The sequence below is a fragment of the Delphinus delphis genome, chromosome 11 (assembly GCF_949987515.2).
Source record: "Delphinus delphis chromosome 11, mDelDel1.2, whole genome shotgun sequence".
In the NCBI taxonomy this organism is placed as follows: domain Eukaryota; kingdom Metazoa; phylum Chordata; class Mammalia; order Artiodactyla; family Delphinidae; genus Delphinus; species Delphinus delphis.
In genome coordinates, this window is record NC_082693.1 from 39,158,384 (window position 1) to 39,228,973 (window position 70,590).

The following is a 70,590-nucleotide window of genomic DNA, read 5'->3' on the forward strand; positions in this document are numbered from 1 at the left end:
GACATAAAGAGCCACATATTGTGTGATTTCATTTGTATAAAATGTCCAGAATGGACAAATCCATACATACATAAAGCAGATTGATGGTTGCCTGGGACTGGTAGGGAGAGGGGGTATGGGAAGTGGTTAGGGGAAATGGAGAGTGACTTCTAATGAATACAGAATTTCTTTGCAGGGTGATGAAAATAATCTAAAATTGATGTGACAGTGGTTGCACAACTCTGTGAATATACTTAAAACCATTAAATTGTGCACTTTAAGTGGGTGAATTTTATGGGTTAGATATAATTGAATGGGTTGATTATATCTAAATAAAGCTTTTTTAAAAAGAAAGATGATAGCCATGAAAAAAATTATTTCCTGGTTCTCACTGAATAGGTCTAGAAATAATTACATGCTAGTAGCAAAGAGCTCCCTTAGCACCAAGATTGTAAGTTGGAAAAACTATTTCAGAACATTTAGGAGGTCAGAGAATCCTAGAATAGAATGTGATAAAGGGATCTAGCTGTATGACAAATGTATGAGCCAACCTCTCTGAAAAGCATGGGGAGAAAAGGTGCTGATCTAAGTAACTTTGGAAATGAGTGGAGCCTGTATGACTAAAAGTGAACGGAGTCATACATAAGTACTATACTCTAGTCAATAAAGTTGTTTCCCACAAAGGTACAGGTTAACAATTCCGAAACCAGTATACATCCATACTGGAACTGAACAATCAGGTAAATGGATGGGGAATGGTGAGAGCCAGATTTCTTCCTTAGTGCTGGAGTTGGAGGTTACAGACAAGCAAGAGGAGAAAAGTAAAATGATCCATGTGATAATGGATTAGAATTCAAAACATCAGTGTGAACCCATTTTTAGCTTGATATAGATACAATTGTTACATATAGAAATATTAATAAATATGTGTGTATATATACAGATTAGTATACATACATATATTTCCTTTCTCTGTCAGCTGAGAGTGCCTAGAAGCAATGACACACCCCAATATGAACAAGCACACCTATCTTGTATTTCTAATAACATTCTCTTGTAAAAGGAACCAGAGCTCCATGGAGAAATGGCTGATTCTAAGACTGGGATGGTAGGGCTTCCCTGGTGGTGCAGTGGTTAAGAATCCGCCTGCCAATGCAGGGGACACGGGTTCAAGCCCTGGTCCAGGAAGATCCCACATGCCGCAGAGCAGCTAAGGCCGTGTGCCACAGCTACTGAAGCCCACGCACCTAGAGCCCATGCTCCGCTGCAACAAGAGAAGCCTCTGCAATGAGAAGCCTGCGCACTGCAAGGAAGAGTAGCCCCCGCTCGCCGCAACCAGAGAAAGCCCATGCACAGCAACGAAGACCCAACACAGCCAAAAAAAAAGACTAGGGCAAGAAATATACAAGATGATCCTGGAGCATCTTGTAGCGCCAGAAAGTAATAAAGTGCTCAAGAAACCCCACAATGATGGGGTTATGTCAAAGGGACACAGGAGTGGACCGAAAGAGCCCAATGGCCAAAGCTGGAGCAATCTGAGCACAAATAAATAAAGTAATATTGGATTAAAACCCAGGATATAAAATCAATATCTGATAATTGAATGAAGGAGAATAGACAAAATTCCTATGCAGAAGAATTCCAAAGAATTTATGTAGATACTCCTCCCTTAAGGAGATGGAATATACCTTACCACTCCTTAAGTGTGGGTTGTGCATAATAACTTCCTTCCAAAGAGTACAGTATGAAGAGGGAGGAGAGGAGTACCTTTACAGTGGAAAAACCTGACAAACATTACCTCAGCCTAGTGATCAACGTTAACATCATCGGTGATAAGTCATGTTGATAGCATGAACCTCTGTTACAATGTGATGAGAACTGCATTTTACCACTGTGGTCTCCTCTTCAAGCCCCACAGTCCCAGGGTAATCATGAGAAAAACATCAGACAAATCCCAATTGTTGCACAGTCTATAAATATCCGACCATAACTCCTCAAAACTGTCAAGGTCATCACAAAGAAAGTCTGAGAAACTGTCATAGCCAAGAAAAGTCTGAGGAGACATGTTGACTAAATGTAATGTGGTATCATGGATGGGATCCTGGAACAGAAAGAGACATTACATAAAAGCTAAGAAAGTCTGAGTAATGTATGGACTTCAGTTAATAATAATGCAGCAATATTGGTTCATTAATTGTAACAAATATATCATACTAATGTAAGATGCTAATAATAGGGGAAACTGTATGGTGTATATGAGATTTTTCTTTATACTATCTCTACAATTTTTTCTGTAATCTAAAACTATTCCATAACAAAAAAGTTTATTTTAAAAAAATACAATTTCCTACTAAAAAGAAGCAGAGCTTTTTGGAGAAATGGCTAATTCCTTATCTGGGGAATAAAATGTACAGTATGAGCCTGAGATACCTTGTTATTCCAGAAAGCAAGTAAGTCCTCAAAAAATTAGTTGGATTGTGTCAAAAGGACACAGGAGCTAACATGAAGAGACTCTTCTTGGTAAAAAATCGGACACCATAAGCATTCAAAAGAACAATTACTGCAATTGATGGAAACACACTGGTCATATTTTTAAAATCACGATTTCATGAAGAGATTTTACAGAGAGAAAGTGAGAAACATTCATCGCTATATTCTGAAAATTGGCAATATAAAGGTAAAGAATTAAGCTTTATCCTATCTTTTCCATATAAACTATGTTTCAGGCAACCAAATAGCACTTCTTTACAAAATAATTTTAGCTGATAAATGTAGGGGAAAGTCCAGGATTAGAAAATCACTCTTGCAACTCACTGTCACATCATTGCTTCAGGCAAAGATCACCAAAGGATGATACAATTACAAGAAAGACTGATGGGGAATTTTACAATGGAGGGCTCAGATAGTCACAGCCTGAACCTACTGATGAGTCTTAGTGTCACTAACAGTTGAGTAACCAGAAATTGTGTGCTTTCTGATGTGGTGCGGTATGAAGCACACAGCACTACCTGTGATCTAAGCAAGCATTAGCACTGGCTTAAGATTTACAGGAAACATGGAGGATAGAGGGACAAGCTAAAAGAACCATTAAGAAGCAAATAAACAAGAATGGCCCACATTCTTTTAATTATTCAACAGGACAATGGCATGGAGATAAAGGGGAAAAGAAATGGCTTTAGATGAAAAGAAATGAGACATAACCAAAATAATGTGTTCCCCTTATTTGGATTCTAGTTGAAACATGCTGATTATAAAAATGAATTTTTTTAAATAATTAGGGAAATCTAAAAATGGACCAAGGAATTGTTATAAATTTATTAGGTATGAAAATGGCATTGAGGTTATGTAAGAAAATGTTCATATTTGTTAGAGATGGATATTGAAGTATGCAGGGGTGAAATGACATGAAGTCAACTTTAAAGTAATAAATCAAAAATGAGAAAGGGATAGATGAAGCAAGTGTTGCAAAATCTTGATAATTGAAGTATCTAGGTGATGGGTATAGAGCAGTTAATTATACTATTCTCTCTACTTTGGAATTGTTTGAAAATAATCATTGACATTTTTGAAAAGCAAGTTGCAGAAGACCTACACCATATTCCATTTTTGTAGCCAGTGTGGTGGGCTCTATGATACACTGCCCAGATCTCCCTTTACTGAGGGCTTGTTGCCCCAGCTGCTGGGTGTGCTGTTGGCAGATGCCCTCAGCTGTCAGCCGCTTCAGAGACTGCCTCAGCTATAGAGAACTGCCTCGCCCAAAGTCATGCCACTTCCTGAGGTGGCTAGGTCCAATGACTGACTGATATGGCAGTATAAAGCCCTGACCATCTCAGCCCAACTTAGTACAACTCTGAAGGGCCATTCTTGCTCCAGAGAGCTCTGTGGGGTTGGCTAAGGCAGCTGTGGGGCCTGCATGACAACTTGACATCCCTCTGTCTAATCCTGCCTGCTTCCTTTCCCCCACTTCCCCAGATGTTGATCCCAAGGACAAGCCTCAATAAACACTGTGCATGCACTATTTACAATAGTCAAGACATGGAAGCAACCTAAATGTCCGTTGACAGATGAATGGATAAAAAAGATGTGGTATATGTATATACAATGGAATACTACTCAGCCATAAAAAAAGAATGAAATAATGCCATTTGCAGCAACATGGATGGACTTAGAGATTATCATACTAAGTGAAGTAAGACAGAGAAAGACAAATACGATATGATATCATTTATATGTGGAATCTAAAATACGACCCAAATGAACTTATCCATGAAACAGAAACAGACTCACAGACATAGAAAACAGACTTGTGGTTGTCAAAGGGGAGGAAGAGTGGAGGAGGGATGGACTGGGAGTTTGGGGTTAGCAGTTGCAAACTATTATATATAGAATGGATAAACAAGGTCCTACTGTATATAGTACAGGGAACTATATTCAATATCCTGTAATAAAGCATAATGGAAAAGAATATGAAAAAGAATGTGTGTGTGTGTGTGTGTGTGTGTGTGTGTGTATAACTGAATCACTTTGCTGTACAGCAGAAACTAACACAACATTGTAAATCAACTATACTTCAATAAAATAAATTTAAAATTAAAAAACAGAAAAAACACTGTGCGTGCTAAATTCCATCTCAGAGTCTGCTTCCCTGGGAATCCTACTTGTGACAGTCTAATGGGTTGAACTGTATCCCCCCCTAAAATTCATATGTTGAAGTTCTAACCTCCAGTACCTCAGAAGGTGATCTTATTTAGACATAGAGTCTCTAAGGAGGTAATCGAGTTAAGGTGAGGTCATTAGGGTGGGGCCTAATCCCCTGGTGTTTTTATAAAAAGGGAAACTTGGACATATCTGAATTGTGGGAACATGTGCAAAGTTCTCTTGCAGAGTTTGGCATTACAAGTGAGGGAAGTATGGAGGACTTCCCTGGCAGTCCAGCGATTAAGACTCTGTGCTTTCACTGCTGAGGGCGCAGGTTCAATCCCTGGTCCGGGAACTGGGGAACTAAAATCCCGCATGTCACACAGCGCGGGGGAAAGAAAAAAAAAAAAAGGATAATAACAAGAGAAGGAAGTATGCACAAGCACAGAAATCTATGTCCCTTCATACGGACCAAAGTACAGATAGGAGACTTTCTTCGGTAACATTCACTTCTGGTCCTTCTGGGTTTGTTTCATGGCCAATGGAATGTGACAGAGGGGAAAAAAATCCCTGCTTCCATTTTTAATGCTTCAGGAAACATGTTGCTCATATGAACTCAATGGTGAATCACCTGAAATGACTCATTTATGTAGTTTTGAGAAGAGATTCAGATTTCTTTAATTCTAATGTTGACTGCAGTAGGAAACAATGTGCTTGACCTCATTCTACATCTTACCGGAAAATAAGATTAATGTTTACCTCAGAACAGTAATATGAGGCTTAATGTTTCAGAGGAGGTTTGTGACGAGTAGTGTTTAAGATATCCAACCTGTTTGGGCTGCAACTGCGTTTGCCTGTTTTCTTGTTTAGCTAAACAGGAACCCTATTTTGTTCTTCCTTTAGTACCAGCCTGGGTGCCTGGTATTCCCCCAGAGGCCAACAGTCCTGGACCTCTCACCTTTTGAGGATGATAATTAGGGTTCCTGAAGCCGTAGCCAGGTAGGTCACTGCCTCTGCCCCTTGTGTGGTTGCATTACTGGAGGGTATGCCTTCCCTGCTGCTCAGGTGAAGAGCCCTTCTTCCACAACTAACACTTTTCATACCCAGGAGGATTGCTTAGGGCTGAGCAGCTTCAAAAAGGCAATTAACATAAAGTGGGAAAGCAGTCCAGTCTCAGAAACTTGGCAACCAGAGGGACTGCAACTCAAATTACACATCTAAATGTTGGGAGTAGGGAACAATGAAAAGCAACAATTGCTTAGTGGACATTTAAAACCTATTTTCCTAAAGCAACAATCATGTCTCTTTTTTTTTAACCCAAGGTAAAGGACACTGTTGAAGCTCTTCTCAGAAAACAGGTGGGATTGAGGAGATTTATTTATGACTTACTGGAAGCACAAACAGAAGCTTTTATTGTTGATAGCTAGGCTGGGTGGATGCCAGGAGACACATCCCAGAGGAGCTGTGCTGCCAAGCACTGACACAGAGGGAGCTGACCTAGTCCTTTTTTATGCTGACTGCCTACCCAGAAATTATATTAGAGAACAGTATTGGAAGACCCAGTCATTTAAAATAATTATGGAGACTTTAGAGCAATCCTAATTCTAAGGAAGCATTTGAAGGGAAATAGAGAAGGAATATAATCATAGGCTTTATGTGGAACTACTGTTCGGCTTGTGTAGGGAAACTGCCTTGAGACAGCTCTACATGGCCAAGCATTCAGTATCATCATCCTTCCTGCTCCTTTGAAACTACAAATTTAAATTCAAGCTTTCAGCAAATGCCTCGTAGACACATCCAGGGGAAAACATTGTTGTAACCAATAATTTTAGGTTTGGGAATATTTTTCAGATTCTGAAGTGAAAGTCAGAGGGGGAAAGGGACAGTGTGTGCATGCTGGGAGGTTTGGGGGAGAAGGGAGAGGGAGGAGGAGGGGAGAGAGAAAGATCAACTTTTTAGGTAAATAGTAATTTACAATGCAGGATAATGCATAGATTTTCTCAGACTCAACAGAATCATAAAATGTCAGGGCTGGAAAGAGTTTTAGCGATGATTTTCCTGTCCCTCACTGGTCATCTTACTGATGAGGAAAAGTGGAGTGACCTGTCCAAAGAGGCAGAGCCAAGTGGTGGCAGAACTGAGCTGAAAGCCAGGTGTGCTCACTCTTCTCCTGGCATCCTGACCTCCCATCACATCTGCATTTGATTCCCACCTTGCCTGACAGCTCTGGCCCCTCAGCCATCAGAAGTTTTGGACAAAGGGAACAGTCAGCAGATGGGATTGTGATTCAGTGCAATTGCCTTCTAGCCTTGTCTTGTATCATCACATCCTAAAATAAATAAATCAATTCTGATTTTCAACCAGCTCTTATTTTTTTAATCTTTCATTTGGAAAATGTGACACTTAAGTGTAAAAGAAGAGGAATAGCCCCAAAGAATTTTTTTACAAAGCAATTCACATTCTATGATCTTTTTTAATGGTATGGATCACACACACATCCCACAACTGTCTAGGTAGTATCATCTGCTGCAGTCTCATATCCCCTCCCCCTCCAACAATAATTTTTTTCTCTGTAGCCACCTGAGTCCCAAGGATTTTACCAGGATGCAGTCCAGGGACGACATGGGACTTAAGGTGTTGGCTCTTCCAGATAAGCTGATTGAAGCCATTTAGCTTGTAGAATATTGGGGGGAGGGGCATGCATGGTAATTGGTATAATATAAAATATAATAATAGTGTGTGTCTAGAGCTCAGCCTTGGGTCTTTCATTACCTTCTTCTCACCTTTATTATTGTCTTGTACTCTACTAGACATACTGTCCCCTCAACTACCAACAGGCCAATACAGTAATTTATGTTTATTTCTTTGAGGTACACACAATCAAAAACAAAAAAACTACACAAATATGGACTCTTTAGTATGAATTCTTAGCAGGTGGCTGATACTTGGCACCCAGAATACTCCAAGCATCTGAGTTTTATCTTGTCATCTAATGCTCATTCCCTATTTCCTTATGAAGTGAGGGAGATAATCCTCTTGCTTTCCTCACCTGGTCTCCAGGACCCAGGTGAGAGCATATATGGGGGCAATGGTGAGATGCTCCTCAAAAATGGGGAAGTAAAATTTTCCAGATAAATGTTTAAAAATAATTAGTGTCTGTACAAATACACCCTTTTTGTCTTAATACAAGAGTTTCTGATTCTTTTAGGCATCTAAAAGAAATTTATATGTAACCTAATAGATCAGCAACAATTAATTTTTAGGCATCTACTCAGTGTTCACTGATATGCTGAGCAATGTGGAGGGTAATAGGAATAGCTAATGTTTATTGAGTTCTTACAACGTGCCAGCCATCTGCTGAACATTGTACATGAGCTGCCTTATTTAGCCTTATAGCCACTCCTATGAGATGGGTACTTTTACTATGTCCGTCTTAAATATTAGGAACTAAGGCACAGAGGAGTTAGCCATTTGCCCAATGTCATACAGCTGGCAAGTAGGAGAGCCAGGATTTGAGCATATTTTGATTCCAGAACTTATGATCTTAAGGAACTATAAATCATGGTTCCTACCCTAAGTAAATTTATAGTCTAGTTGGGAGAAACATGACTAATACACCAAAAATGTATACCACATGTGTATTGTGCCTTTGCCAAGACTGTTCCCTCCACTGAGGAGGCCAAATTGTGTGTTCAAGGCCTGGCTCATATATCATCTAAGGGCCTTTTGTCTCCACCACGCTGGAGGTGGTCTGCCTTCCAGGGTATAAGAGGTGACATTTTTTTTTTAGAAACAGACTTTTTTTTCTTTTCTTTTAATAGATTTATTTATTTTATTTGTTTATTTTTTATGTATTAGTCAAAAATAAATACATTAAAAACAGAAACTTTCCTGGTGGTGCAGTGGTTAGGAATCCGCCTGCCAATGCAGGGGACACGGGTTCGAGCCCTGGTCCAGGAAGATTCCACATGCCGTGGAGCAGCTAAGCCCGTGCACCACAACTACTGAGTCCGCACTCTAGAGCCCACGAGCCGCAACTACTGAGCCCGCGTGCTGCAACTGCTGAAGCCCGCATGCCTAGAGCATGTGCTCCGCAACAGGAGAAGCCACCACAATGAGAAGCCCACGCACTGCAGCAAAGAGTAGCCCCCGCTCGCCACAACTAGAGAAAGCCCACGCGCAGCAACGAAGACCCAACACAGCCAAAAATAAATTAAAGTTTTTAATAAAGTCTGTTTCTAAAAAAAAAATGTCACCTCTTATACCCTGGAAGGCAGACCACCTCCAGTGTGGTGGAGACAAAAGGCCTTTGAAGAGATGACATATGAGCCAGGCCTTGAAAACACAATTTGGCCTCCTCAGTGGAGGGAACAGTCTTGGCAAAGGCACAAAGTCTGGTGGCATGAAGGACAAAACTCCTAAATGTCAGACTAAGCTCTGGGAAGGTCAATCTGTTTGGGGGGTATAGGGCACTGGGAAATGCACCTAAGTAGGGATAAACTACATTTAAGGATAAGACCCATTTGGAAACTATTATTTTAGAGATATGTTGAAGAATGAAGTAAGTAAAACTTTTAAATTATCTTTCAGAGTCCAGTGAGAAGTTAGTCCTAGACTTTTTTAAACAATCTTATTGGGATATAATTCATATACCATACAATTCATCTTTTGAAAGTGTACAATTCAATGGTTTTTATTTTTATATATTTTTATTTTTTTATACATTCATTTATTTATTTTGGCTGCGTTGGGTCCTCATTGGTGTGCGCGGGCTTTCTTTAGTTGCAGCGAACGGGGGCTACTCTTCGTTGTGGTGCGCGGTCTTCTCATTGCGGCAGCTTTTCTTGTTGCAGAGCACCAGCTCTAGGCATGGAGGCTCAGTAATTGTGGCACATGGGCTTAGTTGCTCCTCGGAATGTGGGATCTTCCCAGACCAGGGCTCAAACCCATGTCCCCTTCACTGGCAGGTGGATTCTTAACCACTGCACCACCAGGGAAGTCCCCTCAGTGGTTTTTAAATATTCACAGAGTTGTGCAACCATTACCACAATTAATTTTAGAACATTTCATCACCCCCCAAAAGAAACCCATACCCATTTCCACCCTTTGCCCCAGCTCCTGGTAATTTACTAATCTACTTCTATCTCTATGGAGTTGCCTATTCGGGACATTTCATATAAACGGAATCATATGATATGTGGTCTTTTGTGACTGGCTCCTTTCATAAATGCTAGATTTTGCAATTCTATGATTTGTCATTAAATAACCAATGGTTATACATTTTCAATTGTATTAGGAAGGAATAATAGTAAATATTCGGAAAACAGTCAGTGGGGCAGGATGGTAGTGTAAGAATAAAGACCCTGGGCCAGGAATCAGGAGCTTTGAGTTCTAGACTTGTTTCTGCTTTTAACCAGGTGTGTGATCTTGGGCAAGGCAGCACCTCTCTGGGCCCCAGGTCACCATCTGTAAAATAAGAGGAATGGGATTAGAACAGTGATTCTTAGCCTTTAATGTACAGCAGAATTACATGTGAAGCTTTTTGAAAAATATACAACCCTGGGACCTCATCCCAAGATGTTTCAAGAGTCCTGAGGTAAGTTTGTTGCTTGACAAAAGTTAAGAATTTCAGGGCTTACATGTTCTTTAGGTTTCCTTCTAGATCTGAAAATTTGTTTACCTGTGAGGTTAAATTTATTTACCAAAGCATTTTGCCTAGACCCATACCTGTGGCTTTTGGTCAAGTCCCTCTGTCTGTGGTCAGTAATTACATCAAATGGAAGGTGCTTATGATGATGCTCTGGATGCAGCAGTTGCTGGTGGCAGTGGTCCTGGGCACCTGACTTGAGCTCATTGTGAGTCATAGTAAAACTAAGAGCAGTTTGCCTTTCCGAATGCTTCCCACTTTACCACGGACAGAAATAACTGAAAATAAGGAACAAGCTATGTGAGTAAATAGCATACGTATAGTGTATTGCTAAGCACTGAAATCTGTGAATGTGAATGTGTGTGTGTGTGTGTGTGTGTGTGTGTGTGTGAGAGAGAGAGAGAGAGAGAGAGAGAGAGAGAGAGAGAGAGAGAGAGAGAGAGAGAGAGAGAGAGAGAGAGAGAGAGAGAGAGAGAGAGAGAGAGAGAGAGAGAGGCAGAGGCGGGGGGAGGGGAAAGAGAGAGAGAGAATGCTTGACATTTTAAAAGCCCATTTCCCGATAGACAGCTGGTCAAATTCCTAACCGGTGAGGCTGGGAAGAGATACTGAACACTCTTTTTTTTCGTTTGTTTTACGCGGGCCTCTCACTGTTGTGGCCTCTCCCGTTGTGGAGCACAGGCTCCGGACGCGCAGGCTCAGCGGCCATGGCTCACGGGCCCAGTCGCTCCGCGGCATGTGGGATCTTCCCGGACCGGGGCACGAATCCGTGCCCCCTGCATAGGCAGGCGGACTCTCAACCACTGCGCCACCAGGGAAGCCCCTGAACACTCTTAAGGGGAAGTCTTGAGTTCCCTATATTCTGTTTACATGAAAAATGTAGACATTTGACCTTCTCCTTGAGTATTAGCAATTTGTTGCTCCCGTTCTTTTTTATCTGTCTTCAGCTGCCAAACACCTTCTAAAGCAGAAGGGGAAGCTAAAATTACAAGCTTGGCCTCCACTTAAAAAATAGAGAAAGAAACCTCACAAATGTAAATGAATTAACACTCACTATTACCTAATATGCAGTGTTCAAATTAGCAGGGAGTTACTTGCTTCCTAATTTAGATTAGCTACAAAATCAACCTTCAGTGCATGTTTTTGTGGCCATCTTACATCCCTCCTCAAAGCTTCCTTTCACTAGGTATAAAATAGTTTTATTCTATAAACCTTATAACACTTTTCCTTTTGAGTTTACTATGTCTGATGATTTTCATGTCCTATTTCCCTTCATCCCATTTATCTCTATGCACAATTTTCTGCTGTATAGTTTTTCACATTTTTTTTTTTTTTGCGGTACGCGGGCCTCTCACTGCCGTGGCCTCTCCCGTTGCGGAGCACAGGCTCCGGACGCGCAGGCCCAGCGGCCATGGCTCATGGGCCCAGCCGCTCCGCGGCATGTGGGATCCTCCCGGACCGAGGCACGAACCCGCGTCCCCTGCATCGGCAGGCGGCCTCTCAACCACTGCGCCACCAGGGAAGCCCGTTTTTCACATTTTGATATCTCTGAAATCAGGAAGCATCTCACAACCAATGGTATCTGAAATTCAGTGAAATATCGTAAGTTCTTTCTGAGTGAGCTTTTCTACCTCCTACCAGCCACTGAATGATGTTCTTCCTTACAACCATTTGGTTCTAATTCATAAATTGTGTAAAAGTCTTGCCTTATTTTTGTGAAATGATTTGATATTAATATAATTCCAATAGCACTCTGATGTATATATTCATAAGAAGTGGCACATAAGTCTACCTTATTTTAATGACTATATGATATTCCATTATTTGAATATATCATAATTTTATTAGCCAGTCCCTACTGATATTATAAATAATGTTCAGATAAACATACTTTGTATACTTACCTAATTATTTCCCTAAGATACATTTCTAAAAGTAGAGAATTACTACTAGTATTAATAGTAATACGAGTGCAGCAAGCTTTCCTGACACTATGTTTTCATGTGTTAACTGGGCTATAAACCTTTATTTCTGGTCTAATGATGATCATTTCCTTTCTCTTATTCATTTTTTTAGTGTAGTAAAACATATAACATAAAGTTTACCATTTTAACTATCTTTAAGTATACAGTTCAGTGACATTAATTATATTCACATTCTTGTGCAAATATCACCATCACCCATCTCCAGAAGGATGATCTTCTTTAAGGCTATATATTGCCAAATTGCCCTGTAGAAGTAAATAACTGCTGTTCCTCACAACAACTTATTTATCTATTAACTACATTTGTTGAGTAGTCTCATGTGTCGAGCAATGTACTAGATACCCATAAATATTATATTAGTTAAGATGGTTTTGTTGCAAATGACAGAAAATCCAACACAAACTGACAAGCAATAATTTTCTTTCCAAGTATGGCTGAATTCAGTTCTTTTTCCATCACCAGGACTCTGTTTCTCTCTCTCTCTCTCCTGGTTGTGTTCTCTCCAACTATTGCCTTCATTTTCAAATATATTTGTCTCTTGTGGTATGAAAATAGCCCTGCGCCTAATGACCATGTGCGGAAGAAAGAGAGAGAGAGAGAAGAATCCCTCTTCCAGTAACTGAAGACAGTCCTGAGATTTACTATGACTGGAAAGGCTTAGAGCACGTGGCTCACCTAAACCAGTGAGGCCACAGGAAATGGAACAATAACTGGCTGATTTAGGCCTGTGTCTTGTCCTCCACCCTGGGGCAAGGTGTTGGGGGAAGCCGCATCCAGATCACAAAGACCAAGAGCAGAGAATTCACAGAGAAAATCAGGCATGTTGCCAGAAGAACAGGAAGGGACACTGGTGACAAAAACAATGTCCACTTCCATTCAGGAGTAGAGTGAGGGTATCATATAAGAAACCATATCACACATCTATAAAAATGCAGTTAACGAAGAGAGGAAGTGAAGTTTTGTTCAATATATCTTTTTTTTTTTTAGGCATATATAGTGCCATGTACTGTACTAGGTACTGATGCTATAAATATGTTAAAAAAATTCAGCCATGGCCTTCAGGAAATTTATACTCTAATGAGGAAACAGACATATAAACAGATCTAATAGGCTGAGTGTCAGGAGAGATGGGGGTGCCGCAGAAGCCCAGACAAGGGCACCCACAGTCCAGCCTGAGAACACAGGAAAGGCTTCCTGGAACAGATGACACCTGAGCTGACACCAATCTTACCGTGTGACATGAAGAAAGGTAGAAAGAGACTTCAAGGTAAAGAGAACTTCATGAAATGGTTGGAGGGGAATTAAAAATAGTTCAGTATCCAAAAACTAACATCTGTTGAATGCTACTATATGCTAGACACTACTATATGCCCTTTTCCTATAATATTGATGTTTCATATAATTAATATGTTCAGAGAAGAGTGAATACCTGGCATCCTGGAAGGAAGGTTCATGAAAAGGAAAACAAAATAAAACAAAACATAACAAAAACAAACAAATAAACCCAGAAAGATCAGGCTGATAAAAGCAGGTTGGAATCAGATTATGGAAGGGCTTTCAATATCTACATTATACCTAACTCAGTAGGTAGTAGGAGCTAATGAAAGTTTTAGGGCAAGGGTTTGACATGATCAAGGCTGTACTTTATAAATATTTTCCAAATTTGATACCTGCAAGATGGGAGAGAATGGAGAAAATTGTATTTGGAAGACTATTGAAGAGGTTGCTAAAATATTCCAGCCAGAGGACAAGAGTCCCTTTCTACCCTCCTGACTCTCAGACACTGCTGACCTTCTTGTAAACTCTCTCCACAATGCCCTCTGGAATCTTTGCTTCATTAGACCACCCTTATATTCTTAATCTCTATAGAGTATACCCTTCTCCTCCTTGCCCTAACTGAAACTTTTTTTTTTTTTCTCTCAGGAATTCACTTCTACTGAGCCCCCTTGAGCAGAGGTAATTGATCATCCCATTGGACCAGAGCTTGCCCATTTGCAAACCATTTCTAGCCACCTCGCTCCTTCTGTGAGGACCATCCAGCCCTCCCTCATCTTCCAGGCTTCACTTACTCTCCCCTCTTACGTTATACTCTACTGAAAGTTCTTTGGCAATTGTCATTTAGATGCTAAATCCAATGGGTTTCATATTTTAACTTGGGGTATTTGATTCTATTGACTATTGTTTCTTGACAGATTCTCTAGAAATTATTTTTTCCTGTTTCTCCTCATACCCGACTGGCCATTCTTCTTAATCTCTTTTGCAAGTTCTTCCTATCCCCACTTCTTAAATTTTATTTATTTATTTATGGCTGTGTTGGGTCTTCGTTTCTGTGCGAGGGCTTTCTCTAGTTATGGCAAGTGGGGGCCACTCTTCATCGCGGTGCGCAGGCCTCTCACTATCGTGGCCTCTCTTGTTGCGGAGCACAGGATCCAGAGGCGCAGGCTCAGTAATTGTGGCTCACGGGCCTAGTTGCTCCGCGGCATGTGGGATCTTCCCAGACCAGGGCTCGAACCCGTGTACCCTGCATTGGCAGGCAGATTCTCAACCACTGCACCACCAGGGAAGCCCCCTCTATCCCCACTTCTTAAGTGTAAGTGCGCCTTGGGCTTCTTCCTCAGCCATCTTCCCTTCTCACCTGCCATGCTCCTCTAACGGTTTGAATCTCCACCCAAGTGTTGGTGAGCTGACAGCTCACAAATCCACACCACCAGCCCCAGGCTCTCTCCTGAGCTTTAAAAATTTATGTGTCCAACTGCCTACTAAGCAGCACTAAGTCAATGTTTCACTGAAAGTCCAATTCCACATGCCTGAAAGAGTAAACTCTTTCCCGTCTCCCCAGGCACCCAAGCAAAACCTAGAAGTCACTTCAACTCTCCAATTTCACTAATCACTTATAATCAGTCACTGAGTATTGTTAATTCTGCCTTTTTACTGTCTCTCATAGCTCTCTTCTCTCCGTTTTCAGTATAACTTCTTATTTGTTTGTTTATTGGCTGCATCAGGGCTTAGTTGCGGCACGCAGGATCTTCGTTAAGGCATGCGGGTTCTTCATTGTGGCATACGGGCCTCACTCTAGTTGCAGCACACGGGCTTCTCTAGTTGAGGCGTGCAAGCTCAGCAGTTGTGTTCTGCAGGCATAGTTACCCCACCTGCATGTGGGATCTTAGTTCCCTGAACAGGGATTGAACCCGAGTCCCCTGCATTGGAAGGAGGATTCTTTACCACTGGACCACCAGGAAGTCCCCGTTTTCAGTATAACTTCATTAATTTAGGATCTCATTATCCTTTGCCTAAAATGTTAGCTTTTTATTTTGAAGATTTTCAAATATACATAGAGTATAACAAACTCCTACATATCCATCATCTGGATTGAATAACTATTAACTTTTTGCCATAGCTACCTCATCTATTATTTCTACAATGTTTTAGAGCAAATCCAAACATCATGACAACTCACCCATAAACACTTCAGTATGCTGTTTTATTATGTTACCACAGTAGCATTTTCACACCTAACAATATTAGCAAGAATGCCTTAATATTATCTAATACTCTGTTTTTCTTCCAAATTTTCTCTTTACAGCTGGCCTGTTTGAATCAGGATCCAAACAAGGTCCACACATTTCATGTAGTTGAATCCTCTTAGAAAGTAAAACCATTCCCTCTCTTTGATCCTTCCCATTGAAATTTTTAAAATTTAATTAATTATTTGGCCACACTGTGCAGCTTGCAGGATCTTAGTTCCTCGACCAGGGATTGAACCCAGACCCCCTGTAGTGGAAGTGCAGTCTTAACCACTGGACCACCAGGGAATTCCCTCCACTGATTTTTTGAAGAGACTGAGTCAGCTGTCTTGTCTCACCTAAATTTTTGTATTGCCTACTTGCCTTGGGTCTTGCTTCTTCCTACCTCTTCCCCATTCTATCTTCTACACTGCCATTGGAGCCGTCTTTCAAAACTGCAGTTTGGATCACGTTACTTCCCTGCTTGAAACTCTTCAAAGGTTCCCATGAGCTGCCACAACAAAATCTAAACTTCTTCCTTTGTCATATAATGTTTCACATCATACTAACTTTCCAATTTAGTACGATGCTTCCTCATACGATGCAGACCAAAATTTTCTTTTTTTTCCCCCCAAACGCCAGGCTCACTCTCTGTCTGAATGCCATGTACTTGCCTCACTTCCACCTGGAAAATAACCTTCATTTCCCAAAGCTCAGCTCAAGTATCACCTCCTCTATGACATTTTCCTGATTCCTTAAATCCCAACCCAGGCAAATTGACCATCTCCTCCTTCCATCCTAGTCCCCACAGTGCTCTACTGCACATAAGTGTTTACACTGCTGGTTCCTTCTGAGGCTCCTTGATGCTGGGTCCTACTCCTTGTAGCAGTCTTATCAGCTCTCAGGGGCTTAGCAAAAAATGGGCTTTTATTAAGTGCTTGTGAGTAAGTGAATGAATGACAAATGAATGGGTTTACATTCCAACCTGGGAAACACTAGATCTGTTCAAAGAAGAAATTCCTAACAATCTCTACTGCTCACAGCTCTTGAGGCTGTGCGCGCACAGCCAGGCTTAAGTCAAAGACAGGCCCACTCACATTTGAGAGCAGACCCCAGACCTTCAGCCTGTTGAATTTCATCCTGTGTCCCTACGAGAAGCACGTGGCATTGGGTGACTCAGGTTCTATTACAAGACCATTGGATTCTTAGTAAAGGGAAACATTTCTGAAAACATAGTCCTTGGTGAGGGGAATTCCTTCCTTGGAGAAAGAAAGTTGCTTTCCTGGCCAATAAGGCTTATTATCAAGCATAGGATAAACTAGGAAAAGGCACGTTAGTGACAAAGCTGATTAGCAAGCTGTTGTTCAGCATCGTGTGTTTAAAGTCTATGAACTAATTTCATAACACTGCATGTCACTTCCTTCTTTTGGCCTGTGTTTTTCAGTCTTCCAAACAAAGATACTGGACTAGGTGATCTCTAAGATCTTTTCCAGCTCTATAATTTTATTATCTAGTTCTTACATAATACCAGTATAACATGTTTTTGATATGATAAAGGTTCAAGAATTATTGATGGAATTTCACAGACGGAAACTGAGGGCAGCGGGGCGAGGGATCTGCTTCAGAAACGTGCAGGCAGTGCCAGGGCCGGAATCCTTCCTGAGCTCTGTTTTATGAAGCAATCGATATTTCCTGCTGCTGGGTGGAACTGCAGTATCTTTCCCTTTAGAAAAGGTGATCTGTTTTTCCCCCCGGGGCCTGCAGAGAAAAAAAAAAAAGGTCAGAATATTACTATGAAAAATTTTACCATACGCTTATTCCACTCCCACAGCCTACTAGGGTTTGAATCTCACGGTATTGAAAGTAAGAAAAGTCAGTGGTGCTGAGACTGCCAGGGGTTCAGTAAGAAGGAGGCTGGAGGAGAAGGGGAACAGATTGGAGCTGCTGGGGATACCTTTCTGTGTTTGTGGACTAGGATGGGGGATGGGGCACTAATCCCAAAGGCATAAAGACAAGATCAGCCTCATCTCTTCTCTCTGTTCTTGGCAAGGGCCCGTCTAGCTAGAAAGAGCAATCTGTCAGGTCTAATTAGCATAGAAGAAAGTGAACAATGGGCCCCCAGCTCTAAAATGACAGCCCAGTTTAATGGTGTGGAGGAGCCTGGGAGGGATGTGTGCTTTGTGTGCTTGGAATTGGTTCCTTTAAATGAATCCTTTCTGAACTCAAACTGCAAAACAACTTAAACTGGATTCTTATTTAGTTGACCAGAAATCTTCAGGTCCCTGCGCCTTTTAACACAGGCACATCCAGCAAAAGCAGATGAGAACCCAGCTCTGTTTCAAAGGTGAGGCTGTAATTGGAAATAGTTACGTCATGCAGTGTGGACACGGTGCTGTGTGTAGGCAACTGATATATTTTTTTAATTTGTTCCTATTTCTCTTTTGTGTTTAATTATATTGGTGATAGTATTTCTCTTATTATTTTTGCAACCCTTTTTATTGTAAGGTTTATAATTAGATTCTCAAATTTCAGAACAGCCTGAAATTTTAGTAGGACCACAAATAAACACATTTTAAGGTGCAAAAGTATTTAATGCATTTTTGGCTTATACTTTAAATGGCCCCTCTGATTTGTATATTTCAGTTCTTGCATCAAAAGTAGGTTTTACAAGAAAAGAGTATATTTTATAAATAGAATCAAATAGATATATTCCTTAAAATAAATACATGAATACAGGTTATTGAAGCCTAAAAACTATGCATGTGCATAATCTAAAGCTTCAAATAATGGAGGCCCATCTATTATCAGCAAATATTGTACTGAAGACTAACGGCTTGTTAATTTAACTCTGCCTCATTGTGGGACATTCAGACATCTTAAAGGTGTGTAAATAAATAATTCTCTGAAGTGGAGGAGAGAGAATGGGAAGAGAGGAAACACAAACACAATTCATAAGTCTCAGTCTGCATGATTTTGCTGTTCTTTCCTGAGCATTATTTCGTTTAATGCTCAAAGCACCCTCTGAAGTATGTAACTATTATCTTGATAGTTAAGGAACCCTGAGAGATTAGCCCAAGGTTACAGAGAAATGCAGAGTCATGCCCTGAACCCAGGTTATCTGGCTCGAAGCCTAATGTACTTCATAGCTCTGTATTTCTGGTAGAGTCAGACATTACATGTTAAAAATCATCCAATTGATAATAATAATGCCAACATGAGGACTCTCTTCTAATCTCTCGGTCTCTTATGAACATGAATGTGGCAGTGGATTTTAGTTTGTGTATTTGTACCACTTGTTTTACTGCATATTGCTAACCTTTTATGTTCTAACACCATCACTTGTTTCTTTCCTGTCCTTTCTTTTTTTTTTTTTCTTACATGCACGTTATTTGAATAAATTATCTCGTAGAAAGATAAAGTCTGCCAATGCTATGTACCTCACCCCGGACCCAATCCTCTCCCCAGAGAAATCGGTTATCAATTTGGGGTGTAACCAACTGTTTATATGTATGTTTGCATAGATGTGTGTGTTTGTATTATACTGGTTTGTATCTTTCCAAAACATAAATGGTACCATTGTTGTACTTTTTACTCTGCAACTTGCTTTTCTTTCTTTCTTTTTTTAACTTACTGTGCCTTGTGGAGATCTTTTCATGGCAGTACATTGAAATCTAATTCATTCTTTTTAATTGTTACATCACTTAGCATTCCATGCACTCTCACTTTTACTGTTTCCTCTCTACCTTGCCTCTGCTTTTGGTTTTTTTTTTTGCGGTACGCGGGCCTCTCACTGTTGTGGCCTTTCCCGTTGCGGAGCACAGGCTCCGGACGCGCAGGCCCAGCAGCCATGGCTCACGGGCCCAGCCGCTCCGTGGCACGTGGGATCCTCCCGGACCGGGGCACGAACCCGCGTCCCCTGCATCAGCAGGTGGACTCCCAACCACTGCACCACCAGGGAAGCCCAGCTCTGCTTTTGAAATGGCTTAGTGGCATGGCAAGTCAACATTTAATCATATTTGTATGTAGAGACAAGCATAAGCTTTATGACTCACTGGAGTGTTAATAAGTAAGAAAGGAAGGAAACATAGGAAGTGCGTACCAACACTGAGCTAAGAGGCCTAGGGTAGGCACAGTGTTAGAAGATTTGTTGCCTCTCAGCTTCTGAATTTTAGCATTTACTTTTTTAAAAGACCCACCCATTCTCCAGAAATCTATTCCTTATATATAAGAGATAACAGTAACATACTTGACAGCATGCTGTGAGGATTAAATGAGATAACATATAGGAAAAAACATCAAAACCATGCAAACTGAAATGTGTACGTTATGAACTGTGTTTTCTTAGCATCTTCCCTCTTTCCCTCCCACTTCACAACATTATGTTGTGAGGCGATCCCTCAAAGAAGGGCAGTTAGTAAATGGAACCATGAATGTCATTATTAGCTATTCTGGAGCAGGGATGTACCTAAAAGCATGCACCTTGGAGACTAATCTCTGGATTCAAGTCCTGATGTGGTTATTTATTAGTTGTGTGACTTGGGTAATATCTTGTCATATGTCAAATAAGAGTAGTAATCATGGTAAACTTAGCCTGTGAGATTGTGGTGAGGTCTAAATGAGTTAATGTGTATAAAGTATACAGTTTCTGGCATACAGGGAAGTCAGCTGCTGTCATCATTATCAGAGAAGTTGCAATATCCCCACTTCCATTTTCTGTCTACAGAGTATCACTCTCCATTTTCTTCAGATGTGACAATAAAGACAGGCCTGATCTCAGGATTAAAGCACAGCCATTGTTCCTTATATATATATATATATGTGTGTATATATATATATATATATGTATATATATGTATATGTATAATGTATATATATTTTTTAAGCAAGTATTCCCTGAGCACCTACTGCATGTCTAATACCCTGCTGGGTATGGTGTGAAGCATAAGGGAAGTTCAAGACAGGGCTCTTGCCCTCAAAGTTCTTGTTAGTTATTAAACCGAAGTACCTTAATGTATGAGGTTAACACTGGAAAGAACTTTGAACCTGTCAGATGAAAGGCATTCCGTAATATGCTCTCCGGGTAACAGATAATAACATAAACACAGGGTAGTATTATGACTATACACGCCCAGTGCTATTTTGTCAAAATTTTCTGTTAATGACAAAGGTATATATAGCCTTTACCACCTGCTTATTCGTTTCTTGTCTAGCCTCAGAATCATTTTAGAAGCTTACCTGTAGGACGTGAGCCATCAGATCATACACTTGTGCTGGGTGGTTTCCTGGCTGGGGGTTGCTCTCACTTCCTCTTGAAAGTGCTGGAAAGAATGAGGTCCCCAGGAGCTGGTAGAGAAGAGCTGCTCTCCACAGGACCCAAGGCTAGGCTGAGTACAAATGTGCAGATATTGTGTTACTCTGGACAACATAGCTGATATTAGTGGGCAGATAAAATCCCCAAAGAGTCAGAATTGTCTTAAAGAGCCTGAGGATGCCACTTGAAGGGACTGAAGGGACTTTATTTTGGGGGGTGAATTCCCAGGAAATGAACCTACAGTATTTCCAAAATGTCAGCCTAGTCTTTAGCCCAGTAAGCTTTCTCTGACCAACAGAGCCCATTTTCTGTTGTGTGTGCAAACCCATTCCAGCCGGCCCAAATTGAAATTCCAACTGGATATAAAAGGTCACCCCAGCTGTCAAGCACAGAAGCCACGTGTGGCTTTTGGTTTAAGAATCAGTCCGGGGAGCAGATGCTCTGAGTGCTTGGGGAGCGGCAGGCCTATTCCTGACACAAGAACAAATACCCTTTGTCTTGATTCCACATGTAAATCAGGGATAGAAATTTTGAATGTGTTTACCTTTAAAGGAGCTAGAGTAAATCATTCTTATGAGGAAAAAATCACTTGTAGTGTAAAAAAGTGTGGTTTCTCAGAGAGCCGTTTTACTGCTGAAGGGATTTCCTAGCAGACAAAAGAGTATGCTCATTAAATCATACACCTCTGCGAGGAAGAGATTCTTAAGAGTAAAGGTGCAAGACATCTATTATTAGGTTAAGAAGGATTCAAAACACTGTCTCTACCACCCCTTTCTGAAGGTGATCTTTTTATTTTTATTTGATAAAGAGAGGCACCTTTCTGAAATTTTTGCCTAGAAACCCAGAATAAAACTTACAGCATGTTAGAATTCTAAAAACAGTTTGTGCATTTCACAGAGTTCAGGGCTCCAAAATATGCTGTCCACATCTTTATTGGGAATTAACTTCTTTTGCCCTCCTCTGAGAGATGTAAGCAGCTGTTGTATTAGACTTGAGAGAGAGCCCATTTTCCAAGGAAGAACAAAGAGAAAGCGGGCACCCCTCCCCCTCGGAAAAGCCACTTTGCTTTGTCTGAGCCGACTCCCTCTGAGGACTGCAGCAGGGGAGGTTCAGAGCTGCGTCCCTGCCGATTAGTTTAATAACACTTGGTTCAGCAGTCCTGGGGATGTGGGGAGATGTGTGCTTGCCTGCACAGCATTAATGTTATCAGCTGCCCTGTTCATGTGTCCTCTCCCGGGAGGACACTTTTATAACACAGTAACACTTAGGGAGACATTCCCCTCCTTTACTTCTGTTTCTCTGCAGATAAACAAATGTCAGGTATGTCTTGGATCCTGTCCCTAACTCAGTCAAGTTACTATGTATCCATTACTCTTTGTCCTCCAAACACTGAGCTCTCAGTGTTCATCTGATTGGGTCCAGATTGTGAAGGCTAGAGTAGTCGTGAACAGGACTTGGGGGCCCAACTTTCCTTCTCCAGGACCCTCAAGAAGCTTCTCTTCCAGTTGGGTTCCTAATTTCTGGTGCTGCTGCTCAAAAGAGACGGCATGCTTTGAACTAGAGCCTATAATTAATGCCTACAGCTATGCCTTGATGGGAGACTGGAATTTTCATGTCAGAGAACAGGGACCTGATAAACAGCATGACTAGTCCAAATGAAACCGTCCATCCTTGGGCCTTCACTACCTTACAAGAAGAAAAATGGAAATGTACAATTCTTCTGCTTAAGGCACTGAATCTCTGCAAGTGGAAGGAACAAGAAGGTTATTAGCGCATCATTCTGGGGAACGTGAAGGACAGGGCTCTGTAGGAGAAAGCATCAGCTTAATGAAGGGCAACATAAAGCTCTACACCGCATAAAAAGGGGGAAGCTGCGCTTTGGCATCATCTTGCAGGTTTCAGTTCCCAGCAATCACGCTGGCTCAAGAGCAGAAGCACAACCGTCATCTTCTTTCTGTGGGATTCAGCCATAGGTGGAGAAAGGTGGTACCACAATTCTCTCCCAGTGGATGATGATGACGTTTTCTAGGCAGATGATTGCGGAGGCTCCTGTCAAATGAGTGAAGAGAAAAAGGAAGTGGGGAGAGGAGGAGGGACTCTAGAAATGGAACTGCAACAACCCTGGAATAAAAATGAGGGGCCATAATAAGAAATGATAAGCACAAACACCTTGAAATTCAACCCTCTGCCCTTTTTTTCCCAACTTGCTTCTGATAACCTCTTTTACTATTTTGTAAATAACTTAAAGCAGGATGGGAAAAACGAAAGAGAGCCCCTATCAGGTTCTATTTTTCACTCTCCTTTATGATTGCTTTAAATAACAATTATACCATGAAAATCAAATCCACCCTTTTTAGCTTTAGGAAGGTATTAACAACAGCTAAGCCCTTTGAAACACTGTATCCCCAAACCACGACGGGCCTCTAAGGTGTCTCTTCTCGACAGAAAGACTACTCTGGTTGTGCGCATTACTTTCGGTTTTGTTGGGTAAAGGGCATAACGTGCAGCAACTTGAGTGCAAACGTGTTTGAAATGTCTGTCGGGACCAAGTGTCGGGGGAGCCATGCCGCAGCCTCCGACGAGATCCGCGCTTTCTCCCTTTCGACCAGCAGGCGACGCTGTTTTCCGGGCGCCCAAGGCCGCCGCCCCGCCCGCTTCTAAGGTCACTTCCGCTGCGGCCCCGCGAGGCTCTACCGTGCTACGCCTTGTTGGTCTTTTTCGAGCCAGTCTTTCTTCACCCAGCGCTGCCTACTGATGTTTCTGAACCACTGTACTCTTGTGACAGTTTATGCTACTTGAAAACTTGCTTCTTGAGTCCTTTGAGACAGTGGAAATTCTTTAAAAAAACATGTATTTGGGATTGCGTAATCACTGATTTTTTTTTAAACGTCTCAAATACATTTCAACTTGGCTAAGTAAAAAGAGCTTCTGACCCGACAAAGAAAGCAATATATGTTGGAAATTGGAGTGGTTAAAAAAACAAATTCCTCTTCCTGTTTATTCCAGACTCTTCTGCAGGTTTAGAGAGAGGGTCGCGAAAATTCAGCTGCGGCGCCATCTGCTGGAAGCGCCGCGACCCTGCAAGACCGTGCCGGGGAAGGAGAAAACGGGTTGCAGGTGAAGGTGTGGACTTTTGCCCAGGAAAGCCTCTGCCACCAAGGTAGCATTTACATGCAGTCCCCTTATCTAAAAAGAGACTGAAATGACCCTACAAGAAAATGGCCTCGGTCTTGAGGAGCCTTCCGGCCTAAATGAACTGACATATGTTATATGGGTGTTCTCAGGAAAACCTGGGGCTTTAGGAGAAAAGGAGGCTTAACTCATTTCATTACTCCCGCACGATTCTCAGGTGCAAAGCTGAAAACTAAAACTCTATTTTCCACCAGTGCACACAGAGAAGTATCAGGCATAGAAGTCACAATGTATTTGTTCTCTTGAATGGAACCGATTTTGCTGAATGGAAGGAAATTTAAAAGCTGAAGAGGGTGACAGAAATAAAATTAATCTAGGAGTGGGGAGGTGTTAAAATGTGGCCTTGGCCGTGGTTTGATATAAGATCACTAAACCCTGCTACCATTTTCCAGACTCTTAAGTCAGTTCTGATTTACTTGATGATTTTTCTGTTTAGGAAGCTTCAGGCTCTTTCCACACAAGGGTCTAAACCCATTTTCAAACACATTTATATTCATACTTCAAAACAAATCTCAATTCACCATTGCTGGAAACTTTGTTAAAGGCCATAATTAGAAAACTCACGGGGAACTGGAAGAAAGCAAGATTTAGAGCAGAATTACAGTTGGCCCACCCATCTGGAAAAATATGGTATCACAATAGGAAACATTTGTAATGGAAAAATGTTATCAAGCTGACCCTCCAGAGCTTGATAATAACATTCTAACAAAAATGAGTTTTTGTTTTCTGGGATGAGCTTATAATGGTTTTCCTGAAAAAGATGAAGTAGCTTTACCAACAATATAACCTTTTGGAACCTAACTGGTTATATAGTTCTTCGGGTCCATGTCATGTGACTTCCATATACAGTCAGTGTTTTATAAAGACATCCTTTGGTGCTTCGATAACTAAGCCCTCATGGATGAGACCTACCTGATTCTACTGCCACAGTGAATACTTTTATAGAGAAAATGTTAACCCTCCATATGGATGCTTGAAGAAAATAAACTAGGAAAACAGGATGAGAAATAAGAATCCATTGTGATGATGCATGGATGGACTGTATCAGAGAACTAGAAGATTGAGTATATTTTCTATTTTGAATGAGCAAAGAGTTATTGGGTACCAAATTGTTACCAGTAGAGAAAATATTTTTAATTAATTTATTTATTTTTGGCTGCATTGGGTCTTCGTTGCTGTACAGGCTTTCTCTTCGTTGCGGTGTGTGGGCTTCTCATTGCAGTGGCTTCTTTTGTTGCAGAGCACAGGCTCTAGGCGTGCAGGCTTCGGTAGTTGTGACACACAGGCTCAGTAGTTGTGGCATGCAGGCACAGTAGTTGTGGTGCATGGACTTAGTTGTTCCGCGGCATGTGGGATCTTCCCGGACCAGGGATGGAACCCTGCGTTGGCAGGCAGATTCTTAACCACTGCGCCACCAGGGTAGCCCAAGTAGAGGAAATATTTGATGGCTGATGCCACATCTGTCGTACCTCTCTTCTACCAATGTATTTGTGAGGAGTGTCTCTCATAGAAATAAATAGCTTGATAACAAATCAGCAGTGTGAGTGGTGGCATGCAGTGGAATTGAGCATCCCTTGGTGAAGGGACTTTCAGGGTCTCTGGTTTAGGACAGTGCAGGAAGGGATCAGAGGTGGAGCAGTGAGAGCCAGACAACTTAAGCCCTTGTGATCTCTTCAAAATTCAGAAACTGAATTTTTCTCTTCTATGGTTCTTATTGTTTCATTAGCTTATTTGTTTAGAGGGTGCCTGCACCCTCAGAACAGAGCCCCACGTACAAACTTCCTGTGACTTTCTTCACAGACGTCTCAAGAGTATTCACTGAGCACTATTTCTGGTGAACCCAATATAAAAAGTCTACACATTCCCCCAGCAATTGAGCTTGGGGTTCAAATATTTTGTGTTTGGCAAAACGCAAGGGAAATTTTTTCTAGAGATGACCTCTCCCTTGACTTTCAGCCTGTTCTAAATTGGGCTTTAGAGAGAAATGTGACCATTCTTTCAAAAACATGAAACAGATTGAACTTGGTAGACGTTTCTATCTGGACCCTAGAATTAGGTAAGTGTGTCTCTCATGGTCAAAATCCTGACTTCACAGAGGACTCGCCTTAACAATATCAATTCAACTCACTTTTGTTCTCTCAGCACCAGTCAGTCCTCTTCTCCTCACTCCCTGCAAAATGTCAAGCTAACTCTTGCTCCTCAGTGGGTCTTGGCTTTCTGGACACTTCCTCCAAGACTTCCTTGACCTTTCCAGCTGAAGGGAGGGTGTCTCTGCTGAGTTCCCAACACGTTGTGGTTCCCCATCATAGCTCTGTCATACCATATTCCATTGCTTATCTGTCTCCCATACTAGACTCTTAAATCCTGCGAAGACACGCTAAGGCTATTATTATGTTCATTTAGCATCCTCAGTGCCTAATTAGTGCTTCAGTCCAAGCAGATATTAAGTTTTCAACATACAGAGATGGGAAGAAAGGGTATTTCTGATGGAGGAACTGACATGAGCACACACACAGGTATAGACTTGGAAGAATGCCCAGGAGCATGAGTATGGTTTGGCTGAAGCCTGAAAGGGCCTGACAGGAGATAAGATGGGAAAGAGTCTGGGGTGGTTATGAATATTGTGAATGTTAGTTTAAGGCAGTGGTCATCAGAAGTTGAAATAGTTGCAAATGGTGACATTTTTGGTGTGTTGTATATCGGACGAGTACTTTGCGTATATTTTCATTAACAAGGCGGAGGCACAGATCTAGCCCATTTCACTTAAGGAAAATATCACTGAATTGGCAAAACTGGTGTACATGGTCAAACTGGGCAGTTAAATAGAATTATTTTCTATCAGAAAAAGGTTAGCTCCATTTTTAAATTAAAAACACCATATAACGGGACTTCCCTGGTGGTCCAGTGGTTAAGAATCCGCCTACCAATGCAGGGGACATGGGTTCAATCCCTGGTTGGGGAACTAAGATCCCACATGCCGCGGGGCAACTAAGCCTGCAAGCCACAACTACTGAGCCCGTGTGCCGCAACTACTGAGGCTGCATGCTCTAGAGCCCGAGTGCCACAACTAGAGAGAAGCCTGTGCGCTGCAACAAAAGATTCCGCATGCCTCAACGAAGATCCCACGTGCCGCAGCTAAGACCCGACACAGCCAAATAAATAAATAAATATTTTAAAAATTAAAAAAAAAAAGAACCCAGTGTATTACTTCAAAGTCTTCCACCACCTCACTTGTGACTTCTAATTCTAAGACAGTCACTGTGCAAGGCACAGAGGCTTGCCAGGAATTTGTTCAGGGGATGAAGAAGCTGCTGCTCTGTCAGTGTTTCTTACTTGGCACTCAAGAGATTCTCCCTCAGGCATAATGCACTCTCAAATCATCCCTTGCTTTGGGGAAAAAACACAGTTCAGGATGGCTGAGGAGTTTCTGTTGTGAAGGGTCAGAGCAATTGGAAAGGGGAGGCTGGAAAAGAGAAATCAGCTCAACGTCAGCCATTTCTTGGCAGATCACTTTCAGGAAAGGAAACATTTGGTACTTCAGAATCTGGAAGTTGAACCTCTTAATACTATCTATGCTATGTACCCTTAAGTTACCTAGATCCCAGTTTGAAGACTGTGGTTTTAAAAAACCTGGATCTTGGACTTCCCTGGTGGCGCAGTGGTTAAGAATCCGCCTGCCAATACAGGAGACACGGGTTCGATTCCTGGTGTGGGAAGATCCCACATGCCGCGGAGCAACTAAGCCCGTGTGTCACAACGACTGAGCCCACACTCCAGAGCCCGCGCGCCACAACTACTGAAGCCCACGCTCTTTAGGACCCATGTGCCACAACTACTGAGCTCGCATGCTGCAACTACTGAAGCCCGCGTGCCTAGAGCCTATGCTCCGCAGCAAGAGAAGCCACCGCAATGAGAAGCCCGCGCACCGCAACGAAGAGTAGCCCCTGCTCGCCGTAACGAGAAAGCCTGCGTGCAGCAACGAAGACCCGACGAAGCCAAAAAAAAAAAAACCAAAAAACTGAAACCTGCATTTTATCCTACAGAACAGTGGTCTCCAGAGTGGAATATACACAAGGTACAGAAAGGAAATATTACAAATTCTGTTTATACTTTTAAAATGTCATCCTCCTAAACTTTCTATGTTGGTAGATGTTTACAATTTATATAAAATGAGCATAATTGTTGACTGCAGGTGAGAGCAAGGAATAGTGCCAGGCATCAGGGAAGATACAAAGAGGTATTCCCTGCCTTCAGAGAGCTGGCAGCCTAGCTGACACATGAAAAAGCAAGTAACAATAGTGAATGCTTGGCTAACTAAAGGGAGGATAAAAGGGAAAAAATTTAAAAGAATGTGGAAAGAGCAATTGTTTTTTATTCTGTTTTTAAACATGCATTTCCTGCAGAAAGAGCTGAATTTTCAGTAAGGCCCTAAAATGGTGATAGTCTTGCCACACTGTTTTCATTTCAAATTCCAAGCATTCTATTTGGTCATGTTTCTTTTTCTCCATCTTTAACCACCAAATTGCTGTTTTATTTCTGAGTCAGGGGACCATGCCTTTCAGTTCTTAGAAGAAGAAATACCTAAAAATGTGAGATTAAAAAGGATTTATCCATAGTCCTGGTCTTTCAGAAGATATCAACATAATGGTTAAAATGTCCAGGGAAAAAGGAAGTTAGGGGAGTAATTTCAGTAGCTTCCCTATTTTTAGAAATTCTGCTATGATCAAAATTTCCCAGGGAGAGGGATTTTTAAGTTCCCAAAGAACATCATAAGGCATAATGATACATTATAGTTGTGTATAGTAGATCCACTCTCAAAGGAGTTTCATGATCTTATCCTTGCATTCCCACCATTTATGTCTCTATTGAGTGTAAGGGTGATAAAAGAGGTCAAGAGGCATCCCAGACTCAGTCTGAACAGAAGCTCAGGCCTCCTGACAAAAACTGTGTTGGAAAAGAACCCTGAGGTGTCCATCCAGGTGCTTACTCAGACCCCACCCTCCTCACAATAACTCCATAGGCATTGTTTTAGCCATTTAACAGAATAAAAGAAAAGGAAAAAAAAAAAAAAAAGACTTGGAGAAGATAAGTATACTTGCCGAATACACAATTGCTAAGTGGCAGAGCTGGAATTCAACCAATGTCTGCTTTATTCAAAGCCTGTTTTACTTCCTGGGAGGCAACTGATAATTTTTGATGGGACAGTCTCAAAAATGTGGTAGAGGTAGAAGACAGATAACACAGGGTTTAGTCACTTATTATTCATCAAATATTTATTGACGAGGGTGGGACTTCCAGGTGTGGCAGAGTGAAGAGGTGGGCAAATCAACTCCCCCGCAAAAGCAACTTACAAACCTGGAAAAAATTGGTGAGAACCACCATTTTAGCACCTTGAAAATCGACCAAAGGCATAGAATAATCTGAGAAGTGTTTGTGCTTGAACAACTGCTGAAATTCAGTAATAACAGTGGGACTCTGTGGCATCCTTGCTTGAGGATGCTTCCATTTTCCAACCCTCTCCCCAGCCCGGTCAGCATGGAGATTTTGCCGGGATGGGGGGATGCTGTGAGGACTGGCACAGTCAAAGAGGGCTCACTTGAATTGGAGCAGGAGAGGGCCAATGGTACTACCAACCTGAGGTTGCAGTTGTGGCTGGGGAAAGAGTATTCCTGGCTGAGGTTGTGTACATTTGCAGCTGAGAACAGAGGATCTAAGACAGCCACATACTCCTGTCTGACTTTGAGGATTTGAGCATGGAGGAGCTGTGAAAGGGCCCAATGAAAAGTAAAAGTAAAAGGCCAAGTAGAATTGAAAACAGCCTGAACTTTAAATTTGTTCCCCTGCCCACACACCCATTACTAGAGGACAGAAGCCAGTTTCTGTCCCAACACTGGCTAACCTTTAGGCTACTTAGACACAGGAGTGACCCCTAGGAAGCCAGACTTAAAAATAAAAACAAGAAAAAATCAACTGAGCAGAGATGTCGACAGCCACACCCTTCAGAGGAGACAGATTTCATAGATTTAACCAAGGCATGTTACTAAACACACAAACACAAAAGACAGCCTTAAGGGAGAACTCAGAATCCAGAGTTGCTACAATATAGTATTTAAAAATCTAGCTTTCAAATAAAATATGCAAAGAGATAGGAAAGTATGACTCATTCTGAGGGAAAGAAAAAATCAATAGACTCTGTCTCCAAGAAGTTGGATTTATCAGGCAAAGACATCAAAGCAGTTGTTATAAATATGTTCAAAGAACTAAAAGAAATCAATGTTTAAAGAATCAAAAGAAATTAGGGCAATAATATATTAACAAATAAAGATGCTCAATAAGGAAACACATAACTTAAAATTTTAAAAATGTAATTTCTAGAGGTAGAAATAAGCAATACTTGAAACAAAAAATTCACTAGAGGGGCTGAAAGGAAGATTCAAGTTAGCAGAGAAAAAGAATCAGTGAACTTGAACCGAAGAGATCAACTGAAATTATCTACTGAAGAATAGAAAGAATGAAAATGGAAGAAAAGTGAAGAGAGCCTCAGAGACTTGTGGGACAACAGACCAACATATGTGTAATGGGAGAGGGAAGAAGAGGTCAGAAAAAAAAAATAATGTCTGAAAACGTCACAAATTTGATTAAAAACATTAATCTACACATCCAAGTAGCTCAACCAACCCAACTAGGATAACTACAAAGAGATCCACACCTAAACACAGCATACAAATTGTTAAAAACCAGCAATGGAAAGAAAATCTTTAAAGCAACAAAAGAAAACCACCATGATGGGACTTCCCTTGTGGCACAGTGGTTAAGAATCTGCCTGCCAATGCAGGGGACACAGGTTTGATCCCTGGTCCGGGAAGATCCCACATGCCGCAGAGCAACTAAGCCCGTGCACCTCAACTACTGAGCCTGCGCTCTAGAGCCTGTGCTCTAGAGCCTGCGATCCACAACTACTGAAGCCCATGCACCTAGAGCCCGTGTTCCACATCAAGAGAAGCCGCTGCAATGAGAAGCCTGCGCAGCGCAACGAAGACCCGATGCAGCCAAAAATAAACAAATAAATAAATACATTTTAAAAAGAGCTTAAAAAAAACTCTCTATTGATGGGTTATAACATGTACATGTGAGATATATAATAACACTTAATGTATTATTATGTAATACAGATATAACTATATGATAAATAATATTAAGTGTTAATACAAGGATATATTTGAGATATATATTATAGCACAAAGGAGGGTCTGGGATAGAGTTATATTGGAGCAAAGTTTCTCTATTTTACTGAAATTAAGTTAGTATTAATCTGCAATAGATAGTAGTGAATTAAGATGTATATTATCCCTATAGTAACCATTAAGAAAATAATTTTGAAATATATGGTAGGGACTTCCCTGGTGGCGCAGTGGTTAAGAATCTGCCTGCCAGTGCAGGGGACATGAGTTCGAGCCTTGGTCCAGGAAGATCCCAACATGCCGCCGAGCAACTAAGCCCGTGTGCCACAACTACTGAGCCTGCACTCTGGAGCCTGCAAGCGACAACTACTGAGCCCACGAGCCACAACTACTGAAGCCTGCGCGCCCAGGGCCTGTGCTCCACAACAAAGAGTAGCCCCTGCTCGCCTCAACTAGAGAAAAGCCCACAAGCAGCAACGAAGACCCAATGCAGTCAAAAATAAAATAAAATAAAATAAATAGTTGGCTTAAAAATAAAATACCAATATTTGGAAATAAAAAGGAGACATCAATGTTTACCCTACAAGAATTAAAATATTGGGACTTCCTGGTGGTCCACTGGTTAAGAATCTGCCTGCCAATGCAGGGAACATGGGTTTGATTCCTGGTCCAGGAAGATCCCACACGCCGCGGAGCAACTAAGCCTGCGCACCGCAACTACTACTGAGCCTCCACGCCACAACTAGGGATATGCCCTCGCACTGCGTTGAAGCTCCCGCATACAGCAACTAAGACCCGATGCAGCCAAATTTTAAAAATTTAAAAAGAGTCTAGGAGGGACTTCCCTGGTGGTTCAGCGGTTAAGATTCCATGCTTCCACTGCAAGGGGCACAGTTTCGATCCTTGGTCAGGGAACTAAAATTCCACATGCCACGTGGTGCAGCCAAAATAATAATAATAAAAATAAATTGTTATAAGAGTTTAGGAGACCAAGGAGGAAACAACAATGGCAACTGAGAAAGAGCAGCCAGGAGGAAAACCAGAAGGGTCCCGGAAACCTAGTGAAGAAAGTGCTAAGTGAAGTGTTTCACAGTGTCAAATGATGTTGATAGATTAAATAAAATGAGAACTGGGAGTGACCATTGGATTTGGTAATGTGGACATCATGGGTGACTTTTGGAAAAGTGGTGAGGGTTAAAGTCTGATTCCAGCGGGTTCAAAGAGTAGTAGGAGGAAACTGGAGGTACTGGTGGTAGATAATTCTTTGCTATAAAGATGAGGAGAGAAATGGGATAGTAGCCACAGGCAGAAGTGAAATCAAGAGAGGTTGTTTTGGAGATGGAAGAGCATATCTTAATGCTAAAAGTAAACGTAGAATAGAGGGGGGAAATTGATGCAGGAGACAGAAAAGAGAATCACTAGAGTAATATCCTCGAGTAGGCAAAAGTGGATGGGATATAATATACAAGTGGAAAGGTTGGCCTTGAATAAGGGCATGGGCAGTTTATTGTCAGTAGCTAGAAGACAGGCAGAAGTGCATGGGGACAGTCACAAATAGGTAGAGTGTTAAGAAAAATCACCCCAAATTTGGAAATAGGCTAACAGGATTACTGGGTATCTTTTTAGTGAAGAGCTGTGCTCCATCCAGCAGGCCCTCTGGGGATTATCTCATTTTCTAAGGGCCACTACCTTTGCTTGACTTTCTACTTATTATTGATTAGGATATTTAACAATTCTGTTTCTTTTCTTTAATAAACTTATTTATTTATTTAATTTTGTTTGCGTTGGGTCTTTGTTGCTGCACATGGGCTTTCTCTAGTTGCAGAGAGCGGGGGCTACTGTTGTGGTGCGTGGGCTCCTCACTGCGGTGGCTTCTCTTTTTGCGGAGCACGGGCTCTAGGCGTGTGGGCTTCAGTAGTTGTGGGGCCAGGGCTCAGTAGTTGTGGCTCGCGGGCTCTAGGCGTACGGACTTCAGTAGTTGTGGCGCACGGGCTTAAGTGTTCTGCGACATGTGGGATCTTCCTGGACCAGGGCTCGAATCCCTGTCCCCTGCCAATCAGGCGGATTCTTAACCACTGCGCCACCAGGGAGGTCCAACAATTCTGTTTCTTATAGCAAACTTATAGCAATGCAAATGGTTCTTGTCTGAGAGAAATACAAATGATTTCTATCCTATGGAAAAGATAACCTCACAGGTTAAGATTTTTTTGTTTTCTCTTGTAGGGCATTAACCAGTTTTGTTTCTACCTAGCAATCTTTTTTTTTTTTTTTTTTTTTTTTTTTTTTTGACTGCGTCAGTTCTTCGTTGCAGTGCACGGACTTCTCTAGTTGTGGTGTGTGGGTTTTCTCTTCTCCAGTTGCGGTGCGTGGGCTCCAGGGCACGTGGGCTCTGTAGTTTGCGGCACGCGAGCTCAGTAGTTGTGGTGTACAGGCTTAGTTGCCTCACGGCATGTGGGATCTTAGTTCCCCAACCAGGGACGGAACTCACATCCCCTGCATTGGAAGGCAGATTCTTTACCACTGGACCACCAGGGAAGTCCCTCTTCCTAGCAATCTTATTCTAATATTTTTAAAGCACCTTTCCTGATGAAATATATCAACTCCTATTCCTCAAATGCTCTTTTTTTTTTTTTTTTTTTTTTTTTTGCAGTACGCGGGCCTCCCACTGTTGTGGCCTCTCCCGTTGCGGAGCACAGGCTCCGGACGCGCAGGCTCAGTGGCCATGGCTCACGGGCCCAGCCACTCCGCGGCATGTGGGATCTTCCCGGACCGGGGCACGAACCCGTGTCCCCTGCATCGGCAGGCGGACTCTCAACCACTGCACCACCAGGGAAGCCCCCTCAAATGCTCTTTGCACCAGCTTTATCATTTTACTGGTTCCTTAGTCAATAAATCTTGGGCACATGTTTTCTTCTATATTTATATGAGTCATAATTTTAACTTTTTTTAAAAATATAAATTTATTTATTTATGGGTGCGTTGGATCTTCGTTACTGCTCGGGGGCTTGCTCTCGTTGCGGCGAGCGGGGGTTACTGTTCGTTGCGGTGCGCGGGCTTCACATTGCGGTGGCTTCTCTTGTTGCAGAGCACGTGCTCTAGGTATGCGGGCTGCAGCAGCTGCAGCACACAGGTTCAGTAGTTGTGGCACACGGGCTTAGCTGCTCCGCGGCACGTGGGATCTTTCTGGACCAGAGCTCGAAGCCGTGTCCCCTGCACTGGCAGGCAGATTGTTAACCACTGAGGCACCAGGGAAGCCCGATTTTAACTTTTTGAAAATTATATTCTAACAAGGAAGGCACAGTACTAGTTGGAGCTGTGGACAGTCTCTTCTGATGGCTTCTGTTTTCTCAGTGAATAAAGATGCAAAGTTATGAACTGAGTGAGAATGGAGGAAATTTGGAGGGTTTGAGGGTCCTGAAGAAGATATAAAAAAATTTTAGGAGAGTAGGAAAGTGAAGAGATTAAGGGAAATATAGTATTACTGCTGAGCAATGGAAGGCCCACTGGAGGTTAGTGGTCATGAATTTTAAGTGGATCTGTAAGCATGCCACAGCCATGCCTGCAGGCATGGGGTGGGTAGGGTTAGATTTAATCAGGTTTGAAGTTTTGCTAAGTGAGCACAACAAGGAAAATGGAACTAGGGAGTTGCAGGTGTAAGCAAGAGTGTAATTATAGTGATGGACTATGGAAGGAGAGATGTGAGGACATAAGGGGGTAAAGGACAGTAAAAAGGTGGTAGGATCAATGGCTGTCAGTCTTACTAAGCAGAAGGGTTGTTGGATTGCTTTTCTCTTACTGGAAAGGTGGAGGTGGTGGTTGGATAGTGGGATGCTTAAAACTGAAAACTTGAAGTGATGGGGTCAGTGGGGTGGGGATACTTATTAGAGCTAAGAAGTAAATGGGAGTATGAAAAGAAAAGCCATAAGTGTGAATAAAAGGGGAGAGATACAGGATAGTAACTCAGGCAGGAAATGACACTATGGTGGTTTAGTAGTAATTTGTGTAGACAAAGAGAATTAAGGGTCAAGCCAAGGGGTTAATAAATAAAGCAAGTTTTCAGAGGCTGTGAGCAGGAATAAAAACTAGGGCACAAGTGGATGGGATTAGTATTAATAAAATTGGAGGGGACCCTAATGAGATAAGAGGGAAGATAATATCAGGTACAAGAAAGAAAAACATTTTGTGGAGGATAGGATGAAAGCTATTGGAGCTCAGGTTAAATCCTTTAATCCTGTCACTAAATTAGGAATCTAGGTTATCTGCTAGGAGTGAACAGGTAAATGTAGATTAGGAGCTTGAAGGATAGAGAAGCAATTGAGCATTTCATTTCTTGGGAAATGAGTAAAAGAGGTGGATGAAAGAGTCATACAGTAGTGTGGGGTGAAGAAAATTATGAGAAGTTCAAGTCTTTGAGGAAGGTGATAGATTAGTTTAACTTCCTGTGTCTCTCTGTAAAAGTGGAAAACACAATGAGCTACTTATGTGGGTTAATTAATATAATTTACACAGGTTACATGTTTGTCATGTTTGTCGTGATAAGCATCACAACAATGGGTACTTTAAATCCTTCTTGAGCTCCAGATCCAGATCCCCTTACTTACTAGACCTACTTGTGTGTACTGGTGGTGTCCAAAACTCTCTACTGGAAGGCCAAACACAATCTCACTTCAGCCTCACATCAAAAAATAAATAAATAAACAGAAGTAACCCCCGCCCTCACCTCCTCTGGTATTTCCTATCATGATTACCAGCCCAGGCGCCAGAGGTAGAAAATTCAGAGTCTTGTCATGTCCCTCACTCTCCAATCCAATTAGACACCAATTTCTACAGATTTCTACATTGTACACACCTCTCAAATCTTGACCCTCCTATTAGGATTGCTCACAGACTGTTGTGAAATAAAATTCATATTTTATGACAAGACAAGAAAAATTTAAACAAAAAAGTTCTTCCCTGCCCTTTGGCCTCCCCTCTCCCCACTGTGCATTGTGTATCTGCATCATGTGTTGACTAAACCTCCCCCATCAGGCAGGAATACCTGCTCAACCATAAAGAGAAACATTCTCCTAGCATCAGCAAGACAACTCCATAAAAGATAACATTCCTGGGCTTCCCTGGTGGCGCAGTGGTTGAGAGTCCGCCTGCCGATGCAGGGGACACGGGTTCGTGCCCCGGTCCGGGAAGATCCCACATGCCACGGAGCGGCTGGGCCCGTGAGCCATGGCCGCTGAGCCTGCGCGTGCGGAGACTGTGCTCCGCGGCGGGAGAGGCCACAGCGGTGAGAGGCCCGCGTACCGCAAAAAGAAAAAAAAAAAAAAAGATAACCTTCCTTCTTGATCTTGCAAGGGGTCACATGACCCACCACAATGACACCTAGATATAGATTATGTAAACTGTCAATAATCCTTCATTTGATGCATAGCTCTCTGTCTCAAAAAACTTATATAACTGTGCCTTGACTTCTAATGGGCAGAACAGTTCTCAGAGCTTTCTGAGATGCTCTTCCTGGGTTATAATCCTCAGATTTGGCTTGAATAAAATTTTCCATTTCTTTCTTAGATCAACTGATTAATTTTTCATCGACATTGTCCAAAATCTTAGGAGGTTTACATATTCCAAATTGGGGCATAAGGGAGTGAGGCAGATTGGTTGTGTTCTAATTCCAGGCATAGTGGGAACTAGCTCTCCCAGGTCAAATTCTCACACACTCTTGGATCGCTAGGCTCTAATGGGCTTATAGTCTCCAGTTCCGATTTGCACAGGAGCACAATCTGTGGTATCATATCAATACTTGGGGCCTTGTCTTAAAATGCATCTTTAGCCTAGACTTCTTTCCTCAAGATGATTTCATTTTGGGTCTCAGTGTCCTTTTCTGCCACTGGGTTATTGTCAAGCACTCCTAGCTCTACCCAGACTGGATTCCCTCATGTAGACATTTGAGGATCTGGGTTGGAAGTTCTGGTCCCTTCCCACCCTAGGATCCTTATGCCTATTGGTTCATTTCCTACTTCACTTCTCCACTTGGATGCCTAATGGGCATCTCATCCTTAACATGTCCAAAGCAAACCCTGACGGCCCTGCTCCTTACAACCCTTAAAACTGCTCCTTCCAAAGCTTTCCTCATCTTAGTATCAACTCCATTTTTCCAGTTGTTCAGGCCCAAACGCTTGGAGTCATTCTTTTGTTTTTTAATAAATTTATTTATTTATTTATTTATTTTTGGCTGTGTTGGGTCTTCGTTGCTGCATGGGGGCTTTCTCTAGTGGCAGCGAGCCAGGACTACTCTTCTGTGGTGGCTTCTCTTTGTTGCGGAGCACAGGCTCTAGGCGTGCAGCTTCAGTTGTGGCACTCAGTAGCTGTGGCTCACGGGCTCTAGAGCGCAGGCTCAGTAGTTGTGGCTCACGGGCTTAGTTGCTCCGCGGCATGTGGGATCTTCCTGGACCAGGGCTTGAACCCGTGTCCCTGCATTGGCAGTCGGATTCTTAACCACTGCGCCACCAGGGAAGTCCCCCCTTGGAGTCATTCTTGATTGGTCTTTTTCTTACTACCCAAATCCAATCCATCAAAAACTCCTATCCAGAATCTGGCCACTTCTCATCATCTCCTCTGTAACTACCCTGGGTTCCTGCTCAGATTATTACAGTAGCTGCTTAACTGGTCGCTTGCTTCCATTCTTACCTCCCTACGGTCTATTCTAAGGATAGAGGCCAGAGTGACTCTGTTAAAACAAAAGTCTAATTTTTGTCATGACTTTATTCCAATGACTTCCAATCTCATTCTGAGAAAAAGCCAAATTCCTTATGGTGGCCTCTAAGGACCTACGCAGTCCGGACCCCACTCTCTCTAACCTTGTCTTCTACTGCTTTTTCCCTCACTCACACTCTCCAGCCATTCCCTCTGCCTGGAATGCTCTTCCCCCAGACACTCACATGGCTCAGCTCTTCCTTCAGATCAGAGACGCCTTCTTTGCCACATTAGGTAAAACAGCACTCATTACTCTCCAGCGTTCTCACTCGGTTTTATTTTTCTTCCTACATCGTTTCTCTTCCCCAAATGCAGTATGAACTCCTTGAGAAGCTTTGTCTTGTCCTTAGTTCCTTGTACAGTGCCCAGTACACACTAAGGGCCAGATAAATATTTGTTGAATAAAACAAAGAATAATGTAATTTTGCATTTCTAGACAATCTTAACGTTTTCAGGGCACTATATGAAGTAACTAAATTGTATAAGGAAGCTTAGAAGCTATATTTTATTGTACAAATGATGAAACTAAAATCCACTCAGTCAGTTGTGCTAGAACTAGAATCCAGATCTCACAAATCCCAGTCTAAGGATCTACTTCCGAGGCTGTTTTGAAGCAGGTATTATCCTGCAGATGGGGAAACTCCGATGCAATACAGCTGGAAACCTTGCCAAAGCTCATGTTATCTACTCACACTAGAAACCAGAATCCCCAGTTCCTAGTACTTATAAAGGCTCTGAGAGTTTACATTCTTGTCACTGAGGAGTCAATAAAGTCATTACTTCAATATTTTGTTATCCTAATCTTTGCTTCCCCTACCCACAATTGTCTTTCCCTTTGTGTTTTATTCCATCCTTGTCTCTAGAGATCAGAATGATTATGCTTGCTAAGTAAGTAACCACTACTTTTTTTTTTTTTTTTTTTTTTTTTTTTTTTTTGCGGTACGCGGGCCTGTCACTGTTATGGCCTCTCCCGCTGCGGAGCACAGGCTCCGGACGCGCAGGCCCAGCGGCCATGGCTTACGGGCCTAGCCGCTCCGCGGCACGTGGGATCCTCCCGGACCGGGGCACGAACCCGCGTCCCCTGCATCGGCAGGCGGACTCTCAACCACTGCGCCACCAGGGAAGCCCCCCACTACTTTTTCTGATATCCGGACTTTGTCTTCTTCAGCTTCCATAACAACATGCTTGGGGTTAGGCTGTGTCTCCATTCAGGCTGCTATAACAAAATCCCATAAACAGAGTGGCTTATTAACAACAGAAATTTATTTCTCACAGTTCTGGAGGCTGGAAATCCAAGTTCAGGGTGCCAGCATGGTCAAATTCCAGCGAGGACCTTCTTCCGGGTTGCAGACTGCCATTTTATTGTTATATCCTCAAATGGCAAGAGAGCTCTCTGGGGTCCCTTTTATAAGGGCACTAATTCCATTTATGAGAGCTCCACCTCATGACCAAGTTACTCCCCCAAAGCCCCACTTCCAAATACAATCACAGTGAAGGTTATGATTTCAACTTATGAATTTGGGAGGATACATTCAGTCCATTGCAGGCTCCCTGGGCCCTGACCAGAGGCCATGAAACCCCTCAATTCAATCAAGCAAACCTGCATCAAGGAAACAGGTTTCATAACTTGTTAGGTGACCTACATTCCAGGGTTTTTTCCCTCTTTGAAACAACTTTGTTTTACTATCAGTCATTTCAGGCACAATAAAGGAGAAGAGCAGCCTGAATGTAAAATTTGTTTCTTTGTTTTAAAGACAAAGAATTCCCTCCTTCTCCTTTTCTTTTTCCCACAGTATGTGAACCTGGCTCTTTCCCTTGGGTTCAGTACAAATAAATGGAGCTGCTGAGGGAACAGTGTAAGCAAGTTGATTTTTGTAGTTACAGGCTGTTCCACATAACCCATTTACAAGGTCAGTAGGGACCACAGCTTACCAAAACAAAGAAGTATGTAATTTTAAGTGAGGAACTCTTGATCGATCAGAAACAAGCAAAGACCTTCCAGGGTTTCTAAATGGTTTATATTCCTGACTATATTGTGAACAAAATATGCTGGAGAGTAAGGAAAAAAGAACACAGACTAGAGGATCAAAATATTAAAGTGCTACAAAAATAGAGTTCTATGAGTACAGCCCATGTCTGTTAGAGCTCTGTGCCAGCCTCTTTCCTTCACTGTGTCTTACAACTGAATGTGATCATTACAGGTTTGAATGATTTGGGGAAATAAACATGTAATTAAAGTTGTAGACATAAAAGTGGTTTCATATTAATGTTTTTGGAGAGAAGACAGTGGTTAAGAAATGGGAGCCTTAAAACCAGACTCCTGAGGAGAGGGGTGAGGATCCCAGAGAGGAAGGCTGGACTACAGGCAGCATGGGCTGGCATGTGCCTTTAGATAAGTTACTTAACCCCACAAACCTCAATTTCCTCTTCTGTAAAATGGAGGTAACAGTAGTTTCTACCTCATAGAGTTATTGTGGAGAGTAAACAAGTGAAAGCATGTAAACTCTTCTGTCTGGGGGTGAAATCCCAGAGTGGTGACACTGGTACTAGAGGTGGAGATGCTGGGGTGGAAGGGTGGGTAGTAAAGGAGTTGGGGGCTTTTATAATCCAAGAAATAAAAGGACTGGAAAAGAAGGCATTGATTGGGAGTGGAGGGGCTAGGAGGTAACCCTTTTATAGCCCTGAAAGCCTGAACTGGGAGGAGAAGCCAAGCTGGGCTTTGGGGCTTTGGTTGGCTGTGAGGAGAGGATTGATCCAGAAGCCAGGGAATGAATCAAGCTCTGAGATTAAAAAAAAAAAAAAAAAAAAAATTCCTTTTTATGCCAGAACTAAAGAACTAAGAGAAATGTCCTGACTTAGATCAGTGTGGAAGTAGGGGCAATGGTAAATGTTTAACAACCAGCTGAGAGTGCAGGTGAGAGCCTAATGTGTACTATTCACCAATTTCCATGGTGGAAATACATCCATCATTGTTGATTTCAAGCTACCAACGTGATATCCAGCTGGCTCACAAAATTCCTAAAAATCTAACAGTTGGCTCTAGCAGGCTCTAACACGCCAATGAGTAGGAGGACTAGAACAAAAGAATCATAAAGGGTTCAGATTAGGGAGCAGCCCACTGACTTGTAGCAGGAGAAACAGACACTGGAAAAGACCAAATGCTTTCAGCCAAATTAAACTAACTTCCTGAGTAAAACGAGACTGTTTTCATCTCTAAATTTCCTAACTGTGTATAATTTATGCAGTGATATTCCCTCGTATTGAGGTACTATTGGACTAATTAGGTAGGAAAAAACAAATACTTAGTGTACTTGAAAATGGCTGGTTCTGTGTCCTGGGAGGAGGGGGAGGGGCAGTTAAAGACGTACCAGGAAAAGTGAAATGGGAAAGATTATCCTGAGATTCACAGTCTCTAACTAAATCCCCCACCATCTCAGCTGCTGGCAAGAAGTTATAGTCACAGGGAAAGACGACTCTCAGGCCCTTCCACTTTGGTCTGCCTGGGTGCTTTTTAGGTACATGATAAATAAAAGTATTAAATAAGCTATAAATAGAAAAGATTTCCGGACTCCAGGATATGGTCTACTTACTGGAATAATAATGTAGATGATTGAGGAATGTGAGTAGCTCTTTTTAATTTTCTTCAAGAGTATTTTACCTGTCTATCCTAAAGGGATAGGGGAGGAGAATCAAGGGAATGGTTATTAATTACAGGAGAGATTAGAAAGAGCTTAGGGTAAGAAGGATTGGCTGTAGAATATAAAGAGGGAATACAGGGGAAACACAACCTACTCAGTTGCTTCATTTGGTCACTGTGAGGAAACGATCCCCAAATATTGTATTTTTAGGGACTATAAGGCAGATGAGAACAAACCAAGTGATATCTCAGTGGAAAAAAGATGTGAAATTTCAGAGATGAAAGCCGGTCCTCGCTGGTAATCTCCTAGAATGGAGCTCACATTTCACCTAAAGAGTCTTGATGGAAGAGAAGGCCAAAATACTGCTCCAGTCATGGGGGAGGAGAACTTCGAAAGAGTGTGTAAGCAAGTTATAAAGGTTGCAAATATTTGCAGAAAAAGAGCAATAAATGAAAGTTAAAGGATCTAAGGATTTTTCCCATAAGAGAAAATAACATATTACCTAGAAGATAATGTCCTGCTCTTCTGTATTTACAAGACGAAGAAGAAGAAGAGGAAGAGGAAGAGGAAGAAGAGGAAGAGGAAGAAGGAGAAGGAGAAGGAGAAGGAGAAGGAGAAGGAGAAGGAGAAGAAGAAGAAGAAGAAGAAGAAAACTGCTTGAAAATATACACGTTTTTAAATGCTTGTCATAAAGAAGGTGGCTGACTCTAACTGCAATAAGGAGTCCTAGCTGCCCTTTGGCGGTCTTGAAAGTAGGACAAATTCCCTTTTTTCTTGTCATGTTAGCCTGCCTTAAGAAAAATTCAACAAGTGGCTTTTCTAGGACATCCTTTCCTTGTGAACTAGAGCCAGTAGCAGGCTAATGTAGGGCCAAGAAGTAAAAGAGGCAACTGCCATAGTAGGCGTTTGTTCTGGGTTCCACCTCTTGTGGTTCAAGGTAAATTATTTCAAGTCTCAGGACCTTATTTCCCACAGTTCCAAATAAATACACTTGTTAAAAACTTATTTTTGAAAACTCTTTCAAGGAACTATTGGAATAGAAAATATTTTGTTCTAAATTGCTATATGAGCACAAAATATCCCCATGCCATTATTATTTGTAACATGTAATTTGTAACTGGACCAAGATAAATTCTTCAGTATTACTGGAATCCTAGCATAGCAATCAGAAGTTAGACTGAAAAAAACCTAAGGTTTGGTTATATCTATATTCTTTTCTCTTTACTAATGTTGTGGACATCCTATATGCAGTGATTTAAAGCCCAAGCTCTGCGTGCCTAGAGCCTGTGCTCCGCAACAAGAGAAGCCACCGCAATGAGAAGCCCACACACCGCAACGAAGAGTAGCCCCCGCTCGCCGCAACTGGAGAAAGTACGCACGCAGCAAGGAAGACCCAACGCAGCCAAAAATAAATAAATAAAATAAATAAATAAAATTTAAAGCCCAAGCTCCCCTGGGCCAGAGTAGATATGCAACACTTCTTTCCCTAAAGCATTGTAAGACTCCAACAAAAGCCCCATGTATAAGTATGTATCTAATGTACTGGTAATTCTTAGAAGACCCGGACTGAATGAAGCATGTTTTTGACTTTGCTCATTTTTGTACAGCTCACATGTACAGCAGAAGTCTCAAGTCACAGTATTACAGAATATTAGGGCTGGAAGAGGCCTTAGAGATGACCCTGTCCATTCTCCTCATATTGCACACACAAAGCCTGGGGTCCAAGGAGGAGAAATGCCTGTCCAAAGTTATATTGCCAAAAATGGCAGAGCACTGGCTCTGTTACTAACTCAACATGTTTGTGGTGAATTCTGAAAACTGTCAACTAGAAAGTAAGCCTCTCCTCACTTAGTAATTTTTAGACCCATAAAGACCTGTTTACGTAGAGGTTAAAGTTTTAACTGTCCACCCAGGAAAAAGATTCCCCACCCCCCCCAAAAAAAAACCTAGCAGGGGGAAGAAAACTTAAATATGGATCCCAATGTTTAAAATGATTTTTAAATTAATTAATTAATTAATTTATGGCTGCGTTGGGTCTTCGTTGCTGTACGTGGGCTTTCTCTAGTTGTGGTGAGCGCGGGCTGCTCTTCGTTGGGGTGCGTGGGCTTCTCATTGCGGTGGCTTCCCTTGTTGCAGAGCACAGGCTCTATGTGCGTGGGCTTCAGTAGTTGTGGCACGAGGGCTCAGTAGTTGTGGCTGGCGGGCTCTAGAGTGCAGGCTCAGTAGTTGTGGCGCATGGGCTTGGTTGCTCCGCGGCATGTGGGATCTTCCCGGACCAGGGCTCGAACCCGTGTCCTCTGCATTGGCAGGCGGATTCTTGACCACTGCACCACCAGGGAAGTCCTTAAAATGATTTTAAAATGCAAGAGGATGAATAGTCATCTCTAATTTTGTCTACCACCACCACCTTAGTACCACTTAGTCCTTTACTACGTGTATGTATTCCGTATTATGTATCTCATTTAGCCCTCACAACTGTGTATCCACCTATGAATTATATATTATCCCCATTTTATAAGGGAGGAGATTTAGAGACATTAAGAAATTTGCTCAAGGACCCACAGTTAGAAAACAAAACCAAAAAAAGCCAGAATCCAAACTGAAGTAATCAGGACTGCAAAGCCCTTAAACATAGTGTGTTTCCTCAGGGGCAATTTGCTTGAATATGAGGAGGTAGGGAGTTAGAGGAAGAAAAATAAAGTACTTCGTTAATGAGTCATATGAAAACAGAATCTAAAACTAAAATGCCGGGCTTCCCTGGTGGCACAGTGGTTGAGAGTCCGCCTGCCGATGCAGGTGACGCGGGTTTATGCCCCGGTCTGGGAAGATCCCACATGCCGCGGAGTGGCTAGGCCCGTGAGCCATGGTCGCTGAGCCTGCGCGGCCGGAGCCTGTACTCCGCAATGGGAGAGGCCACAACAGTGAGAGGCCCGCATACCGCAAAAAATAAATAACTAAATAATAAATAAATAAATAAAATAAAATGCCTATTATTTGAAAATTACCACACTGAACTATTCCCATCCAGGTTACTAGTGACTTCTTTTTCTTTTTTTTTTTTTCACACACACACTGTATTTTATTTTCACAAGAGATAAATAAACTGACACCAAGCATTGTAAATGGATGACCACAACAAAAGCAACAAGGATTGCAATTACCAAACACGAAACACACTCATACTATGTCATAATATTGATATTCAGTCCAGTAATCCTCCACTGTAACAGCTCCTTTACTTTGCAGTGAAAATTGATTTGTGTATTTTTGCCTCTGAGTCCTTGTGGGATTTTTTTTCAAACAGAAGGTCACAAAAGTTATAATCATCATCATCAGTTCACTCAATCCCATGTAATTAATTTTTTTTTCAATTTAGCACTTTTATGAATTCATCAGTTTTCCATTAGAGTTCTGAAAATGCTTATTCATTCAGTTCATTAGTATAGTCAGTTTCCAGAAACCTGTACTTGTCAGAGTCTTTTCCATGAATTCCTTGAAGATGAAACTCTTTTATAGGAACATTTTTGCAAAAGCATCAGAGTACACCCAGAACTGTCTGTAAATTACTAGTGACTTCTATGTGCCTAAATCCAGTGGTCATTTCTGAGTTCTCTTGCTTGGCCTATTGGTAGCATATGACACTGCTGATCACTCCTTGCTTGCTTTCCAGTACCTCACACTCTCAGGTTTCCTCCTAACTCATTGGCTGTTCCTTCTCAGTGTCCTTCATGGTGTCTGCTTCCTCTCCCAGAACTCAATCCTTGGTCCTCTTCTCTCCTATTTCTACAGTCATTCCCTTAGTGATCTTGCCCCATGTCATAACTTTAGGATGGAACTTAGAAGTATATCTCTACCCAGATCTCTCTCCCTTGAGATCCAGACTTTCATATCTAGCTATATCCTGGGCGTCTCCACCTCTACGTGGACATCAACATCTGGACTTAACATGACCAAAGACAAACCACTCATGTCATCCCCCTCCAAGCCTACCCCATTCCCAACATTTTGCATCTGTTGATGGCAAAACCATCTTACTCAACCAGGCTAAAATCCTGGAGTAATCCTTTGCTTCTCTTTCCCTCACATGTGAGCCTTCAGGAAATCTTTCTGGCCCTATCTTCAGAATGTAGCCAGCTCTAACCACTCTTCGCCACTTCCTCTGCTACCACTCTGGTCTGAGTCCCCATCATCTCTCAGAAGGATTACTGCAGTGAGTTATCATCCTGCTTCTACCTGTGCCCTCCTATAATCTATTCTCAACACAACACCAGAGGGATATTAAAAAAAAAAAGAAGGTAGTCAGGTCATGTCCCTACAATGTTTTGAACCCTACATAGGCTCCCCGTGTCAGGGTTAAAACCACAGGACTTTGTAGTGGTTTACATGAAGCTACAAGATCTGGCTCCCATTGCCTCTCCAACCCTCATCTCCTACTATTCATCTCTTCCAGCCAAGCTGGCATCCCTGCTCTTCCTTCCAGGAACACTCTTGCCTGGGGGCCTTTGGTGCAGCTGCTCCATGTTCTGGGGCCACTCTTCTCCCAGGTAGCTACTTTGGCTAGCCCCTCAGGACCTTCAAGTCTTTGTTCAAATCTCACTTATCATTAAGGCTAAACTTGACCATCTTGTTTACATAGCAACCTCCTCCCACATTCTCCCTTCCCAACACTCTCATTCCACTTTACTTTGCACTGTTTTTCTATAGCACTCGTCACCTTCTAACAAATTATATAGTTTACTTATTATGTTCATTGTTTATCTTTCTTCCCTATCCTCCTCTAGAACATTCACTCCATGAGGCAGAGATCTGTCAGTTTTGTTCACAAACTTTTTTCCAAGCACCTAGAAACTGTGCTAAATATATATTTGTGGAATGAATTAAAAAGTTGGAAAGCACTAATTAGACTAAAATATCTAGCAACAGACTAAGATGCTAGTTATTCCAGATTTCAGAATATCCTGCCACACAATAGGTGCTCAGTGAGCACTTGATGAATGAACTATGTACTGTAATTTGAAAAGGAATCTCTGCACATATTTCCACAGCCTCCGTTTTGTGTGGATGAGTTGGAGTGTATCTTGACTTCTGCCTATTCAGTATCCAAAACCTATTTTGCCTTTTTCTTCTTCAGGAAAAAGCCCTGTAACATATTCTACTATTCAGTCACTTTTGTTATCTTCCTCTCTTTTCTTTCTTTCTTTTTAATTGAAGTATAGTTGATTTACAATGTTGTGTTTCAGGTGTACAGCAAAGTGATTCAGTTATACATACATATACATCTAATTTTTTTTTTTTCAGATTCTTTTCCCTTACCAGGGAATTCTCTCCAACAGTCTGTAAACGCCCTTGCCTGGAAGCAATTGGGTAGTTCTGGTCTTTCGAGCACCAGCCATCTGTTGTTGCTTAGCCCTTGTAATAAATCTACCTGTGCTCCAAACTCCCATGTTCTAGTTTGTTTGGCCTCAGTGTGCCTGGGACACAGGAACTTGGGTTCCATAACAAGAGTGGTATATTTAGGATGAGGTAGTACAAGGTAGTGAGGGCCCAAGGGCCAAGAGCCCCACCACTCCAGCTGTGTGATCTTCAACTAGTTTAATTCCTCTAAGCCCTAGTTTCCTCATCTGTAAAATGGGGATAACTCACAGGGTTTGTCCAATGGATGAAATGTGATTAATATAGTCTGAAAAACAAGCAACTCTGAATAGTACGCAATCGAAGAATAAAAGCTAATATTATAATGAACTGAAAAACAAAACAACAACAAACCTGCTTTTGCACCAAGTGGAAGGAGGTTGCTGTTAGGAACCACAAGGTTCATTTAAAAGAAGGTAGGTAAAAAAAAAAAAAAAAAAAAAAAAAAAAAAAAAAAAGAAGGTAGGTAAATAAATAAATGAATGAATGAATAAATAAATAAATAAAAAGGTAGGAAAATGAATAAAGAAAAGCAACAAAAAAAGGTGATTAGTGCTCGCTTCGGCAGCACATATACTAAAATTGGAACGATACAGAGAAGATTAGCATGGCCCCTGCGCAAGGATGACACGCAAATTCGTGAAGCGTTCCATATTTTTATAACAAGAAAAATTTTAAAAAAAAATGGTGAGAAAAAGGGCTTCGGGCCGGTTCATGGTAATTAGGACCTGGAATGGGGAGCCAGCCCTTCTCTTGGAAGTCCCTCAGCTGCGAGGGGAGCGGGCGCCGGAGCTCCGCGTAGGCCGGGCCCGCTGGGGAGCTGTTTTGCCGGGCCGCCCCTCCAGGGTCCGGGGTCTGGGGCCCCGGGGTCGGAGCAGGCAGCGGGAGGAGCCACGCTCCTGGGGCTCCCGCCGGGGCTCCCTTTAACTCGGTGCCTTTTTTCGCTTAGGCGTTGCCCCCTGACGCCTCCCGCACCTACTGAGGACTGCGCAGACGCTTCGCCTCCCTTCTCCTTCCAGTCACCGTGTCCACCCTCCTTCCCACCCCACCGGCCCGTTCTCCTGCCCCAGGATGCCCCCTCCCCTTCCGGGTTCTTCTGGCTTGTTCCGTAGAGTTCGTTTCGAACTTTTGAACCTACCAATCAGCGCCACGCGCCCCTCCTCTCTCCGCGGGCAGGGTAAAATCGGGCATCCGGCCGGGGACCTTGGGCTCGGAGGCGGGGCCGCGGAGGCCAGGGCGGGTCCGGTGCCCGCCCTTCCGACACGTGGCCAGGAGTATATAGGATCCCTCGGGGCCGCCTTCCCTCTCACTATTTCTCCCCCGGACTCCTTGGTAGTCTGTCAGTGGGAGAGCTTCGTGGACGTTCCCTCGCCTCCTCCAGCCCCGCAGAACCCTACAAGTCTCAGTCATGGTGAGTGGGGTCCCCGGGTGGTGGCGTTGGGGGGAGAGTGCGGAGTCCGAAGGGGCGTCGGGACCCCAGTCCACGTGGGGCCACGTTCCGGACGCCTCCAGGCAAACAGGCTTCTGGTGGCCTTGCGGAAAGCCGAGTTCACCCGGGAGACCCCTCTACCGGCTCGAAGACACGGCCTGGGCACTGCCCTCGGTGGAAGTGGAAAGCCCATTTATTTGATCCTAGATAGAGGGCACCCATCCCCCCCAGGGCCCGCTACCGCCCCAGGAAGGCCAGGGAGCCTTCACACTGGCTCCCAATGACTTATGAAACCTGAAAATCCCTCCCATTTCCCCCAATGATCTCACTTTCGCACTGGAGCATCTCGTGTGCTGGAGCATCTCGTGTGCTCCCGCATGGTAGGCGTTGCCTTTCCAGCGCCCTATGACTCGCTGCTGAGTCATCTGTGGCCAGACTCTGGCGAGAGCTTTCAATTGCACCATCCTCACCTGTTGTCGGGCTCTGGGGAGCGCTTCCGTTCGCACCCATCCTCACCTGTGGCCGGGCCGGGGTGGGGTGCGGTGGGGGGAGCGCTTCCGTTCGCACCAATCCACCTGGAGGGATGTAGGCAGGCTCCTCCTTTGAAGGGAATTACTGTCACGTTGTTTAATCCTGCATTTCTCGTGTTAATTTAGTGGGGTGTTTATAGCTGAAGCTTTCTACTTACAGGTTTAAAAAAAAAAAAGTCCATAAAGAGAGATTTTCTTATAAAGTCACAGAGTAAACTAGTACTGACAAAGTATTCTCAGTTTTAAAGAAACTTCAAATTACACACAACTTGAGTATTTTCTATATAGCTTCCAGAGGTATTGGAAACAAGTATCTGAGGAAATATCTGTTGGAAGTCTACCTAAAGTAGGCCGTGTGTATCAGATGTTTCAAAATAATATCTTTTTAAAAAGCAATGCAGTGAATAAATAGTTACCTCTTTAGGGATTACCACAGTTATCAAACGTATGTATGACTGTAACAACTTGCTTGAGTGCTTTTTACCAGGCAAGACCAAAAAGATACTGGTAAAAACATGTTTCAGAAAGTAGTGGGGTAAAACAACTATACCCCAATAAAAAAGAAGAAGAAAAAAAAAAAAGAACGTAAGAAGTGGGACTGTTTAAAGGGCAGGAGAGCAGCGGTAGCAGCAGACCTATTTAGGCATATACTGGTTAGATTAATAGTTTTTTTGTTTTTAAACAAGGGACAGGGGCTGCTTATCCAGTTAAGGCTAGACTAAATGATTCCATCACCGGTGTCTCACTTCATCTCCCGAGTGGCCAGGGGAGAGTGGAGGGCAAGCAGTGGCCACAGTCTAAACCATACCGTTGCACAATGAAAGAAACTCAGAAGGCTTCAGTAGAAGTGCTTCATTAGAATGACAGGATCATCTCAGATACTTTATCTCCCTGGGGCCTGGGGCTGTCATGGACAGATCTCTGGTTCTCTCCTTTCTAGGGCTGTGGAATGTCCAAAGTCCAGTTAAAGGTAAACATGATGCAGTTTTAAATAGTCATGGGTTCATTAGAACAAACAACTCCCCTTTCTCCCACGGCCCTAGAGCTGGGCAAGTAGAGGCAGGTAACAGTGAACTTGCTGATGAGGCCAGCAGACCATGATTGTTTTATGGGGGGTGTAGGTGAGAAGGAGGGGACCATAAATCAAAGATTGTGAGTGATTGGGGGTTTTATCTTGGGTTATGAAGCTAGGCCCTTTGAGATCTTAGGTGGTGTTGAATTTTCTTTAACTAGATTCCTATTAGCAGTTTTTAAAAACTTGAAACCCTCTTATTTGGAGAGAATGTAATGGGAGATATTTGGTGTTGATATGTGAAAGACCTCTGTCTCCAAAACCGCTAATCTGATTTATGATGGAAATACAATAAAAATCCTTTTTTTGTTTTTTCTCTTAAGTCTGTGGGTGTAGATTCTGTGTTCACTGCCTTATTTTACTAAGCAGAAATGAGTTTGGTAACATCCTAACATCGTTACAATTGTGAAATTTTAAGACTTTTCCCCCACGTTGCCAGAGATATATGTACATTCTACTAGAAGACAGCTAATTTCTTAAACTATTAATAAAGTCTTGGTGACACTTCTAGCTTTTATTACCATGTGTCTCCGTCCCCCTCCCACCTTCCCCACCACTCTCCCCTCAAGATGCATTGATAGTGAAGGAAAATGTTTTTCCTTAAGATTAAATTCTTCCACAGGGTTAAAAGGCTGCCTCTGACCACAGTTTTTAAAATACAGGTAACTGCTGCTTATCTGGTGTTTTCTCCACGAGTCATATGGCTGTAGTTTGCTGGTTTAAGCTGGTTTTAAAGGGAGAGGCGGAAGCTCTTCTCTTTAAAGAATAGGATTAAAGAGGGACCAGAATGAGCTCTAGTTACACAGTCATACGGAGAATGAATCAGCTGGAAGGAGGAATTTTGCATGCCTTTAAGGAATCAGAAGGCATATTTCCCAGGAGTTGGGGAAAATCTATTGCTAGAGCAGCTTGTATCATTCTGAAGGTAGAAACCTGACCTTGAACATCTAATGTGGCTACAAAGCGAAGGTCTGGTCTCTGGTCTTGCCTAGTAGTTCATTAACATATCTGTGGTTTTCCAAAGCATTTTCTCTGAGTTAGGCTGTTGCTTGTGAAATAGTCCCTGGGCAGGAGTGGCCTCCAGAAAGGTGCTGATCTCTTCTGAAGGTTAATAGTCATTTACAGTGAATCATTACTAAATGTCCCATCTGATGTGTCATGTTCTGACATTTCCTTTCTTCCTCTCACAGCGTGAGTGCATCTCCATCCACGTTGGCCAGGCTGGTGTCCAGATCGGCAATGCCTGCTGGGAGCTCTACTGCCTGGAACACGGCATCCAGCCTAATGGCCAGATGCCAAGTGACAAGACTATTGGGGGAGGAGATGACTCCTTCAACACCTTCTTCAGTGAGACAGGCGCTGGCAAACATGTGCCCAGGGCAGTGTTTGTAGACCTGGAACCCACGGTCATTGGTGAGTTGACCTCAGTAACCCCAATGAGATCCCGGGGGTCCGGAACAGGAGGTGTATCCTGGGGGCTCCACTGATGCCCTGGGGTCAAGCAGACTTGTGCAGGTTGTTACTGATGGGTGGCTGCTTCATTTTCCTTTTCCAGATGAAGTTCGCACTGGCACCTACCGCCAGCTCTTCCACCCCGAGCAGCTCATCACAGGCAAGGAAGATGCTGCCAATAACTATGCCCGAGGTCACTACACCATTGGCAAGGAGGTCATTGACCTCGTCTTGGACCGAGTTCGGAAACTGGTAAACACAGTACTTTATTTAAAGTAGATGAGAGTTTTCTCTTACAGTTTTGAGAGACCAAACTGCAAGAATCACTCTTTGCACACTAAAATGAACTTTACACTGCCCACTAAATAACTGGACTTCTGAACCAGATGGTCCTGAGCTATGGGACAACTATGTGGGGTGGGGATAGTCTTCTTTTGCCTCTTTCTGTGTCTTACAAGGCAGATTTGGGCAATTGCTCATTCAGTGAGGGCAGTTTACCTGAAGTCAAGGTGAGTACCAGGACACCTTAACCGTTTTACTGACATTTAAGACCATTAAATATCCTTGTTCATATTAATCAGGCAGCTTCCCAGCTTCAGGCCGAGACATCCCTTTTTAGGTCATCCTAGTCACAGTGAGTAGGTGGCTGACTGACATGTAACTCGTTGATCAAATTCATAAAAATTGGACTGCTGACATGTCATTACAGAAAGTTCACAGCAAAAGAAGCCAGTGTAACACTGACTAGAAATAGCTGACACTGGAAAATTCCATCAACACTGAAAGTGGAGTCAATGGAGCTCCCTTGTTACAGAAGCAAGTATGAGTCATTGGAACTTTGAAAGTATTAAGATAATAATCACAAAAAAGCAGTACCCTCGTTTTTCTACTAGAGATCAGGGCAGTGTGGACTGGCCCTGTGGCAGAAAAATCTAAGGCAACTATTCACATCGGTAAAGTTGCTAAGTGTTCTGTTCGCATCATTTTAATTAAGAGTCTGGCAATCAGATGACTCTGCTCCTTAGGCATGTGGGCAGCTTGTAAGTAATTAAAAATCAAGAATGAAGGCCTGGGTGGAATAGCTTGTCGGGAAAGTCACATTATGCTAAGCCCAGCAACAACTGGTCTATTTTGAAAAGAATGGCCTTACATCATTCATGGCTTCATACTTTTTCAGATGTTTATCATCGTCTTCCCAGCAGAACTGGGCTAATGGTTCCTATGTTTGCAAATCAAGCTTCAGCTACAAGTACTGACTTGGAAATCAGGACCTGCCTTTAGGGACAGGTAAACGTAGTAAAAGCCATTGAGGGTTCTGGAGTGAAGTTCATTAACTACCAAAACAATTGCATTTGTCCTTGGTGTTATTACTGTGTCCACATGAGGCTTAATGGGTGAAATTGGTAGACTAGGGCCTGCCCTGGCATTGATCTCATTCAGAGTATGGACCCACAGGAGAAGTGAACTGGGGGCTCAGTAGAGAATGTCCACAAATCTCTGGGCACCTTGAGAAGTGAAGATTGTCAACAGAATACTTTGTTTGAAATGGACAAAATCATCCTTTCATACAATAGTCAGAATAGCTCAGTTAAGTGGCGGAAAGCCCCAATGACACAGGAACATGGAATTGTGACAGTAAATGGCCTTTCCCAGAATGAATAGACTTTCTGATAACGAGTGCTTGCTGTGCTGAGCACTGTTCCGGATACTCATTTAATTCCCAACAACCCGAAGTAGGTTACTATTCTCCTCATTTAATAAATGAGAAAACTGAGATTAAGAAATGAATTTGGTCAAAGTCACACGGCAAGGAATGGGTAGAGCCAGATCCAGACCCGGCCTTACTCCAGCACCAGGGCATTGGATCTTGGCTATTCTGTTGTGTTCCAGCTCAGAAGGCAGCTGCCGAAATCTGTCAGACATCCATTGTACGGGGCTGGTGGTCCCAGGCCTGCTGTTGGTAGCTCTCCAACTGATAAGAGGTTGCCTTTGTTCTGCGGTCACAGCAAGGGCACCAGAGGTTGCCCTCCCAGTCACCAAAACTTGAGCCCTGCATCCATTTCAGACCTCATGATTCCTCTGCCTGCAGAAGTGAAAACAATTCATTTAAAATAGCCTTTTAACAGATCCCCTCCCTCCAGCTCCCAAGAGTTGATTGTGAAAAGTTTCTCTGAATCACTTAGCACTTAGAAGCTCTTTAGGACTGCTTTCTTAGCAGTATTGTTCAGAAGATTTTTTTAAAGATCTCAGTCGATGTGATTATGGAATTCAAAGAAGTCATTGCACCTTTCACCAAGGCTAAAATTAAAACTCCTTTCTTTCTTAGGCTGACCAGTGCACAGGCCTTCAGGGCTTCTTGGTTTTCCGCAGCTTTGGTGGGGGAACTGGTTCTGGGTTCACCTCCCTGCTGATGGAACGTCTCTCTGTCGATTATGGCAAGAAGTCCAAGCTGGAGTTCTCCGTTTACCCAGCCCCTCAGATTTCCACAGCTGTAGTTGAGCCCTACAACTCCATCCTCACCACCCACACCACCCTGGAGCACTCTGATTGTGCCTTCATGGTAGACAACGAGGCCATCTATGACATCTGTCGTAGAAACCTCGACATTGAGCGCCCATCATACACGAATCTTAACCGCCTTATGAGCCAGATTGTGTCCTCCATCACCGCTTCCCTGCGATTTGATGGAGCCCTGAATGTTGATCTGACAGAATTCCAGACCAACCTGGTGCCCTATCCCCGCATCCACTTCCCTCTGGCCACATATGCCCCTGTCATCTCTGCTGAGAAAGCCTACCATGAACAGCTTTCCGTAGCAGAGATCACCAATGCTTGCTTTGAGCCAGCCAACCAGATGGTGAAATGCGACCCTCGCCATGGTAAATACATGGCTTGCTGCCTGTTGTACCGTGGCGATGTGGTTCCCAAAGATGTCAATGCTGCCATTGCCACCATCAAGACCAAGCGTACCATCCAGTTTGTGGACTGGTGCCCCACTGGCTTCAAGGTTGGCATTAATTACCAGCCTCCCACTGTGGTACCTGGTGGAGACCTGGCCAAAGTACAGCGAGCTGTGTGCATGCTGAGCAACACCACAGCCATCGCTGAGGCCTGGGCTCGCCTGGACCACAAGTTTGACCTGATGTATGCCAAGCGTGCCTTTGTTCACTGGTACGTGGGTGAGGGCATGGAGGAAGGAGAGTTTTCTGAGGCCCGTGAGGACATGGCTGCCCTTGAGAAGGATTATGAGGAGGTTGGAGCTGATAGTGTTGAGGGAGAAGAGGAGGATGAAGAATATTAACCTGTCTGCTGTAATTTTACACTCTTGTCTTGGGACTGTCTTATTTGTGTTCTGTGGAGCTGCCCATTATGGCCCTATCTTGTCAATAAAAGTGATATTTCTGTTTTCAGTGTCAAGCTGTATCATAGTAAATATTTGCTCTGCTTATTCAAGGCCAGTGTGGGATGCAGGAGGCTGGCAGTTTCCATCTTATCATTTGCTCAGTGTTTCAAGTGGCTTCTGTGTACTGTGCCAAGGGGTTTGTCTATTTCACTCAGACCTGAATTGATGACTGGTTATAAAATCATTTTGTGAGGCAGCGGGCTCACGTTTGGCCAGTGTTTTTCAAACTTCAATGTGGATGTGAATCTCCTGCAGATCTGAATCTGTAGGTCTGAGGTGAAGCTTCAGATACTGCCTTTATTCTGTTTTTTTTTTTTTTAAAGCTCCCAGGTGTTCTTGGTCGGCTGAGACCATATGTGGAGTATCACGGGGGTAGGTAACATAGCTAATAAATGGTGGAGCCAAAATTCAAGTCACCAGCCAGGCTGCCAGAACTATTGCCGTCATTATTCATAAAATATTGGAGTCATATGGGAAGGGCTTGGAATTGTGCTGATTTATCCCATACTTAGCCAAAACCTACAATGGCAGATAAGATTGTGCTTTAAGAAGTTACTGCTTGGGGACTTACCTGGTGGTCCAGTGGCTAAGACTCCGTGCTCCCAACACAGGGGGCATGGGTTCGATCCCTGGTCAGGGAACTAGATCCCACATGCCACAACTAAGAGTTCGAATGCCACAATTTAAGATCCCAAGTGCTGCAGTGAAGACCTGGCACAGCTAAATAAATAAGTAGAAGTTACTGCTTGGAGAAAGTGGAGCAGGCCGAGACACAAAATTACAATAGTCTCGGGTTGTTATGGTGTTGGTCCTTGACCCAGTGTGTGTTATTGGAAATATTTGAAGTAGGGGAATAATAAGGAAAACTGAAGGAATGTGTGTGTAAGGAAGGTTGGAGAGGAGAGCTCCCTAATTCGGACCCTCTTCTGAGAACCTGTTGGAAGCAGTGTGGTTCTTGAGCAGGGGCAGGAGGCAACTGTGAGAAGATGAGGGTGGGGGAAGAATGCACATGAAAGTGTGGGTGGGTGGCTGGAGAGCTTGGTGACGTGCTCAGGGACTAGTGATGTGGCCTTATAAGGTTGAACCAAGCAATGAAAAATGACAAGGATGATCAGAGGGCCAGGTCATGCCGAAGGGAGGAGCCAGCTTTGGTGCTTAGGTGCTGGCCTGAGAGGGGAGGCCAAACAAGTGGCAGGAGCTGGGGGTGGGTGCAGATCCGTTCACCTGAGCTTATTCCAATGGTGCTCTGTTACCATCTTTCTTTTCCTCCTGGTGTTTTCACCCCTTACCCATTGCTCACCTCTGCATCCTTCGTCTTTAAGGAGAGCATTTTATTTTTTTAAATATTTATTTATTCGGTTGCACTAGGTCTTAGTTGGGGCAGGTGGGCTCCTTAGCTGTGGCATGCGAACTCTTAGTTGCGGCATGCATGTGGGATCTAGTTCCCTGACCAGGGGTCAAATCCAGGCCCCCCTGCATTGGGAGCGCGGTGTCCTATCCACTGTGCCAAGGAGAGCATTTTTTTTTTTTTTTTTTGGTGGTACGCGGGCCTCTCACTGTCGCGGCCTCTCCCGTTGCGGAGCACAGGCTCCGGGCGCGCAAGCCCAGCGGCCATGTCTCACGGGCCCAGCCGCTCCGCGGCACGCGGGACCCTCCCAGACCGGGGCACGAACCCGTGTCCCCTGCATCGGCAGGCGGACTCTCAACCACTGCGCCACCAGGGAAGCCCCAAGGAGAGCATTTTAAAAATGAACATTCTGGGGCTTCCCTGGTGGCGCAGTGGTTAAGAATCCGCCTGCCAATGGAGGGGACACGGGTTCGATCCCTGGTCCGGAAAGATCCCACATGCTGTGGAGCAACTAAGCCCGTGCGCCACAACTACTGGGCCTGCGCTCTAGAGCCCATGCTCCGCAACAAGAGAAGCCACTGGAATGAGAAACCCGCGCACTGCAATGAAGAGTAGCCCCCGCTCTCCACAACTAGGGAAAGCCTGCGCACAGCAACGAAGACCCAACGCAGCCAAAAATAAACAAATAAATAAATAAAATGCACATTCTGGGAATTCCCTGGCAGTCCAGTGGTTAGGACTTGGCGCTTTCACTGCCAAGGGCCAGGGTTCAATCCCTGGTTGGGGAACAAAGATCCAGGAAGCCATGTAGCACACCAAAAAAAAAAAAAAATTCTGTCTTGGAGCACAGCACAGCTTCCAGCCTGCGCTGTTTCAGCTTTGGGCTTGGAAGGGTCTCGCAGCATTCATCATGAGAGCAACGGTGGTCTTATGCCCCGCAGGGCGAGGCCCAGCCCAGCCCCATCCTTGAGTACAGAGTCAGCTATTGCTACTCAAAATGATGGGCTACATTCCTTCTACAGCCTGAGCATGGGAGTTCTGGGGTGAAAATGAACCTTGGAGTGGCTGGTCACCCCAGCTGTACTCAGAGACCTTCCCAACCCGGGGTATCTGCTGATTGCCACAGTGCGAGCTCTGGAGGGAAGAGGATATTCGGGTGTGAGAAGGAGCAGATTAAGTCATCCAGCTTCAGCTGGGCATGATACCCCACAATACCTGAAAGGTCCGTTCTCTGAGCCCGCATGTACCAAGCTGGGTGCCCCGAAGTGGGATTCAGGCCTTGCCAATTATCATCCCTCAGCCTTCAGAACAGGCTGGTGGAAACTAAAGAGCCTGAAGCCCCTGGGCCAGTCACCCGTGGCCAGTAGCGAGCCCCTCCAGTGACCTCTGTAAGCCTGACAGGTGAATTATCTTCTGCCAGGATGTGAAAAGGGTTGGAAACCTTTAAGCAGCCTCTACGGTGTCGGGGGGAAAGAAGGTGAAAGAAGAGTTTAGCTGAGAAAAAATATTCCGGTAGAACAGAGCCTGGAGAATTGAAGGAGCAAAGGGCCAGAGGTTGAGGAGGGATCTGTCCTTGCAGTGAGGATTTCTCTCCCTCCTGTGCTGGCGAGAGAGTGAATAGAAGTTAGCCTGCAGCAAGAACAAACATACCCCAAGGTCTAGGTCACTGCTTTGTGGATGACAATCATCTGATCTGCCCTTGAGCACAAATGGAAAGTCTGGGCTCAGAACTGCAGCCATTGCTGAGGCCACTGAGGCTTGATGGGGATAAATGGAGAAAGCCTAAGAGGGTGCAGCTCCCAGACTGGCCAGGGCCCCAGATTCTGGCTGTGCTTATACGCTGCCAGATCCGTGGAGCAATCTGCTTCCACCCCACGGAGGCTGCCCACCCTGGGCGAGGCCAGTGGACACCCCAGCAGAGCTGTGGTTCAAGTTGGGGTGAGGAGGAGAGAATGGCTGCGAGGACCAGTGTGCTGGCTTGTCTACCTGTCATCCCAGGTGTTTGGGAGGCAGCCGGCAGATGTCTCTGCTCCCACGGGAATCTGTCAAACAGCCCGCTATCAGGCCAGAGGTGGCCAGGTGGGGTAGAGCTTAGAGAGAGCCTGTCTTCAGGCCTCTAACTTCTGGAAGGTGCGTGGCAGCCCTGCCTGGGGTTGTGGGACGGAGGGGAGGAGGCTCTGTCAGGGTGGCAGGAAGACCCTTTCACGTCTTGGGTGTTTCATGATCTTCACAGCACCTGTGAGGTGACGTCATCACACCCCTCTCCACAGCTGAGGAAATCAAACCTTGGAGCGATGAAGCATCTAGCTTAAAGCTACTGAGCGAGTGGCCGAACTGAAATCTGGGCCCGGAGCTCTGACTCCAAAGCAGCACCCCACTCTGCTGGGCAGCCTCCGAGCACCCCGAGGGGAAGCCGTCACCGTGCCCGGCAGCCTTTCCAGTTCTCAGGGAGAAGGGACATGGAGGCCAGCCCTCGGGTGGAGCTCTAGGTAGAACCACCGTTGGAGAAAGGAGATCTCGTTCTGCTATTGTCAGATCGCCTCCCAGGAGCCCCATTCCTGGGACCAGGCGGCAGCACACTGATCCAGAGGGGCAAAGTCAGCTGGTCGCCCCTGTCCAGGCGGCAGCTTCCTAGTGAGGGGGCCTTCATTTCAGGCCTCCTGATCTCAGGGAATCAATTCTCAGATCGTAGAGATACGGAGTCTGTCCTTGGTGGGTAGCTGCTACCCCCTGGCTGGACTCGTGCAGACAGGACAGCTCTCACCTGGAGCGTTGCTCGCCTAAGCGCTGGGGCCAGGATGGTCAGCTTCTTTCCACCCAGGCCACAAGGTGAAGCTGGCAGAGATGACCCAGGCAGATGGCTCCTGCAGCCCACTGCCATGGCCCATCATTTTGAGTAGCAATAGTCACAGGGCAGCAGAAGGTGAAGGGAAAATACACCCAGTGTGTTAGGGTGGGGAAGGTTCCCATCTTCAGCCCCGTGAAGAAAGAAAGTCCCCTTTGCTGACATCTTATTAGCCTGTCGTCACTGCCCCATTCATTGCAAGAGACTGGTGTCTCTGAGTTTGTCAGCCCTGATCAGGTTCTGGAAAAACTGTTCTTTCCTCCTCTGAGGGTCCCTCTGATTCTGCAGCAGGAGAAAACTATTCAGGAGCAGAGTCTTACAGAACTAGAGACATGTCTTCTTTAGTCATAATACAGGAAATGCTTTTGACCACTGGTCTCCCCACCAGAAGACTTCTTTTTCTCTCTCTTATATAAAAGAGAACAGAATATAAAGCATTCCTAATTACATGAGAATTTTGTCTACATTCACAAATTAGTTTAATTCATTGGGGAGGTGGGTATAAGTACAATCTCATTGCTGTCACACTTCATCCCCTTCCCCCGCTCCACTCTGTTCTTATTAAATATTTCATTTGGCTCACTGGAGATGTCTAGCCCAACAGTAAACTAATACTGAAGTGTCTTTGACAAAGGTAATCATGGCCAATTATACTATTATAACAATTATTGCAGTTTTTAAGTTTAATTCATTCATTATTTTTGAAGAACCTGTTTGGTGCAAGTCACTGTGCTGGGTTCTATAGGGAATATATTTAGCTTTTTTGTCCCCATCAGTTTTTAGAGACAGATCGCATAGGCACAATCCTAATTCAAGGCAGTATATGCCGCATGTCAGAAGAGGTGGGCAACTGTGGCAGCCACTATCGCATATCTACGCCTAAAGCCATTCCCGGCTGGTGGTTTTATTTGCCAACACACCCTCTGGGCCTCTCCACCACCAGGGCAAATCTTAGTCTAAGCTCATCAAGGTAATTCCAGTTCTCTTGCCTGGGACTGGTTAAGGAAGCAGCAGGTGATGCAATTATGCAAATGAGAGGGGAGGTAAAGTCTTCTGGATGGGGGTTGATGGGAAGATATTCTTGGAAGAATTTCCTTGCTCTTAAAAAGGAACACAGCGGGGCTTCCCTGATGGCACAGTGGTTAAGAATCCGCCTGCCAATGTAGGGGTCACTGGTTAGAGCCCTGGTCCGGGAAGATCCCACATGCCGCAGAGCAGCTGAGCTTGTGTGCCACAACTACTGAGCCTGAACTCTAGAGCCCGTGAGCCACAACTACTGAGTCCACGTGCCACAACTACTGAAGCCCGTGTGCCTAGAGCCTGTGCTCCGAAACAAGAGAAGCCACCACAATGAGAAGCCCGCGCACCGCAATGAAGAGTAGCCCCGGCTCGGGGCAGCTAGAGAAAGCCCGTGTGCAGCAATGAGGACCCAATGCAGCCAGAAGTAAATAAATAAATTTATTTATTTTAAAAAAAAGGAACACGGGGCACTTCCCTGGTAGTCCAGTGGGTAAGACTTCTCGCTCCCAATGCAGGGGGCCTGGCTTTGATCCCTGGTCAGGGAACTAGATCCTGCATGCATGCCGCAACTAAAAGATCCCGTGTGCAGCAACTAAGACCAAGTGCAGCCTAAATAAATACATAAATAAATATTTTAGAATTAAAAAAAATAATAAAATAGCCTGCTTATATTAAAAAAAAAAGGAACACAGGGAAAGGATTTTCTCTTTTGAACCTTTGACATTATTTTGTGAGCACATAATACTTGAAGTTGCCACAGTTATCTTGTGACCACAACTGCGCAGATATGATGACAAAAGCTAACATTCCCAGCCTAACAGAACAGAAAGATACAAAGAACCTGGGTCCTGGATAGGATGTTGAGCCCCTCAATAACTAGTCCTGAAACTTCTCTCCCTCTGGATTTTTCATTATGTGAGATTATAATCCTTTTATTGTTGGGTCATTTTGAGTTGGGTCTTCTATTGCTTCCTGCCAAAAGTATTCTAACTAATATAAAAGCTTCATGCAATAGTTCATAGAAGAGTTTAGTGAAATAATAATAAAAATATTAAGACCCTTTTAAAATTGTGTAATCCCCTTTCCAGTGCAGACACTGGCCTGGGAGAGTAAAGATTCCATGCCTCCCTTCCTTTCTTTGGTTTTCGACCTTCCTCTGCCTGCAGTGCCTGGTCAACCAAACTGATCTGCTGCTTCCTTTCAGTCTTTCCAGGAGCCTTGGATGGATTTAAGCCACAGATTAAAAGTACCCAGAAGACATCTGCAGGCCTGAAAAACCTTCTTCCCTTTGACATGCAACGGTGAATGGAGCCATAGCCTGATCTGTGGATCAGAAGATATAGGTACCTTCTGATACAGAAGAGCAAGGAGGCCCACTCTGGAAGCCCAGCCAGAAGGAGCTCAACCCCAGGGCAGTCCCAAATCTCGCAGAGCCTAAGGAGCTTTGAGCTGCCCTTGTAGACAAGGGAGTGGTACTGGGGGACTCGGGACAGGAACCAGGCCAGGTTCTGGGGGCTCCAGGGTATGAACAGGGGTCATTTGACCAGTTATTCTCTTGTGTGGGGGGCCCTTGGATCCTTGAGAGGAAAAAGCCTGAGAGGCTTTTTCTCCTTCTCTGGCCCATTTGGTTTCTTTTACTCTCCCCCACTGCTCCCCTCTCTCCCCACCCTCAACTTCTCCCTCCACTTCCATTTCTCCCTTCCCTCTCTCACTCATCTCCTCCTTCCCCATCCTCATTTCCTCCATCACCTCCTTTCCCTCTGGCCAGGTGCCAACACAACAGTGTGTGGCGGAGAGAATTCACCTGGAGAGTGAGACAACATCTAACAGATGCTGACAATTGGCCCTCAATGGCTGTGAGATCCAACAGGCTCGCTCTGAAAGCTCAGGCCCAGCCAGACCCAGCTGTCAGATGAGTACCTGTGCGGCCTGCAGGCAGAGGGCAGACAGGGCCGTTTGTAGGGCATCAGATGCTTTGAACTTGTCCGTTCAGCTGCCACCTGGCCTCTCCCCGCAGGAGGTGGGGGGAACGTAGATGGCAGAGTGCTATGACTGCAAAAAGGAGTCTCCTGGTGGCTGGCCTGAGGGGCAGGAGCCCTGTCCTGTCTCATCTCAGGCATGAGCATGCGCTCAAGAAATTCGTATCAGGCACAGTCTCTTATAAGAGACCTGCAGAATCAAGTGGAGACCAGGGTGAGACGCCCGGGTTCTATTCTAGTAAGCGGTGTGACTAACTCTTCTCCTTCTCTGTCACGCTTACCCAGTAGCCAGAACCACTGCCTTGCACCATAACGATATCTAGGACAATGGAACTAAGCCACTAGAAGGAAGGTTGTGGACATTATGACACTTCACCCCTAAATGCTCCTGCAGGCACCTCCTAAGAACAAGAATCTTCTCTTATACAACCGCATTCCCGTCTTCACACCTAAAAGATATGTCCATATCCCAGAACCAGTGAATATAACCTTATTTGGAAAAGGGGTCTTTGCAAGATAAGGACCTTGAGATAGTCCTGGGTTACCTGGGTCCCCAAATCCAGTGACAAGTGTCTTTATAGGAAGGAAAGAGAAGACATAGACACAGAAGAGGAGAAGGCCATGTGAAGGCAGAGGCAGAGATTAGAACAATACAGCTGCAGCCAAGTATCTCCGGGAGCCACCAGAAGCTGGAAGAGGCAAGGAAGGATTCTCCCCTAGAGGCTTTGGGAATATGCCTTACCAACATCTTGGTGTTGGACTTCCAGGCTCCAGAACTGTGAAAGAATAAATTTCTGTTGTTTTAAGCCACCACGTTTGTGGTAATTTCTTATGACATCCCTAGAAAACTAATACACTCACTTTTTTAAAAAATGGCTTTGACTTCTTAGAGCCTAGGAATCATCTGACAGAATGTCCCAAATCTGAAATTGTCTTCACATTGACGTTTTAAAGTCATAAACCTGATCAAGTCATTCCTCTGCTTAAAACCCTCCAGTGGGGGCTTCCTTAGTGGCGCAGTGGTTAAGAATCTGCCTGCCAATGCAGGGGACACAGGTTCGAGCCCTGGTCCAGGAAGATCCCACATGCCTCAGAGCAACCAAGCCCATGCACCACAACTACTGAGCCTGCGCTCTAGAGCCTGCAAGCCACAACTACTGAGGCCTGCATGCCTAGAGCCCGTGCTCTGCAACAAGAGAAGCCACTGCAATGAGAAGCCTGTGCATTGCAACGAACAGTAGTCCCCACTCACCGCAACTAGAGAAAGTCCATGCACAGAAATGAACTCAACACAGCCAAAAATAAATAAAATAAATTTATTAAAAATAAATAAATAAAAATAAAACCCTTCAGTGGCTTTTTATTGCATTTATAATCAGCTATAGGGACTTCCTTGGTGGTCCATGCTCCCAATGCAGGGGGTCTGGGTTCGATCCCTGGTCAGGCAACTAGATCCTGCACGCGTGCCGCAACTAAGAGTCCACATGCCACAACGAAGATCCCGAGTACCACAGCTAAGACCCGGTACAGCCTAGACAAATAAATAAATAAATAAATATTAAAAATAAAGAAATAAATTTATTTTAAAAATAAATTAAAAAAATAAGCTATAAACCCTTTCCTCTGATTTAGAAAGCCTGTGGTCTGACTCCTCCCCATTCCTCTCATGTCACCTTCCCTTCTCTCCTCCCACCCATCTCACTCCAGCCTCACCTTTCTACAGTCCCGCAAACATGCCAAGCTCATCCCAGACTTATCCCTGCCCAGGTGACAACCAAATACAATTCTTTATCTTTGAGTACTGGATCAGGGGAAAACAGCTATGAAGGACATTATTGGGATCATTGTAGGGGTAGGGAAAATGAATATAAACTATATATTAGATAATACTGTTGTATCAATGTTAAGTTTCTTGGGGGGTTAATAGTACTGTGGTTGTATAGGAAAATGTCCTTATTCTTAGGAGATGCATGCTGAAGTACTTAGGGGTGAGACATAATGTCTGGAAATTACTTTCAAAGGAACTGTGGCAAAATATTAACAACTAGTAATTATTATACCCTGGGGAAAGATATATTGGTGTTGATAGCAATATTCTCTTTTTTTTAAATAAATTTATTTATTATTTATTTTCGGCTGCGTTGGGTCTTCGTTGCTGTGCGCGGGCTTTCTCTAGTTGCGACGAGCGGCGGCCCCTCTTCGTTGCGGTGCGTGGGCTTCTCATTGCAGTGGCTTCTCTTGTTGTGGAGCACGGGCTCTAGGCGCACCGGCTTCAGTAGTTGCGTCACTGAGGCTCAGGAGTTGTGGCACACGGGCTCTATTGTTCCGTGGCATGTGGGATCTTCCCAGACCAGGGCTCGAACCCGTGTCCCTTACATTGGCAGGCGGATTCTTAGCCACTGTGCCACCAGGGAAGTCCCAATATTCTCTTGACTTTTCTCTGGGTTTGAAAATCAAAATAAAATGGCAGGGGGGAGGGGGAAATGGACAATTTAAAGAAAAAATCTTAATCCAGGTATGCTCGGATTTTTTTTTTAAGATTTTTTTTTGATGTGGACCATTTTTAAAGTCTTTATTGAATTTGTTACAATATTGCTTCTGTTTTATGTTTTGGTTTTTTAGCAGCGAGGCATGTGGGATCTTAGCTCCCCGACCAGGGATCAAACGAGTACCCCCCTGCATCAGAAGGCAAAGTCTTAACCACCGCCAGGGACGTCCCTGCTCAAATTTTCATGTGCATTAAAAATCACCTAGGAAGTTTGTTAAAATGCAGAATTCTAGGGATTCAGAAGATCTAGGTGGAGCACTGAAATCTGCTTTTTAATGGGCCCCCAGGTGATTCTGAGTCGGGTCTCTAGGCCACACCACGAGGAGGAAGGTTCACTTAGCATCCTGTGGCCATAAGCTGCTCTCCTGTTCTCCAGTTGACCGGTAGCTGGTTGGAAGGGTCAGGCAGGCAGATGGATGGAGATGCAATTTTACAGTGAGGGCAGGACAGGAGATTGTGGACAGAGTAGAGGATAAGGGGGGAGTTGAGGACAGACTTTGCCTCCTTCCCTGGCTTTGGGCTTCTGGGGGTGCAGAGGAGGTTCCTAGAGCCCAGGGGAAGAACGAGATCAGGGCTCAGAGGTCCTAATACCAGTGCTGCTATTCTATTTTATTCACTCTTGGATAATTCTCCTCTTTATTTAATTAATTAATTTATTTTAAAGAATAGGGAAGTGCTTCTTTTTTTAAAACTATTTATTTATTTGGCTGTGTCGGGTCTTCGTTCCAGCATCCAGGATCTTTAGTTGCAGCATGCGGACTCTTAGTTGCGGCATGCGGGATCTATTTCCCTGACCAGGGGTCGAACCTGGGCCCCCTGCATCAGGAGCGTGGAGTCTTAACCACTGGACCACCAGGGAAGTCCCCTCATCTTTAAAAAGGAGGTCATAATAAATAGTTTTGGAGCATCCCCCCAATTCCAATGTTCCTGAGCCTTGAGTGTTAAAACTCAATAAACGTGGATGGATTCCGACTGCAGACATGTCATTCTAGCATCTGGCCAGAAGGTGGCAGCAACACACCTCTCTATTTTCCTGACTCGACAACCACGGGAAAAATTTTTTTCAGGTGCCTCTGGGTTCCCTTCAGTTTAACCAACAGCTGTTTGACGTAGGTCCTGTGCTAGACACCACAGACACAAAAGTGAATAAGATCTGATGGCTGCCCTCAAATATCATATTGTCAGGGAGCAGGAGAGTCAGACATATAAACAGATTACTAGTTTACTAGCTGTGTGACGTTGGGCAAGTTGCCTAACCTCTCCGTGCCTCAGTTTCTCCAACTGTAAAATGGGAATAGTAGTAGTACCTATGTCATAGGGTTATTGTGAGGATTAAAAATGATAACACGTGTAAAATGCTTAGCATAGTGCTTGGCACATAGGAAATGTTAGCTATTGCTATATTATACAGTGAGAGAACTGATGAGATGGAGAAGATACCCAGGGTGCTCCCTAACCGGGAGGAGTGGAGCCCCCAAATGGAGATAATGGGGAAAGGATTCCACGCCGGTGGAGCCAGTCTGTCAATAGGGACCCTGCAACCAGACCAGCCTGGGAGAGCCCACCTCGAATGGAGCTGGACTCCTTCTGGCTGGGGCTCATCTGGGCTCCTGCAGGCCCAGAACACAGAACACCAGCAGGCCCTGACCAACCAGGACGTGTTTTCCTGGAGAGGAAGCCGTAATTTGTTCACTGTGCAACCTCAGACAGGCAACTTTGTCCCTCTGAGCCTCAGTTCCTACCCAAGTAATGGGAAAGGGGATCACAGGACCCGAGGGGCGGTGCCAAGTTCTACATCTGAGACACTGTGGAGAGTTAGCTGTAAAGTCAGCCAGTTCAGGGGCAGCAGGGACCTGGAGCTAGGGATGCAAAGAGGAAGCAACAGGAAGGCAAAGAGATCTTGGGGAGGACATTGGAATTTCCCCAGGATGTGGAGTGGAGGTTGAGCCAATCCTAGACCTCAAGGGGCAGGGAGATGCCAGCTAACCCTTAGGTACAAGTAATTAGGGTTATGTCATTGATTCTGTGTGTCTGTTTCCTCTCTGTCACATGGGAGGGGAAGAAGGCAATCAACAGTGTTGAGCACCTACTGTGAGCCTCACAACATGCTAATCGCTTTATGCATAATACCTCATTTAGATCTCATGACACCTCTGGAAGGAAGGTATCATCATTCCTATTTTACAGATGAAGAAACTGAAGCTCAGAGAGGATATGTAACTTGCCCAGGGTCACACAGCTAGTAAGTGCCCAGTCTGATGGCCTGATCTCTTCTCCCATGACCTTTCCCAGCATTCTACCTTAGCCGCTCACTCCTTAGAAACACCCTGGGAATCTTTTTTTTTTTAAATTTATTATTTTTGGCTGTGTTGGGTCTTCGTTGCTGCACATGGGCTTTCTCTAGTGGCGGCGAGCGGGGGCTACTCTTCGTTGCCGTGCGCAGGCTTCTCATTGCAGTGACTTCTCTTGTTGCGGAGCATGGGCTCTAGAGCGCAGGCTCAGTAGTTGTGAAGCACGGGTTTAGTTGCTCCGCGGCATGTGGGACCTTCCTGGACCAGGGCTCGAACCCGCGTCCCCTGCATTGGCAGGCGGATTCTTAACCACTGCGCCACCAGGGAAGCCCCACCCTGGGAATCTTATCCATAAATACCCCAGCTCCAGAATCACGAATTCATGTACCCTGCTCTCCGAAAACAACTTCCTACCCTCTCAGTGCCTCTTTCAGTTCCTTGTACTGTGACTGGTCTTTGGCCTTGCCTGGAAGTCCAGCTATGGACCTCTTTACTCTGCCAATACCCCATCCTCTCTTGTCTACACACCCCTCCTCATCCAGCTTTGAGTCCATGGCCTGTCATTTAGCAGCTCTCTTGCCAGTAACCTAAACTTCATTGCTTACCTGCCTTGCAAACCTCTGAATACAGTGGTTATTTCTCTTTGAGCTTTCGCCAGGGCAGCCAAGGACAGCAGAAGGAGGAGGGGTAATAATAACGCTGGCTAATACTTACATGGCATGTGTTATGTGCCAAGCACTAAGTGCTTCACATACTGGAACTCAATTCCTCCTCCAGCACTATGGGCTAGGTACTATTATTATCATCCCCACTGATGGGCAAAGAACATGGAGAGAATAGAGGTTAAATCACTCAACCAGACTCAAAGCATACAGCTAATTAAGTTGAGGAGCCATGATCAAACCCATGCAGTCTGTCCAGAGTCCGTGTTTTGATCAGTATACTATTTGCCCAGTGCACTGAGGCCACCCTTCCCTCCTTCCATCAGCCAGGAAGTACTGGGTTCCTGCCACCCCGGTCCAGCACTGCTCTTAGTGGGGACAGTCCAAAGGAAGTCCAGATCCTTCTTCACTGTACTTGGGGGCTGACAATTTGTAATAGTAGTAATAGTAGTAGTAATAAATTACGTTTTCAGCTTTTATTACGTGTGTCCTAAGTATTTTTCATGTATTTATTTAACCCTCTCAACAACACTGTGAGGTGGAAACTACAATTTTCCCCCTTTTGCTGGAGCACATGAGAGGACATAGTAATGAAACTACATTTGTACAACAGAGTGTTGGAATCAGGTGGGAAGCTTGGTAGCTGGATGCCAGAGCCCTGGCTCTTAACCGGGACCCTTTCCTACTTTTCTCCGGCCACAAGACCTCCCAGGCCCAGCTCTTTCTGAGGACGGGGGAGGAGTCTTCTCTGCATTGCCAGCAGGCCTGGTTCCCAAACCCAGGCCAGACCCTGGCCTTACAACTCCCAGACCCCTACCGAGGTGGTCCTGGTTCCCTCTACTCTGAGGCTTCTGGGTGGTGAGCTGGGAGCTTAAGCAGGGGAGAGGATGGGAACCCCACTGGTAATTCCCCAGGGCCAGCCCTAGAGGCCTCTACTCTGAAAGGCCCAGGTCTGTCAGCAGTTCCCTGTAAAAATAAAGCCTGAGCTCGTCCTCCCCAGGCCTTACCTGTCCCTTTGCGTGAAGTACCAGCTCAGACTCCCAGTTTGTACCCGGAGGACAGCAGGCAGGGCAGGGCAGGGCCTAGGCTGGAGTGGATGGGGCTTCAGTGGTAGCTGGGGCTCAGAGCCCAGGGCTGCAGCAGAAAGCACTTAGCTTCCCCACTCCCCTCCTCACACCTATCAAGCCCCCTCCCCCTAACCCAGGCAGGACCCTACCCCTCCCCACTTCCAAGAGTTAGTGGCAACCCGGCCTGGTTTAGCCATCCCACCCCTCTCTCCCATCCTCCCTCTTCCCATTCCCCTGGCAACCAAACCAGATTCATCAAGGAGAAGGACCTGGCAGCTGTTCAGGGAGAGACTAATAGCCCAGAAGGAAGGAGGGGCCTGGAGAGGAGACGAAGGCTAAGGCGGTAGGGATGTGAGCCTAAGGGCGTTGGCCCATCTCAGAGGACACACAAAGGCGGGGAGGCCCCTCTGCCCTGCAGTGCTGAGGGGATGGCCAGCCAGGGAGCCGCCCTCCTCATCCCCTCAGCCAGAGGTGCAGCCCGGAGTCCCAGACCTGTTTCCCCAGACGCCCAGCTCTTGTCCTCAGGGCCGATCCTACTCCGACCTGTCCTTACTGGAGAGCCCCGGAGTCCCCAGCAGCAGCAGCCCCTTAGCTCCTGGCAAGCCCAACAGGCCTCAGCACCTCGACTCCTGCAGACCATCCAAGCTGCCTCTGTCCACTCCTGGGCAGCCCGTGCCTGCGTTCTGGAAGCCGTTTGACATGCAAAGGCCAGACAACAGCCTCCCTGCTAACTCTGGGGTGGGGGAGGGTATGAAGGGCCCTGTGGTTGGGTGTGTCTAATGTGCGTGCACATAGGTGCGCGGTGCCATTACGCATATGCATCTGTGGCTCTGTTCTGGGCCTTCTTCTCCTCTTTCAGTCCCTGAGCCTACGGGGATGGGCACTTTCTCTTTCCCCTTCTCTCCCAATCCAGCCCTCCTCTCGCTGGGTACCTGCAGCTCCTCAGCACTGGAAACCGGCTCCTGCCCGTGTGTCTATCTCTCAGCCTTGGCAGCAGCTGCTACCCTTCAGCCCCCTCCCCTTCCTCCTTCAGGAATCGCCCCGGTTCCTGTAAGGCCCTGACTGAGCAGTGGTGGGTTGGGGGAAGGGAGTATCCAGTAAAGCCAGACAGCACACGCTAGCTCACTCAGTTCAGCCTCCGGCATGGCACAGACCCTCCCAAGTGGGACCCAGAGCTGGGCCTAGTCACCCTGAGCCCCCTCTGATGTGCCCACCTTGCTGGGGCCTGGGGTAGATTTGGGATCTGTGTCTTTAAGGCTGAGACATCAGCAGGCAACCTCCTGGCCAAGTGTCCAGGGGAGGGGGAGGGGAAGAAGCAAGTCCATTAGCAGCAGAGCTGGCGCCAGGCAGCAACCCTTCACAGAGCCCTGGGGATTTCAGGGAGAGCAGCCCTTCCTCACCCACCTCAGCTGCCTCTGCACTCCCGTCCCCCAGATCTCCCTGGGTGTGGTGACAGAGGGGGCAGCTGACAGCATTTGAAAGCAGAGCCTAGCCTTCAGGGGCCATGTGGAGGTACAGCCTCTGGGGCCTAAGCCAGGCCAATTCTCCCTGCACCTGGGCTGCGTCCTCCCTGCACCTGGGCTGCGTCCTCCCTGCACCTGGGCTGCGTCCTCCCTGCCCACGTACCAGAAGCCTGCCCTTTAACATACAGTCCACCTAGCCTCCAGTTTTTACCAGCTCTTTCAGGCAGGGACCCCAGTTCCAGTGAGGCCCTCCC

At 44.4% G+C, this 70,590-nt stretch overlaps 1 protein-coding gene, 1 long non-coding RNA gene and 2 other non-coding genes across 4 annotated transcripts; 2 read left to right on the plus strand and 2 right to left on the minus strand.

Annotated features, from left to right (window-relative positions):
* Positions 1-17,254: 17,254 nt before the first annotated feature.
* On the minus strand, positions 17,255-48,522 carry LOC132433653 (uncharacterized). Its single transcript, XR_009521190.2, has 3 exons — positions 48,366-48,522; positions 20,985-21,133; positions 17,255-17,507 (listed from the first exon to the last, which is right to left on the minus strand). It is a non-coding gene; the product is annotated as an uncharacterized lncRNA (long non-coding RNA).
* On the plus strand, positions 47,780-47,886 carry LOC132434647 (U6 spliceosomal RNA). The gene has a single exon (XR_009521365.1). It is a non-coding gene; the product is annotated as a U6 spliceosomal RNA (small nuclear RNA).
* LOC132433651 (tubulin alpha-1C chain-like) lies at positions 48,509-55,146 on the plus strand. The gene is made up of 4 exons (XM_060024715.1): positions 48,509-48,638; positions 51,449-51,671; positions 51,814-51,962; positions 54,037-55,146. The coding sequence occupies exons 1-4, from the start codon at positions 48,636-48,638 to the stop codon at positions 55,009-55,011; spliced, it is 1,350 nt and encodes a 449-aa protein (XP_059880698.1). The 5' UTR covers positions 48,509-48,635; the 3' UTR covers positions 55,012-55,146.
* A 10,493-nt stretch (positions 55,147-65,639) lies between these two features.
* Positions 65,640-65,712, minus strand: TRNAQ-CUG (transfer RNA glutamine (anticodon CUG)). The gene has a single exon. It is a non-coding gene; the product is annotated as a tRNA-Gln (tRNA).
* Between the last annotated feature and the right edge of the window lie 4,878 nt (positions 65,713-70,590).

Excerpts from the sequence above, each read along its gene's own strand:
- LOC132433651 (XM_060024715.1), top strand. Across the intron at positions 51,672-51,813 it reads CCTGGAACCCACGGTCATTG|ATGAAGTTCGCACTGGCACC; the intron begins GTGAGTTGACCT and ends TTCCTTTTCCAG. Across the intron at positions 51,963-54,036 it reads TGGACCGAGTTCGGAAACTG|GCTGACCAGTGCACAGGCCT; the intron begins GTAAACACAGTA and ends TTTCTTTCTTAG.